Source organism: Melitaea cinxia, chromosome 15, assembly GCF_905220565.1.
Source record: "Melitaea cinxia chromosome 15, ilMelCinx1.1, whole genome shotgun sequence".
Classification (NCBI taxonomy): domain Eukaryota; kingdom Metazoa; phylum Arthropoda; class Insecta; order Lepidoptera; family Nymphalidae; genus Melitaea; species Melitaea cinxia.
This window is the reverse complement of record NC_059408.1, coordinates 2483331-2555419: the sequence shown is the minus strand read 5'-3', so window position 1 is coordinate 2555419 and position 72089 is coordinate 2483331. Positions and strand designations below refer to the sequence as shown.

At 34.4% G+C, this 72089-nt stretch overlaps 2 protein-coding genes and 1 long non-coding RNA gene across 3 annotated transcripts; 1 reads left to right on the top strand and 2 right to left on the bottom strand.

The window, feature by feature from the left end:
- Window positions 1–20383: 20383 nt before the first annotated feature.
- LOC123660267 (frizzled-10-like) lies at window positions 20384–54983 on the top strand. The gene is made up of 2 exons (XM_045595360.1): window positions 20384–20560; window positions 53450–54983. The coding sequence occupies exons 1-2, from the start codon at window positions 20384–20386 to the stop codon at window positions 54818–54820; spliced, it is 1548 nt and encodes a 515-aa protein (XP_045451316.1). The 3' UTR covers window positions 54821–54983.
- LOC123660268 lies at window positions 36781–55221 on the bottom strand. Its single transcript, XR_006744157.1, has 3 exons — window positions 55049–55221; window positions 40187–40191; window positions 36781–36792 (listed from the first exon to the last, which is right to left on the bottom strand). It is a non-coding gene; the product is annotated as an uncharacterized LOC123660268 (long non-coding RNA).
- Window positions 55222–60319: 5098 nt separating this feature from the next.
- On the bottom strand, window positions 60320–62450 carry LOC123660116. The gene is made up of 2 exons (XM_045595220.1): window positions 62278–62450; window positions 60320–61021 (listed from the first exon to the last, which is right to left on the bottom strand). Exons 1-2 carry the CDS (start codon window positions 62350–62352, stop codon window positions 60584–60586), a joined length of 513 nt encoding a protein of 170 aa, XP_045451176.1. The 5' UTR covers window positions 62353–62450; the 3' UTR covers window positions 60320–60583.
- Window positions 62451–72089: the final 9639 nt, after the last annotated feature.

Genomic DNA, 72089 nt, shown 5'->3' with positions numbered 1-72089 from the left:
AGCACTGATAGACAAATGCAGATGAATTCGGGTTTAATGTTGTACGTCTATATAATATGAATAAATTAAAGCACATTAGAAAATCGATTTTATGCTCGATATTGTTTTATTGGATATTTACTAATTTTAGAATTTATCATAAAGGTAATGACGTTACAGTTGGTTTAGTAAATCTACAATGTGTTATTTTTAATTGTGTCCCTAAATCAAACCTAAGTTTACTCAAGTTCCAATTACACCACACACAAACACACAAGTACAATTTTTTTTAACGATCTTGTACTCGTGGAATAATGGAATTTACTAGTTTTTTTTTTTTTTTTTTTTTTTTATTTAATTCTTGTTTTAAGAGCATTGCCGGTAGTAGTACTTACTCGGTACAGTGACTCGATCTGTTATTATACATTTAAAATTTTACAGTAACGTAAGTATTTTTAAAACATCATTGATTAAACTTTGTCTAACACTTTTATAGAGTTACTTGTATGAGAATTTTTTATTTTCCAGTATCCAGTTTTTTTTTTATATTTATTTATTTATTTATTCATAAAAAACTTAAAACTAACATAACAGTGAACCCAATGCGTTAGTTAAGTTGATCATAAATTCTACCTCTATTTACAGATTTTTGTATACAAATAACATTAAATTTAACAAATAATTTAAACAATTCAATAAAATCAATTGAAAAAAAAAATTAAGTCAAACTAATTAAATAATCACACTTAAAAAATTCATACGCTTCAGCCTGTAATATCCCACAACTGGGCATAGGCCTCTTTCTCCATGCAGGAGAAGGATCAGAGCCGCTGGTCAATGCGGGTTGGTGGATATATTTCCTACTAAGAGTAACGATCGCTATCAGGTGTACATGATAATAACCGGGACCGACGGCTTAACGTGCTCTCCGAAGCACGGTGGGGAGAACCACTAAGACTGCACAAACACCCAGACCACGGCAAACACCCGTATGGCCAATAAAAATGTTTGTCATGTGCGGGGATCGAACCCGCAACCGCCAACGCAATAGGTACAATCCATGTCTGTAACCGTTGCGCCAACGCGGAGTCAAAAATTCATAAAATTCGTAAAAACAAACATTCAATAATAATAACACAAATTAGTACCATTTATTTGGATCAAGCAAGGTATGTAACATAGATAATTGATTTGGAAAGGTCTAGAAAAATCCCATCCGGACCTGTTCCTTAGAAGGACCGGACCGGGCATGCGTGATCTGGACTAGATAAGGTATGTAACGCAGAAGATTTGTCTGGACCCGACCAGGACTTGCTAATCTGGACCCAACAAGTCTGATCAGGTCCAGACAAATCATCTGCTCTACATCCCTTATCTAGTAGTCCTGATCAGGCATGCCTGGTCCGGTCATTCTAAGGAAGACGAAAAAATTTCTACTCGGATAGTTAAATAACGTTCTCTGTTAAAAACTTCTTTATACAGATGATTTGTTTCCTTTAAGCATAATTATATTACTATAGGGCTTTATATACTGATGTAAAAACTTATTACTAGGCAGTTTCCAATGATTACCATGACCCATGATCGTACATCTGACACGATGTTTACATCTCAAAATTACATAGAATAATGTATTATAATGGTCATAACAGTAAATGCTACAAAGTTTTTAATAAGTTTTTTCAGACAAATTTATTTCGAAAAGCAAGTGTTTGTAAGTAATTGGTTTAAATACAATTTATTGATATTACTACTCACAAGGTAGTCTAGAGCACTTATTGCACTTGAGACGTGAAGTTGAGACATCTTTAATCTGACATCAAACTAGACAAAAAATGAATTTAATTGGGATCGTATTAATACTATTTTATATTTGCAATTAAGGTGTATTAATTTCCTTTAATCGAAGACATATGATTAGCCACAAATAGGCACTGATACGTCTTATATGTACATGAAAAAATTCCAAAGCAAATGAATACTTCGAACATAAAGCGGCCACTTCAAAGTAATATCCCATCTGTCTATCCGAAGATTCACTTAATTAGTCTTCCCCCCTCCCCACTCCTCCTCGCGTGCGCGGGCGCAGCGGCGTGCGTGGCAAATTGCAGTCTTCGTGAATACCCCTAATGATAGCTTAATTGCTTGTAATTCCTTCCCACTGGTAGCTCATTTCCAGTGTTACAAAACTGACTCCACCGCTCTCTGAGCCGTCGGCAACGCAAACGACGGATTAATCGCGGTTCACGTAACACTGGTTTTTTTATTATACGTACGAGAATGCCGTCGGAGATAAACGCGCTTCCACGACGGCTTGTTTTTATTAAATATTTAATTGTAAAAGTCCCTTCGCAAATTAAGCGGGCTACGCTGAAATATTTATAAGTTTAGTTCATTTACTTTTTAGGGTGTAGTTATAGCGGATCTCGGCGATTGCGGAGCAATTTGTAATTATTTTTGAAATGCAGTAATTGGACTTAATTATTATACGAGTTATTGTTGTATAGTGGAAAAATACAGCAATTGGGTGTGCAAGAGTTCGATGGCGTAAATAGGATTGCGAATCTACAAGCGGACCTTATCGGGCTAATGCCGCAGCTCGTACTTTTTTTTTGCACTCGCATGTCAACCTAGGCTTTTCACTCGATTTATTATGGAGCTTTTGTTCAAGGCAGCCCGGGTTCGAGAAGGTTTATAAATATAACTTTATCTACTAATGTTATAAACGTAAAGAGGTTTGTTTGTTTGAACGTACTCTTCATAGTAACTACTGGATAACTATCGAACTGAATTTTTTTGTTTTTTTTTTGTTTTTTTACGTTGGATAATCCGTGTGCCGAGGAATGCTATATAACATTATAGTACGTTTTTTCCTTGAATTAATCATGTGTGTTATATTTATTTATCTTTTACATGTAAAGTTAAATAAAAAAACAGGTATTTTGTTGGCTTTTTTATTCGTTCATAATTTCATACGTGTTATATTCGAATGTGTTCCTTATTTTGTATAACATAGGACATGTTGAAAATGAAATAAAATTAAAAATTAATGATACAATTTTAAGGAGGGATTTTATAACTCATCGACGACTTTTTTGTTGCAGTCTAGGCGTTTGTGAAAGTAGGTTTCAGAAACTCAGACAGAATTTCATCTTGCTAGGGACCGTTGAATGTAAGGCCTTCAGTGTTAAGATTTTTATGTATTACAATGTTTATCTAGGTTCGACCAGGGTTATATCTATGACTTGTGTGGACGACGTATTTTTTTTACAAATGCCGAATTGCAAATACGAACTTGAAATGAATGAATAAATGCAGAAAATTGAGAAATTAATAAATTAAGGTCGATGTACAAGGAAAAAAATAGTAATAGTAATGAATATTAATTTGTATTTTAAATCTTTGTTCTAGTCTGATTGATCTACCCACACTAATTTTATTCTCCAAAAGTTACGCAGTGAAGCAGCGTGGTGGATTAAGCTCCGACCCTTCATGGAGAAAGAGGGCTGTGCCCAGCAGTGGGATATAACAGGAGAATCGAGATCGATCGTGATACATTGATTAATGTAGCTGCAGTAAAGAACTATCACACAAAAATGCAAGTAATAAATTATAAACTTTAAATTCATTGAAAATTTCTATTGTTTCTATTATTTATTGTACCGGTCACCTAATACGTGAGCCAATTACGTATGCGAAACTTATTCATTTGTCCATAATTGTAAGGATCTTTGATATACGCTATAAAACTAGAGATCATCTTCTTCTCGAGAAATATTGGTTTTCAGCCTGTTTATACGTTGGTACGTTAGAAGTACAAAAATAATCTTTATTTTTCCTCAAAAATTATTCCCCATTCGACGGAACTCTTTTACAATGTTAATGTGTTAATGGGTGCTATATCTACACAAAGATCGTTTCCCACCTCTTGTCCTATTCTTGTTAGCTTAGGCACACCAAAACTCATCAAGATAGGAAAATTTGGATATTCACAAATATACTATATCTAACTAAGCCCTTACACTAAAACTATTTAAATTAACATAAATGTAAATGTCTATGTCTGTCGTGTAGCGTGGGGGGTCCCAGCTGGCCCCGGGTGGCACACGAAAAGGGGGCACTACGATTTTTGACGTACAACTTCTTTACGTTCGCTTGAACTGGGGAGTAAGCTGGTGAATGCGTGACTTTTGGTGAGGCGAACGGAGCAAGAGAGAGAAGTGCGAGCACACATTTTCTTTCTCTCTTTCTCTCATAGCCAGTTACGTTTCGTATATCTAAGACACCGTGCAAGCCTTTTTACCATAGTCGTGTGATCTAAAGCACAATCGTTTTTTCTTTACAAGGCACATTAATAGAAACATTTCAAAAGTACATGAGCATGAAATCTCAATATCAAATATCAATAAACCGACACGAAAATCACATAACATATCAAAGGGAAATATTAATTAAACACCGGAAACACGAACAAGCCGACGAACTAATGAAACGTCGACGCGGGTGTCGCTGCGATTACATCAAAGACATCACTCAAATTTCATAGCGCGACTCTTTCGATCTTCCGCTCGTAAAAAATGCTTCACAAATCACAAATAATTTATCAAAGAAATAATTTTACTTCTTTTTATACAACTGACAACAGTTCTGTTGTAGTTATGCGTATCATAAACACCGGTGGTCGCGATTTCGTTTCCAGCTCTATTGTTATTGCTATATTTGTTTGATATCTATCCTTCTAAACCCCCCCTCCCGCCACACTGTGCCTTAGAGAGCTGCTAACGTTAAGCTGTTCATCCTGGTTGTTATCATAGACACCTGATAGCGATCAATACTCATAGCAGGGAATATATCCTCTAATCCAAGGTCCATCCCATCACCTTCATGGAGATAGAGGTTAAGTCCAGCAGTAGAACGTTACAATTATCAAATATAGTAAGTACTACATATTACTGACGCCATGACGTACCTACAATATGTATGAAATATATTATTATGATAATTGAGGCCGCATAAAATATTGGTCGATTTTTTTGTATCACTAAGGTGACAAGCAAACATAAGGTCTGAGTGATGGTAAGCGGTTACCAAACGCTTTTAAGACCAGGTGCATCACAAGCATTATTTCTACCCCTGACTATCCGCAGGACTTCTGGTTATCTTACTCACGACAGGAACACAGCACCACATGAGAACGGTATTATATGACTGTAATCTGTAAGGTTGCGAAGTACTTATAAGATATTTCCTGCTATCTACTCTAATAAGAACTCTATTTATTAACAAATAAAGTCGTGTCTTGCGTAACTTGAACAATAATAGTCATGAAGATATTAAGTTAACACTAAAACCTGTTACAATAAGGTTCAAACTGAGCATTGTACAAGTTCACATCAAAACAATAAACTATTAACATGACAACACGAAATTAAGAACATTAAAACAACACGTGGGAGACAATAGCGGCACGATCAAAGAGTTGGCGGCGCTTTTGATCTCCCGGTTAATTTTACACCGTAGCACTGCCCACACCCGACGAATGCTTTCGGAGGGTTAACGTTCCTTCTATAAAAGGTTCATCTTTTTTATCGCTTCGCACCCTTTAACGGTTTGTTTCGTTCTTTTTTAGTTGGAGTAATCAATAAAATTGAATATAATATTTTGAGTTCAAGTTTTAATCGCTTCAGCCTATAATATCCCACTACTGGTCATAGGCCTCTTTCCCCATGTAGGAGAAGGATCAGAGCTTAATCCACCACGCTGGTCAAAGGCGGGTTAGCGAATATATTCCCTACTATGAGTAACGATCGTTATCAGGTGTACATAATAACAACCGGGACCGACGGCTTAACGTGCTCTCCGAGGCACGGTGGGGAGTCCCACTAGGATTGCACAAACACCCAGACCACGGCAAACACCTGTATGGCCAATACAAATGTTTGTCATGTGCGGGGATCGAACCCGCAACCGGCAGCGCAACAGGTACAATTCATGGCTGTGACCGCTGCGCCAACGCGGCGTTTGATTATAAATATTTATATTATATTGATATTGTTTTAATCATAAATTTCGACGTTTAACACATACTTTTATAAAACCTACTATCATTTTATTTAATTGAATAATATAATAATTATAAATATATTAAATATTGTAATTTGGTTATTTATTAAATAATTCTCTTTTTCTTAATTGGTAGAGACGTTAAAATAAAACAATTTGTACATCGGCAATAGTTTGGCTACCGTCGGTACGTTCGAAGTGAACCGAGAAACAGAAATGATTTATGACATGAGAGGAAGTAGCCTTCACTGCTCACAATACGTTAATTAATTTATATTGCTAACTAATAATTTATTAGTATTTTATATGATGTATGTAGAACCAGATATTATAATCTTTAATTGGTTTCCTAATGGGTAAAAGTTGTAGTGCTGTGTGGTTACGGCATTAAAGAATATAGCCACCCCCTCTTTTCCCGTGGGTGTCGTTAGAGGCGACTAAGGGATAACACAGTACCACTACTACCTTGGAACTTAAAAAGCCGACCGATGGCGGGATAACCATCCAACTGCTGGCTTTGAAATACACAGTCGAAGACGGGCAGCAGCATCTTCGGTGCGACAAAGCCAGCCCTGCGGTCACTAACCCGCCTGCCCAGCGTGGTGACTATGGGCAAAACACATGAGTTCACGCCATTTTTGGCGTGAACTTGTGGAGGCCTATGTCTAGTAGTGGACTGCGAAAGGCTTGATGATGAAAAGTTGTATCACTTTTTTATGTCTTAAATTCTTAATGAGCAAACAAGCGCCTGCAACACAAGAATAACCCGTCAATCTCTGGTCACCTTACTCACTCTTGCAAATCAACACTACATGACAGTAGTGTTATTTAGTATTCCTAAGTATTCTCAGTTCGAGGTACTTCCCCAGTCGGACTGCTCCAGGTTTTGAGCAGGATATTTCCTACTGTGCCCTTCCTCCATAGATCCCTATTATCTATCGAGTAGTGTGTCTCCTCCTGATTGACCGAAGTCAATCGGGAACTCGGGGTAAGAAATCTGTAGGGCTATAACTCTTCACCTTGTCTTTTCTTCACCGGGGTCGTATACCCATGATCAATACATTTTGGCCCATTGTTATATTTCGACCACGACGTGTTCGAGATTTACAATAGACGTTCCTTTTTATATTTAACTAGCTGACGTGGCGAACTTCGTACCGCTTTATTTATTTTTCTTCCATATAATAATTATATATCTATCATAATAAAATATAGCCTATCTTTCAAGTTGGATCAAACTGCACACGGTGAGCAAAGATTTAAATCGGTTAAGTAGTTTACGAATCCATCGCGGACAAACAACGTGACGCGTAATTTATATATGTTATGATAGAAGCGAAAATTGTATAAAAGTGATAATTATTATAATTTACAATTTTACAGTTTAACTTAACTCTTAAAAGAGCCCATCAAATTCTTCTCAAATGTGTTTAAATTTTATTCAAGTACCATTCGCTTTTTCACACAGTTATAAAGAACTAGCATTTTCCCATATAAAGAATGACAATACGAGTGTGAATTTTAACAGAAGTGTTAAATTGTAAAATTAAAAAAAATATATCTATCTTCATATTACCGCGTTAATGATGTAATTAACTCTAATAACGACGTAAACGCAGGGCGGGCGTTTTATTTACGTGTTAAATTAAATTTAAAAACATATAATTTTATTCGAAAGATTTTGTAACGATTAATAAGGCCGCTTTTGTGCACTTAGCTTTTTTATGATTTGTTTTTTGTTTTCCTATTACGTACTGCAGTTGTATAAACGACAATGAAGTTTTTATTTATCAGCAGAATTTTGTGCTGCAATTTTGTTTTGTTTTATTTCTAATTTGTTGTTTCCATTTTATTTTTGTTTATTAAGTAAATTAATAAACGTTATATTCTATTAGGTAATTTAAATTTAAGTATGATTATGTTATTAAAAAAAAAAACAAATGTTTTTTGATAGGCGTGCTTAAATTCTCGAATGAATTGCATGCATATGGCACGGTAGAATCCACAAGGGTTTATTGTACCAGAAATAAACATTGTAATAAAAATCTGTTGCTAGTGGTAAATGTGGTAATCAATCTTCCTCTTACTACACTAGAACTTCGTTTAGGTAAGAGATCAAGAAATATATTTTTATACTAGTTGTAAAATTATTAATTGGAATTATAATTATATAATAAATTGTAGAATCCACAAGCAATTTTAACAGTAATAAACAATAATAAAAATTAATAACTCTTTATGAATTTTGATTTGGCGTTATAAAATGTTGACGCAATACAAGTCTTTGATCTTGTTCACCAGGATTTTATAATACTCGATGAAGATTAATTTAATATTGTTAAAAAAAACTTTGCAAATCTCTTTGGATATTTTGCTATCTATTAAGATTATGTTGCTTACACAATAAATGGTAGATTGCCAATTAAACAAAAAGTGACGCTGTGTAACGCAAATGTACACTGTTCGACATTCGAAAATGTTGCGTTTGACAGTGTTTCACCCAATACTACCAACCAAAAATATATTTTTTTAAATCTAATATAAGCTGAAGGGTTTGTTTGTTTGAACGCGCTAATCTCATAAACTACTGGTCCGATTTGAAAAATTCTTTCAGTATTAGATGGCCTATTTATCGAGGAAATAGGCTATATATGATCAGGCTAAGACTAATAGGAATGGAGTACCAATGAAAAATGTTTCAAAATCGGGGTTTTCTTTTTCCTTTTGAGAGCTTCCGCTGCGTGCGCTGCGTCAACAGTTAATGTTTCGCAAAAATCATGTATGACGGAATTGTTCCTATTCCACGCGGACGAAGTCGCGGGCAGAAGCTAGTTATTCAGAGTGGTATAACTTTAGTTACAGTAATTGAATTGTTCAGGCAGTCAGTTCAGCTTATTGCAGTCCCCTGCTGGACATAGGCCTCCCCATGTTCGCGCCAGACATCCCGGTATTCCGCAATTCTCAAGTTTTGTTCAGAAGAAGGCAGTATATATTAATCTACTACCATAGTAGAATATATGGAAAATCTTCACAACATTTTAATAAAAAAACGTGAAAATTAAAACTAAATGTTTTCGACTGATCGTGTCGGCGCTCTAGCCAATTAAGCTATGGAACGATGTACCCGCTAGAGCGAAATTTTTGATATGATGATTTTTTTATTATATTATTTTATTTTTTTTATATGATGATTTGAGGAGACGCGGGTTCGAATCCCGCTGGAGCGGTCAATTTTTGATATGATATTCAAAAATGTTTAGAATTCCTAATGTGAGGGTAACACAAAAATAAAATCGTACATAGTAAATGTTTTCATTTGAACGTGCCATTGCAACTGTGCCAGTCATCTAGGATATATATAATATTATTCATTCCAAGGCGCCTGGCAGGAGTTACTCATTTGAATATACTGGATCGTCAGCCCGGGTGCGTGTCACCAGATCCATTGTTACTCGTTACGCCTCTTCCTTGAGTTACTTATTGTTACCGACTACTGCAATAGTAAAGGTATACAAGAATTCCCAGGTTCCAGGTTCCCAGGTTCCTCAGGTTCGCTTACGATTAACATTAGTTGACAAACTGGCTGACATGATGAAGTCTGATATTTTTTCTGATGTTTTAGTGTTTTTTTAAAGAAGAGCCTTTTCTGATAAACGGTGATAGATCCTGGAAGTGATTTTTCAACAACGTCTAAAATTAAGCTGCAAAAGTAACAAAATGACCTTATTTTGGTTTGCGTATAAAATATTCGAATTTTTGAAATAAATATATTCAACAATCGTTTAACGGTCGTATATTCCTTAGGTAACTTGTGCCTGTGTTTTAGGTAATAACCGATAATCGGAACAACCCGCAGAAAGCAGGGTCGCTACAAACTGCGCCAACGGGGGCTAGTAATAGATTTTTAAAGTCAATGTTATTCTTGGAAATTCACAAGTTTTCACCATTTAATACAGGTAAAAAAAAAATATTTATAAAAAAAGGTATTAAATCAAAAATAACGTTTACACTTTTTACAAAAGCGTTATTTTAATTAGGGTACAATGTTACATCGTACATTCGACGCGAACATAAAAGGCCAACGTCGCTCAGCGGGGTCCTGTATTAACACACATTCTCACACCGTGAGGCCGTCCGCACACCGTTTTTATACTCTGTCGACTGTTTTATAACGTTAAAAGTCGAGATGATATTTATTGTTATTTTTTACGTCTTAAGAATTTCAATAACACAACAATATTTTTGAGAGATACCGTTTTTAAAAATTTGCCATTGAAAATTTATATAGACACAGATATGTCGACGCGTTGGCGCAACGGTCACAGCACTGGCTGTTGCGCTGGCAGTTGCGGGTTCAATCCTCGCACCTGACATAGGTACATTTTTATTGGCCGTACAGATTTTTGCCGTTGTCTGGGTTTGTATAGTCCTTGTGGGTCCACCGTCCCTCGGAGAGCACGTTAAGCCGTCGGTCCCGGTTGTTATCATATACACCCGATTGCGATCGCTACCCATTGTAGAGAATATATCAATTTGGTGCAATCGTTCGGAAATAGGCGCAGACATTCATTTCCATTTTATATGTACGTAGATATGTATTTATTTCTTATTTCTATTAATATAATAGAGTCGAAATATTATAAGTCAATATTGGTATACGAATACGGCTGCATTGATGAACAATTTTTAACCATTTTATTTTAACTTTCTTACTAGATTAAGTAAGTTAAATGTGAGCGTATTTTTATGCAACGTTAAAAAATATAAAAAATGAAACCACAGCGTGGATGCAATTTCAAAATTACTTGGCAATTATTATTACATAAAAGAAAAAGCGAAATTTTATATTTATTTTTAACAATTATCTTAGCTATGTTGACGATATTAATTAAAGAAATTTCGAGAACATATTCGAATGATTTTATTTTTGGGGTGTTTACAAAACACCAGTTAAACTTGCGACAAAAATTTCTGCTTATTTCAACGTTATAGTTTTTACGTGTGGCGGACAGCATTCCAGAGAAATTGGGCCGGTGTCGCTCGGTGACCATCATTTTAGATATATTTCAAATAATATTTTGTTTAATAATAAATAATAAATAAATACATAAATAATTTGTACGAAATAAAGTTTTTTTAGATATGACATGACTTCCCAAGTAAAGTGTACTTGGGAATTTTAGACATTTCAACTGTTATAAGGCAAGCAAATACATAAGCAGTATATAGACTAATATAAGTATGATAAGTACTGTGTTGCTAAGGTAGTAAAGAATATAGCCACCCCTCTCTTCCCATAGGTCTCGTAAGAGGCGACTAAAGGATAACACAGTTCCACCACCAACCATCCAACTGCTGGCTTTGAAATACACAGGCCGAAGACGGGCAGCAGCGTCTTCGGTGCGACAAAGCCAGTACTGCGGTCACCAACCCGCCTGCCCAGCGTGGTGACTATGGGTAAAACACACGAGTTCACGCAAGTTTTGGCGTGAACTTGTGAAGGCCTATGTCCAGCGGTGGACTGTGTTGTGTATAATATGATAATCAACAATATAGTGATTAAATAATTATTTATTAATTAATATTACTATTTTTACTCTTTTAGTTATCACAATAACCCGTCGCACTTTTAAAAATATAAAAACGAATCCTTTAAAAGTTGCTCTAAAAATGATATCTCTAGTGCATTAAATATTAAAGAAATACATAACATTTTTTTTTATTCCTTTGCGTCATTAAACTATTCATAACTTACATAACTCACAGACCCCTATTTAACATATTTTCAAGTCAAAATGAAATGGTTTCTATAGGTATTCATTTTTTGATTGTGTGGTCCCTCCACAAGTCCAGAGATCGTCCTCGTTTTTGCCAGTGAATGGTAAATTCAGATAATTGTGTCTACGACCCCGAGCCGCGCCAGACACGCAGTTATTCTCCTGACCATCATCTTTTGACCACATCCCGCTAATTCTAATATCCTGAAATAACTGCCGTGGTATGATAATTAAGGTTATTAGTTCTCGTTAAATGGACCTAGTCATTCGAAGGGACTTAATAGTTTGTTTCATTACATGCCTATCTAAATTATCTATCTCAGATTCCTTGTTTAATATACTATGTGTTTATAATGAATTTATTTTGTGTTGACAATTCTTCGACAAATATTATTAGTACTTATAAGTTAAAAAAAAAACGAAAAACATTTACAACCGGGTTTGTAGTGAAAATTAAGAATTACCGAGTCACAAAAAATATTTTATCTACGTGAATTATGATGTCAGAACACTCATTTTTGCTTTGATTAAGTCTATGATGTACCTAGTATGTGTTGTCTGTGGCCGTTAATTAATAATGAATACATAAGTAGACTACGATAGCAAAGGTTGAAATCTTAGTAGTTTTCGTTGTTATTATTTTGTTATTTTATGTATTTTAAATTGTATAAACGATAGTACCTATTTTCGTACTGAAAAATTTGGTTCGTTATGTTCAATTAAATTGATATATCGTCAATTAAAATCGTGTTAAACAGCATCATATTATGGAATCATTATAATTTACTCGTATAACATAAAACAAGACAATAGCAAATAAATAACAGAAAAAAAACTGAGGTAGAGCACTAAATGATATATATCTTCAAAATCTGTAGCAGCTCGACTGGGGAAGTACCTCGACGTTACAGAAGATCACAGCTAAGTAATACTACTTTCAAGCAGTGCTGTGTTCCTTTTGCGAAAATGTGACCAGAGCTCCCGCGGGGAATAGGGGTTAGGTTCAACAACGCGCTTGTGAATATGACAGTATAGGAAGAAGAACCTTAACTCTTGGCGTAATAAGCCTGAATAGACATTTGGAATAGTCAACGTCGACGTTAACACTAAAAGAAGTTCTAGAATTTGGTTATTATTTATTATAGGCGTTTTTATATATTCGTACAATTAGAAGGCCAAACGATTGTACGATTCATCTGATAGTAATCGGTTACAGCAGATTATGGTCGCCAGCAACACCATTTAAAAAAAAAATTTGGAAAATGCATATACACACTTGCCAACCGTAGGCGAGGGGAGGGATTCCCGTGCAGACTAAAAATTACCCACTATAAAACCAGTGGTGGGCACTACGTCATAGTGGGGCGCCATGGGATCGCTAACGCGTGCAATGTGACACACCGACGTCGCCAGCAACACCAAGAGCAAGAGCGGTAACGACTCTCACCTCAGCTGTATGACCGTCAACATAGCGCATGCTAAGGACCTAACTCGCCTAAAGAACATGTTAGTACAATGTCGTATTAAATAGAATAAATCACAAGTTGACTAATTCTCGAATGATATTGGTAAGTAATTCAATAAAAAAACTAGTGTGATTTAGACCACACGGCTTAAGTAAAACTTACGAAACATAACTATCTCTCTTTCCATCTTTACTAACTTATATCTCCCTCTCAACTTCCGAACGCCTCGCTCGATCACACTTTTCGTAACGCTCTCGTCACGCATTCAGCAGCTTACCCTCCAAGTCAAGTGTACGTAAAGAAGTTTAACTTCAATAAAATAAAAAGGTCGTAAATATTAATTTGGCGCGAGTCGTAGCGGTCGGCACTCGGTCGCTTCCTGCACATTTGCATGTAGCGTCAATCGAACCGCCGCCCGAGCCATATCTGACGTATTAATTACGATGCTCAGCCAACTGTAAGCGGACTGTGGTGCAATTGTTTCGCGGGAGCGATTTTATATCCACAAAATAGTATAGCGTCTTTATAATAATAGGAGGTAGGGAGCAGAATGGGTGGGTGGGGCGTGTATACAGGAAGTAAGCACGTAACGTGGAAAAAAACCAACTTCAATCCTATTGGTAAGTAATAAATTGTAGGTAGACGAAAACATAGTCAAGTGAATACGCGTTATCCAAGATTACTCAAAAAGTAGTCATCAGATGTCGATCAAATTTAAATGAGACAAGACAAGCAAGTTTATCAAATCGGCAATGAAAAAATAGTTAAGTGAATACGCATTATTAGATTGTTATATCGAAAAATCCTAGACAAATCTCAAGTTAATTTTAATAGGATCACATAACACCCACCACCTTTCGATTTAAAACATCATCGAAATCGGTCTACCCAGTCAAGAGTTCTGAGGTAACATACATAAAAAATTGTGTTTGCTCGCAAACGAAAAAAAAACCGACTTCAATTACATCGACGAGTAATACAACGTAGATTGACGAAAAAATAGTCAAGTAACTACGCATTATCAAAGATTACTCAAAAAGTAGTTATCAGATCTCAATAAAATTTATATGTGATCACATGACAAACACCAGCTTTCGATTAAATCAAAAATTATTAAAATCGGTACACCCAGTAAAAAGTAATTACGGATTTTCAAGAGTTTCCGTCTATTTCTCTGGGATCCCATCATCAGATCCTGGTTTCCTTATCATAGTACTAAACTAGGGATATCTCCTTTCCAACAAAAAAAAGAATAATCAAAATCGGTACATCCAGTAGAAAGTTATGCGGTATAATACAACGTAGGTCGACGAAAAAAGCGTCAAGTAAAAATGCATTATTAGATATAACTCGAAAAGTAGTTGTTAGATCTCAAATAAATTTAAATGGGACCAATTGACACACACCACCTTTCGATTAAAAAAAAAATTGTCGAAATCGATACACCCAGTAAAAAGTTATTGCGGATTTTCGAGAATTTATCTCGATTTCTCTGGAATCCCATCATCAGATCCTGGTTTCCTTATCATGGTACCAAACTAGGGATATCTTCTTTCCAACAAAAAAAGAATTATCAAAATCGGTACATCCAGTAGAAAGTTATGCGGTATAATAAATACAACGTAGGTCGACGAAAAAAGCGTCAAGTAAAAACGCATTATTAGATATAACTCGAAAAGTAGTTGTTAGATCTCAAATAAATTTAAATGGGACCAATTGTCACACACCACCTTTCGATTAAAAAAAAAATGTCGAAATCGGTCCACACGGTCAAAAGTTCTGATGTATACATAAAAAAAAAAAAAAAAATACAGTCGAATTGAGAACCTCCTCCTTTTTTGGTAATTGGTTAAAAATACAATCAAATTGACTACCTACTTCCTCCTTTTTTTGTAATTCAGTTAACAAAAAGCAGCTATCGCTCTATGTCAAGTTTTAACGTACTAAGACAATTTTATGTAATAAAACAATAATTGAAATAGTTTGTGAGAAAGTTAATTACGACATGCTGAAGACAATTAAAGTACTCTATTAATTACTGCATAACCGAAGAGTAAAAAAATTAACGCTTCATTTTTTAAATTTTGTTTTAATTTTAATTCTTACGCAATCCCTTTTATTTTTAATTTTTAAAATAATTATTAATTACACAAATAATTTAACTATCGTTATATTTATGAAGTTATAGTTCTTTTGCGCATTACGGAAAAATTATGAAGCTAAATTTTTACGATGCGCACGCACACCGTCACGAAAAAAAGCAACACCCTGAAGTTAGCTAGTCAATGAAGAAGAAATTAGCAACTAAATTAACTAGTCAATGAAGTATATAACACACACACTTTTTTACCTTATTGTTTATAGCAATCTTATGATTTCGAAGACTGAATTATTTTACATAGATTTCAAAAACTTAACTAACTCGAACTAAGCATCAATTCGGCAATATATTATTATAGTGCAATATAATATGTTTATTGATCATCATTACATCATCATTACAGCCTATACAGTCCACTGCTGGACATAGGCCTCCACAAGTTTACGCCAAAAATAGCGTGAACTCATGTGTTTTGCCCATAGTCACCACGCTGGGCAGGCGGGTTGGTGACCGCAGTACTGGCTTTGTCGCACCGAAGACGCTGCTGCCCGTCTTCGGCCTGTGTATTTCAAAGCCAGCAGTTGGATGGTTATCCCGCCATCGGTCGGCTTCTTAAGTTCCAAGGTGGTTGTGGAACCTTGTTATCCCTTAGTCGCCTCTAGTCGCCTTTATTGATATGAATTTTATATATAGGTAATCTTATCTGCTCGTCGCTCATCATAAAAATAGCCATTTATTAGAATCAAAATGATATCTCTTTACTTATCTAAAACCACTAAGAATGTAAAGGACTATAACTGCGAACATAAAAAAAAATCGCAGATAGTATAATTCTATAGTAAAGTATAATTATTAAAAATAAACAGAGATAAGAGCTTAATTTAATTTAATTGGTCAAGTCTACTACAATTGCTACTGATATCGAGCATTGACGTCACAAAAAGATCCCAGCTAAATAATACAGCTCTTAAGTATGTTCCTGTGGTGAGTGAGTTGACCAGAGCTTCTGGTGTTGCAGGCGTCTCTAAGCTACCACGCGAAATCGTTGTTAGGTATATCTGTAGACAATACGTGTAAGTTGTCTGGGTTTCTAGTTAACATAAGCTATAAAATAATGGTTGCTAATATTAACGTAATAAATAATTGTATATCTAATCATAATATCCAGAATCAGGGGTAGCGTCGGCAACGCACTCACGATACTTCTTGTGTTGCAGTCTATAAGCTACGGTAATCGCTTACCATCAGGTGAGCCGTACGCTTGTTTGCCGACCTAGTTGTATATATATATATTAAAAAAAAAACTTTGAAATATTTGAAAAATACGCGAGCGCAAAGAAGGCAGACGAAAGATATTTGACATAGCCGTGAATTATTTATTGAGCAATTGTGTTCTTATCTGAGGTCTTCGGATTATTAATTAATAAATAATAATTTCTTCCGCATTTTATCGTCATCCGATTAATATTTATTACGTTAATATTAGCAATCATTATTGTATACTCGTCAGCCTGTAATATCCCACTGCAGGCATAGGCCTCAATGTATTAGTAGCAATTGTAGTAGAATTGTACACGAATTTTAAATTAAGTTCTTATCTCTGATTATTTTTAATAATTGTACTTTACTATAGAATTATACTATCTCCCTCTGGTCACTTTACTCACCACAGAAATACAACATAGCTGTGATCTTCTGTAAGGTCCGAGGTATTACCTCAGTCGGCCTGCTCCACTTGTTTAGCTAAATTGATATAATTACGCGATTAAACGGTTGGCGAACAATTTAGCTTTTAATAGATTTTAAACGATAGCTATCAGGTGTTTATGATAACAACGAGGCTAAGGAACTGACTCCATATACACGAGATACTGTCGTGAGTCCCACAGGGACAAGTTCTCAGACCAGAAAGAAATATGTGTTTTACAAATCTTTCTTTAGTGACCACTATTAATATAGACGTCACGACGTCTCTACATTGTACGTAACATCAATTTATGTATTAAAGAGAAAAATGTAAAATATTGACGATCAATTGCGTATATGTACATTATCAATATCCTCGAGATAAGAAAAAACATTGAGGCCGATAACTAACACTTGTTTGTTTTGTATATTAGGAAGTGTCAATTCTATCAGTTTAGCCTATTATAGTTCACTGCAGGACATAGGCCACCCCAAGTTCGCGCCAGACATCCCGGTTTTCGCAAACCTCATCCAACCTCCACGGCAACCTTATATATACCACTACAGAATATATTAATTTCAGACCAATTTCGAATCAAATATCAGACTTTTTCATATTGCCAGACAAAAAGGCATAGTAGATAATCAAACGGGAGGTTTTATAGAAGATTTACTGTATAATGAATTTCATTCAGTATTATCTATAATATAAAAATGAGTCGCTGAATGTGTTGCTAAGCTCAAAACTCGAGAACGGTTGGACCGATTTCGCTAATTCTTTTTTTAAAATATTCCTTGAAGTACGAGGATGGTTCTTACGGAGAGAAAAATTCTAAAAAAAAATATTTAAATTTCCTGAAAAAGTCTAAAAACAACACTTTTCTATACTCCCATACAAAAGATTTGTGATAATACTTAATAGTCAATTTGAACTTTAATACCATACGATAAAGTTTGTGTTAGGCGATACGAAGTTCGCCGGGTCAGCTAGTGTTTATATAAAGTTGGATCTTACAGAAGAGTAGCTTGCTATTTTGAATTCGGCAAACAAAATTCCAGAGTTATAAGCGGACATAAATGACTCAAAGCAATACGTTTGTAAGGGGCTAGTATGTATACTACAGCATATTTATATAATCCTGCAGATTTTTGAAAATAGTTGGATCAACACCTGTCTAACATGTTAGACAAAATCATTAGCTACACGTGCAGAATCACTGTTAAGAATCTTTAAAATCTAAAATTTCTTCTTTTTATTACCTTTATACGTAAGGTAGTTTAAGCAACTGTTAAGCTACCACCGCTATATTGAATTTCATTACAATTTGCCCTAGAAAAAATAACACACATATAGAGAGATGGAACTAAATTTAGCACTTGAAATATTATTTTCAATTTGATACACCACTAAATATTTTAGTAATCATTGCAAAAATGTTTAAATAATTTAAACTGAGTCTACATTCAATATCTATTATAGCAATGAAAGAAAATATAAGGAAATGATCATTAGGTTTAGCAAGGATACGCAAATTGGATTATAAGTTCCTTAGTTTTCATAACACTTCATATATACATACCATTTATATTTGCATTTCGACAGAGTCGTCAGTTAACTTGAACTTTAAGTGATTGTAGCACACCTAGTGTTTGCACTCTATGTTAAATATTTATGTAGTCATTAATAAATACTAAATGTCCTAACTGACCTCCTATTCGCCGAGTTTAAAGTTATATTTGTTTGGTTTAATGGATTTCAATGTTGTTCAAGATTACAGATGATTTCGCCAATGTTTCATAATAGTGCCGTTGATGCTAAGTAAATGAAAAGCGAGTTTAGCTATTTCGTAAATTCTACACCTAGTGTAAGTGAAATGGGTGATAAGAGGCGTTTGTGTTTTTTTATTTTTAATACCCGAACCATTAAAGTTTTATTTTTGGCTTTGATCGGAAATAAATACTATTTAAAACCAATTTTCTGAAAATTCTAAATAAGAAATAGAAGATTCTAAAAAGGTTGAAGCTATAAACGACGGGTTGTTGACAATCCTGTGAGTTTGACGATCTGACAAAATTACCAAATAATTTGCAATTTCGTTTTTTGTTGTGTCAACCCATATAAAAATGCTACAAAATTGTCGTCGGCAAGCGGGATCTACAGTCATTCGGTTCGGTGTTTTACCCCATAATTATCTCAAATTTAGAATAGCGAATTAAAAAAAATCCCTAAAAGTAGTTAAGCATTTCCCATAACTCGGACCACAATCCTCACCCAACAGTCCACGCATGCGTCCTTAATTAGGCATTCCGCTCTCGTCCGGACTGCGTACGCGCTGCCCGGCGGCGCCTTTGATTCTCTATCACGCGTCCCGCTCGCACAATGCAGCTATTCATACAAACAACCACTCTAAATACAACCCTCCTTGTCTTTCAACATGAAACGATATCCCTACGATTTGCGGCTCCACTTACGATGGTCAAGACTGAGATACAAAGATTGTTGAACGATTATGAGTTTTAGGTGATTAATAGTAGAGTTGATATTTTATTGCATTGATTATATATTAAAGGTGTTATTGGAGTGATGTAATGAAGGGGCCTAATTGTGTATTCTACTTGGGATGCCTGGGAGATAAAAGAATATGCGATATAAGCCATTAGGTATCTCTTTCGCACATCTTCCGGGATTGTGACCAAGGGGTTGCGGTCGATATTTTTTACACTTTTTTTATTAATATTTTATATAAAATATTTAAAAATGTAGAGCAATCAGATTTAAGTTGTTTAACAAAATTATTGTAGATGCAACTTAACAAACTTGTAGTTCTCCCTCCAATTCAGTCATAATAAAATTCCCAAACTTCTCGATTACCCTACACTTTTATAGCGGCAATTTGAGCGCATCCATCCCTATGGGTATATTAAATTGATCCGAGCATCATTGTCTCGCATCCTCACTATAGAACGACGCAACAAAATTACTCCACTGATTGCGTTGAGCTGCACGAATTAGGCACCTTTCTTTTTTTTTCTACTTCGTAATGCCGCGTTCATACGTTCGGAGTTTTATCGAAACATATGCACGTTTAGAACGCACCGGTCGACCGGTTCCATGCCTTCGCCTTTGAGCCGAGCCGCTTCGAAATTCGAATCAGTCCGCTCCGAACTCTGATCGAGGACAGATGTGTCACCACTTAAAACAAAAACAACTTGCTAACTTTATACGATAGTGTTGTGTTTTTATGACTGAATAGTTTTAATATGACAGAGAATATATACAGTATATTATATTTATTATTTGTGAAGCAATAATGGCTCGGCTTCTATGTGTTTTTCTCCTGGTTTGGATGGTGGCTGCTCACCAGGAGGAGACTGAAGATGGGAAGTGCGAGAGGATCAAGCTGACTCAGTGTCAGGATTTGGGTTACAACTGGACGGCCATGCCCAATCTCATGGGACACAGAGATCAGAAGGAAGCTGAGGAAGCGGTGAGTTTATTTCATTATTTGTAAAAAAAAATAACACAAAAATATTTACTATTAATTAAATTCATTATTAATAATAATTAAATATACGATTGTCAAGAATAAATACAGAGTGTGTAGTTTTTCAGTGTAGGTAATTGAATTTTGGATAGTATTCGCTAAACGACTCTATGTAGAGACAGCTGTGAAACCTTAAGAGTACTTTTATTTTACTTTATTTTCTAATAGTCTTATTACTTTCAGTATAAAACATGTTTCTATAATACTAACTATAAATATAATAATGTCATCGTTAAGACTCATTATACTTATCCGAAAACCTAATGTTAACGTTTTAGCAACTTTTCGATATTGGTTATTATTTTCCTATACAGAAACTAACTTGACATTGTCCAGAATTGTTGATAGTTATTAATATTATAACAAATATATGTCCTTATATAGAAACTATAAAAAAGAAGAAAATAATTCACCAAACATCTATTATGTAAAAAATACTAAAGAACAAGTAATAGAGTCATTAGCTAATACAATCATTATTTAAGCTTAGACATAAGTTACGTTAGGCTTATGTTAGGAATTAAGCAAATAAATTGATTTTGAAAAACGTTTTTATCTACATAACGTAATTCATATTCGGGGTATGTTTGTAATCTTTTTACGATAGGGGCGGCCAATTTATTGCAAAGGGTGGAGCGACACATGAATAGATTTTTACGACCTGTTAATACAAACGGTTACAAGTATCGAGGGAGTGTCTTTGCTACCCAGTGCTTTGCAGCTTTGATTTATGAAAATGTAGTTGATACTTTATATGGACGAGGCCTGCAAAAAAAATTTTTTTTTGGCATCGTATTCTCGTATTTAAGATAAATCTGTTTTCACGTGAGAATTGGATATCAATAATTGATTAGTAACTTTAATAGCGGATATTTTAATTAGTCAATGCATCGCATGCTCTTATCTTTAGTTTAATATTATTAATATTTATAAATTAATCTCAATTAAAATTCGCACTCGTTAATTTTATTTCGTATGTCATAATTTTTTGCAGTCTCGCTTTTTTTTTGGAATAAATTAAATTATAATTGAAGTTTAAAAGCGCCGCTTTGTTTGACCGTACTACCGACATCTGAGACTGGTAATAAGCGTTTTCGCATTTATAAACATTTTTCACGTTATACTGCGCATGTGGCGCGCCGTGAACATCAAAGGATTGTTTTTGTTCGTGATGTCTTAGCATAAAGTTTACACCGCGAGTTTCGTTCAGAGAATCATAAACAAAACAGCGAAGTGAATATATATTTTATTATTCTGAATAAACCGTGTGTAGTGTAGGTGTTTTTACAGCTGGGAACTGACCTCTTGGACTATTATGAAGTAGACTGAAGGTTTTTTCGCCACCTTACTCTACTTAATGTGTATACAGTGTGGCTATGGTACTAAAGAATATAGCCACCCCCTCTCTTCCCGTGGGTGTCGTAAGAGGCGACTAAGGGATAACACAGTTCCGCTACCACCTTGGAACTTAAAAAGCCGACCGGTGGCTGGATAACCATCCAACTACTGGCTTTGAAATACACAGGCCAAAGACGGGCAGCAGCGTCTTCGGTGCGACAAAGCCAGTACTGCGGTCACCAACTCGCCTGCTCAGCGTGGTGACTATGGGCATAACACATGAGTTCACGTTATTTTTGGCGTAAACTTGTGGAGGCCTATGTGCAGCAGTGGACTGTATAGGCTGTAATGATATTCTACTTAATATTGTCTATGCACATGTTTCTCGAGAAAAAAACATTTAAGTTTCAATTAATATTTTCTTTTACTTTTCATAAATTTAAAATACGAATTAAAATGTAAAAAAGAGTGTGCTTTGGACCACACGACTGAAGTGAAACTTCTTTAGGTCCATTTAACTTACATCTCCTTCTCAAATTCCGTTCGCCTTGCCCGATTACACTTCTCGTAACGCTCTCGTCACACATTCTCCAGCTTATTCTCCAATTCAAGCGTGCGTAAAGAACTTTTACATCTCTCATGTTCGGTAAGTACGTTCTTATTACCTCCAAATCGGGCTTGTAGGTGACTAATTAGCGCTCTAGGGTGATAATGTAGCTAGAAAAGCTCTAGGGCGGTAAGTAATTTAAAAAAAAAACACTTCTTTCTTTCAAAAAGTTCGCGTACATCTAACCATCATACTGGCAATAGACATCATGCATTCAACCCAATGACCAAAGAGGTCGCTTTGCTATTTAGCCTTGTCTTCGTGTGAGTATAATAGTCATCAATTTTAAATATCAAACGGCGAAGCTCATTTTCGATCTTGAAAAAAAAAAATTAAAAAGTTCTTTACTTGATTCTTTTTAATGATAACATGTTTTATTCTCGTAATGCCGGTTTTTTTCTACTTACCTCACAATCGAGATGTAAAGCAGAATAGTTAGCTCGTGTGTAAGCATCAATTGCATCCTCGAAATATAGGCGCACGAGCGCACTCGGGCTGCAATTGATGCCTTACAACCCTTGGCTACTAATCTACTATTACTTCGAAAACACTGAAAACTCTGGTCTGTATTGAAACTCGCTACCGAAGAATCAATTATAAATATGTTCCATTCAATGAATTAGCGTCATCTCGGCTCGCATAAATAATAAACTAAGATATTTATTACGTTTGTTTGCGATATATGTTTAAAAATATGACATAAATAGCATTTATGGCGGCGTTTTAAGTACAAACGGAACACTTTAATAGAATCAAACTGAGTTATATGACAACTTAATGACTCAGCTTTTGCATAATTATTTGCTGTAACTTTAAGATTATAATTGAATGAAAACTTAACATTAAATCACATCAATACATACCTTAACAAATAAATTAAATATATATTATTCTAATGCGTTAATTTAAATATGTGCTTATTTTTTAGTTATAACACTTTTAAACTATGTATCTTTCGCTCCAATTACCTGCAACTTTAAGACATCATATTATAAATGTATTATATATTTTTTGTATTCGAAATGACAAAAACAGCAATTTTATTAATAATGACCACACAGGTCATTTTACACTGCTCGCTGGTCTAATCATCATTACGAGGCCGGCCGTCTCTTTTAAGTGACCGCGCCGACTGGTTCGCGAACAGCCGAACAGGAATAAGGGCTTAAATGTCGATCCAATAACGTTTAATAGAACGTTTAAAAACATTAATTATTTTTTATGAATTTACCTTTTAAGAATAAAATATCCGAATTAGCTGGAATTTTTGTAATTAAAAGATGAATTTACGATCATATGAGACGATTTAAATGTTTTTTTTTTTTGTTGATGGAGATTGATATTAAATTGATTATGATTAAGTAGTTTTTGTTAAATAATTTATGGATTTTATTTTTATTTTTATCATATCAGGTTATACCTATTTCTATTATATTTTGTAATACTAATTAAAGTTACTCTTTTTATTATGTTTGTGTTTTTAAACGAAAGGCAAAAATTCAAATTAAATATAATTGACTATATGAACATTAAGATAAGAGACGTCGGGATGGAACTGTGTTATGTTAATTTTATTTTAATTATTTTTACAAAATTAAAACTAGATTGGTCGTGTCATCGCTCTTGATATTAACTAAATTATTTTAAATTTTACTTAGATATAATTATACTACTTAATTTAAATTATTTAATTTAAGACGTTTCATATTACGCGAGTTAACATTTAAAGTAACTTTACTGCACAGATGGAATATAGCATTTTAGCAAGAGTTAGACGCTCTCGTGACTTCACTCGTGTTATGGTATTTGTCATAGATAGAGCTTTCAAGTTCTGCTACAAATAACGTCATGTTTTATAGAATATTACGTACTTAAATCAACTGTGACTTATCCTGAGAAACATCCATTCAAACAAATTGTCAAATTTAATAATATTTGTTACGGTAAGAGCGTGAATGGAGTTTTTTCAGACATATGCTTTTAAGTATCTTAAATTCTTAATAAAAAATATTTCATCTTGGTTAAAGGATATACTCGTAGTGATGTTTAATAATCTACATACAATATGATATAAGAACATATTGGTACATTCAAAATTCAAAGAATTAAAAACAAGCACGCATATACGATATATTTGATGACATTTTCAACGGTATCAATTAACTACTAAGCAAACTTAAGCAAATGATTATTTGTAATTCTTTGTAGATACAAACGTAGGGTAGTTAGTTACGTTTCAAGTACTCGATGTACGCAAGTTAATCATGTGTGTGTAAACTACTGCTGTTTCATAAACTATTGATAGCGGTATATTTAACGCGGCCGAGCATTTATTTTTATTTATATTCCTTATCGGACTTAAGTGTCGATGTATATCGCTAATGCCAGATAACACTACCATCAGAGGCGCCGAAAGATACACATATAAAAGATAAACCCGCGGCCGGTTCAATTTCGCTAAGCTCGACCATTACACGTGACGCTACATGGTATTTCACTTTACTAGCTGTTGCTTACGAAATCATTAATCTATTGATTCTATTATGTTTTCTGTTGGTGATAAGATTACTTATATTGTTATTAATTCATATAATTTAAGCGCGGTTGTTAAGGAGAACCGTCTGTAATGAACTGGGTTCTGGGTAAAAAGTCATACAGGCAAAGGTGATCCACACAGAACAACCGTCGTGGCGTCACGGTAGAATGCGAAAGCTATCCCATGGCGCCCCATTAAGACGATGAGGGCACCGCTGGCTTTTAATAGAAGTTCTGGGTTAACAGAATTGAGGGCTCTAGTTGCTAAAAATATTGAAAATAATTATATGACTTGAGTAGACTTATTTAATATTAAATACGCAGCCTCCTAACCTCCTATTTTTTTGAGAATAAAAAAAATCAAAATGATCACGTATTCAAACCTTGCCATAATTTAAGGGCTAAAGATTCATCTTGTGCAGCCAATAAAGATAAATCGTAACATCGTAAACAAGCACATACTTCCGAATAAATTCCAAAATATGTTATGCTATTTGTAAATTAATTTTAACCATTTTTATTTAATTCTAAAATTGGTTTAATCTATAGATATCAAGTGGCGTTTTAGGGCATCCTCCATGGCTTTTTAAATCAAGGGCGTCAAGGGCGTCAAGCATACTCTTGTTTCTTAGGTCTCGTTAAAAAAAAGTTGTTACTACTTTTGTAGAAGACAGATTTACGAATTAGGCTTTTACAAAAGATAATTCGGTTTATAAATAAGAGGAAACATTGTAACATTATCTACCATTATTTGTGCGTTGGAAACACGTTTAAAAATATTATTATCTGTCAAAAACTTCATAGTTTTATACAATTATTTAAATTAATTAAATAACCAATTAGAGAACTCTGTTATCTTTATCCCGTAAAAAGGTTTCAAAGTATTTCCTTACTGATGCTTGTAAAAAAACTCGATATGTTTTTAAAACGCGTTCATTTTATATTCGTCAATAACCCATTTCCAAGGAATATGTAATTGTAACAACCGGTATTTTAATTTAATTTTTTCTACTATGAAATAACGACATGCAAATATATGTAATGCGATTATCGCTCGTGCTATGACTAATCGTGTATATATATATTTATTTTTTGTTTACGTTTACGAGTATATACTAAAGAAAAACTACTGCTTCAGTGATTGGAGTACACGTGATCCAACAGCATAGGATATCACTGCCAAGCTCTCAAGGGCTAAAAAAATCTAGGCACTCTAGCTAGAGTCGAGTATATCTATACCGTATATATATAATCTTTACTTTTTTTTCTAGAATGTAGTTTTTTGTCGTTCGTTGTGTTTGTAAACTTATAGCGAAGGCCAAGTTTAAGTATTTTTTAACACAGGACCTGTTCCCTGACTTATGAATTATTTTCATTTTATGTAGGTATGAGATATTTGTATTCGGCTATGAATTTAAAATTTGTAGTTGCCTATTTTACCTCCTGATGTTAATCTATTCGTAACTTATGTACAGGATAATCTTATCAACAAACGATGGAACAGGCCCTAACACTATGGTTTATATTCAAAGCGGTATATGTATTATATTGGCCTTTTTAGTTCTTTATATTTCGGTCCATGAGGCTTGCTCTGCTGTTAATCATTTGGAGAACATCTCTATTTAGGTACTATTGCAACAATTATGACATATAACCTTGCATATAAATCAAGATTGTTTCGTGATTATTCTTCGTAATACCAGTAATTCTTATCATTCGAAACCGTTCTTAGTAAATCGAAATAAAATGTCAATAAAACAGTCAGCGGTTAATTTCCCTTTAAGTATCGTAATACACGACTCATATCAGCAGTATACTTGATACCGTTGCGGATGTAACACGTTTCTTTGATATTGTATGTCATATAAATTTATGATTATATGTGTAAATATGATCGGGAGAGTGTGTGTTCATTGAAGTATCACTCAGGAAACATATAAAATTAGACTTTGTCATACGTCTTCACAACTTATATTCGTAATTATATATAGGTAGTAACTATATTTTATTTGGGGAATATAAACTGTTTTATTTTTTGGATTAGCATAGTAAAATATAAATAAATTGAGTCTCTGTAAAATGAAGTATGGAGTTTAATTGATTTCGTAACTTTTTTTTACGTAATTTGACATATAGGTAAAAAGCAGCCATAACATGTCACAATTAAATATAAATTAAAAAAAAAAGAAATGTATATCAAATATATTAATAATATATTTTGAGAATTACATCAACTTCAAGTTTTAGTTTAATTTCATTCTAAAGGAACACAGATAATATAAATTTAGTAAAATTATCAACTGATACTAAAATAAAAAATAAAAAAATAATAATTTTTTATAGATATTGATTTTTTTTATAGATAGCGAATCAAAAGCCGCTTTACTAAATATGTGTGCCTTTGTGTAATATAAATAACAAAATTAAGACCGACGTATATTTTTAAACGATGATAATGCAATTTATTGTCATGATAAAAACGCACTCTAAATAAAATGTTTAAGTTTTATTGCTTGTGATATAGTTGCTGTGACTAATTTTTTTACCGACTTTTTAAAAAGAGGAGTCTCTTTTACGCGTGTAACGTCTTCACTTTTTAGTGGTTGGACCGATATTTTGACGATTTAATGTTTTACGAAGGCTGGTGATTGTGGTATGGTCTCATTTAAATTTGAAAGAAATCTGATGAGTACTTTTGGACTTGTCCCTTAAAATAGTGTAATTAATTGACTATTTTTTCGACTACTTTGTATTACGAGTACTTGTTAATGTAAATCGAAGTCGGTTTCTTTCGTCAAACACAATTGTTCTTTTTAAATTTCACCTGTATTTATACTAATTTTATTCAATTTTCAATATTATTTTCAATTTTTAGTTCAGTTAATGTTTAGTGAAATGTAATATTTTCAAGAACAGTTAAATCTTTTTGCGAGCGGGATTTCAATTTGTTACCGTTGTTGAGATTTAGAACAACACGTTTTGTTGCCGCAACAACAAATTTTTAAATAACGATTACAAATAGGGTTGCTACACGTAAAAATTCTATTTTTTACACATTATTGATATTATTATTAGGTAATAGAATAATATACAAGTAAAAAACACCAATATTTATTAATTATAATGAAATTTATTTATAGATTTATTACTAAGCAAATGTAGCCAGTAATATAGTTATCGTTAGTAATGTATATGAATTTACGATTGAAAGTTAGTACAAATCGTATAAAGTACACTTATTTAATATTTCTTTAGTTCGAGATGGGAATAGATGGTAACAGATTTGTATCTTGAACGGATTTTAGATATTTATACTTTTGTTTATTCTTGATAGATAAGGTAGATCCACCATGGGACATTTATAGTCTGTGATATAGTACTACATAGTAATTACTAAAAAACGATTGAATTGAAAGATGATTAACAAATTAACCTACTTCATCATTATATAGTATAAAACAAAGTCGCTTCCATTGTCTATATGAAGATTTATAAGTATTATACATCCATAATATAATAGAGAAGCACTGATAGTTTTTGCAACCGTGAAGTCGAGGTGTGTCGCTAGTTTAAAATAATATAATTATGTAATTTTTTAAAAATAGCAACCCTAACTTATGCGTTAAAAATGTACTTAAAAAAAGTTATTTTATTTCCATTTCCGTAAGGTCTTATATCGTCTTTAGTTTTGTATAGAAAAAAAAATCGTGTAGTCGTCGTCGTAGTCGGCACAAAATTGAGTTTTATCTGAGATCGTAGAGTTAGTTGTGGGCTGGTCCATTCACGAAAGCTGATGAGGGTCAATGATCTGTAGATATCTATGTACTTATGGTTTTTTATAAATAATTAGTCAATTGAACTATGAATTTCTATCTGATTGTTTTCAATATCTTAATTAAAATTATCATTAACTGGCTAATATTCATCTATCACTTCCAAATTGAAGCGAATTTTGATCAATGATATAAAAAAAGAAAGACTACATAAGTAATAAACGCTATCAAAACTGTAAATGATATTTTAGAACGATATCTGTAGAACTTATGTCAGCTTATAATAGTTATTTGAACTCAGGTATACATTAAATTACTATCTTAAATAAAATAATGAAAATAATTACTAAATTTATTTAATAGTTTACATGTAAAAACACCCGAAAAGACTTGATTCCCAAACTTTGAACGCATTTTAATACTACTGATTGTAGCCCACAATAAAAAAAATATAATATATTTTTATTATTCTCATTGTTAAGTACCTTTTAACAAAACTTGTAATTATTTGTACATTTGAACTGTGTATGATAAGCAAAGTATAGAAACTAAACGCATAGTTTATTTTTAAACATTAGAACACTACTCGCTGCTAACTGTACATTAAATTAAATACAAATAATACAAAAAAGCAGTGAAATAAAAGTTTGAGAAACACTGTTTCTTGTTTACGTTTTGTCTCAAGCCCAAATGAATAGATTTGAACTAGACTTGTGACCTAATTACGAAGTTGCCTGGATTTGTCCTTTACTTCAACGAATATTAAAAAAAAATTCATAATTACAATACTAATACTAAAAATCCAGAGAAAATAGTTCATCTAACGATCTTTTTTTACCTAACGAGTTACCGCATACAGACAAACGATCTTTATAGCTTTATTACATCACTAGAAATACATTATTAAATGTTATAATTAAAGTTTTTGTCGTTTAAGATATGATCTTAAGTCTGTTTAATTACCCTTTGATTTTTATTTCGTTTTAATAGTTTCTTTACCGGGGAACATAAATGTAAAAAAAAAAATAAGTATAAAATTAATATTCAATGCCACACTTATCAATGTTTTATCACGCTATTTATATCGCAAAAATATTTTTTCTATTAATGGAATTAAGCCTTTATTACCCGACAAAAGTCTCATGGAATTTCAATGTATTGATTTTTGTCAAAATACTAATTGAATCCGTATCCGCTAAACTTTCGCTTCGATTTTTGACGTGACAACGTCACTGCGGTTTGGCGGATATGTTCCTAACTATGAGTAACGATCGCTATCAGGTATTTATGATAAAAGCCGGGACCGACGCGACGGCTTAACGTGCCCTCCGAGGCACGGTGGGGAGACCCACAAGGATAGACATCCAAATCGGAAAGAACTATTTGTACAAATCAAATATCAATCCCGAGCGGGAATCGAACCCGCAAACCGTCGGTGTTTTAGGCGACTACTAGCACCACTACACCAGAACGGTTGTTTCAATTACGCTCAAAGATAAATAAATATTATATTCATTTGCTATTCATATACTCGTAATCATATCGGTAATTTTAACTGAGAACCGCATAGCCTCTAATGAACTTACTAAAGTTATTAAATACAAAATAAATAAGGTCAAATATTCAGGTCATACAATAAGCAAGCACTAGGCCACAGCTGTTTCCTTCTAAACATTACAGTTTACTGTTATGACGAACAGATGTAACTTTATGTATATCTAGAATTTATATAAAGACTAGCTTTTACCTGCAGCTTCACTCGCAATGAATTTTTTTTTTAATAATTAATAGAGTTAAGTAATAAAGTTAATTCAAATACCTCCAAGAATATGTGAATAAAGTTTCATAATGATCGGTTAAGTATGTAGTTTTCGCGTGAAAGCGTAACAAAGAAATACATACACACACAACCACACACACACACAGACACACATCAGCCTATCGCAGTCCACTACTGGACAAAGACCTTCACAACTTCGCGCCAAAAATGGCGTGAACTAATTTGTTTTGCCCATAGTCACCACGCTGGGTAGGTGGGTTGGTGACCGCAGAGCTGGCCGCCTTCGGCCTGTGTATTTCAAAGTCAGCAGTTGGATGGCTATCCCGCCATCGTGCATCGCTCGGCTTTTTAAATTCCAAGGTGGTAGTGGAACTGTGTTATCCCTTAGTCGTCTATTACGACACCCACGGGAAGAGAGGGGGTGGCTATATTCTTTGATGCCGTAACCACACAAACAGTAATAGGTCTGTAAAACTAAATTTATGCGTTATTTATTTGTGTCAACAGAAAATAGGGCTGACTTTTTCAGATCAATTACAGAATCATTCGAGTATGCTCGGTAGATCTATACTGAAATTTATTTATAGATTTATTACTAATCGGTCGGCTTTTTAAGTTCCAAGGTGGTAGTGGAACTGTATTATCCCTTAGTCGCCTCTTACGACACCCACGGGAAGAGAGGAGGTGGCTATATTCTTTGTTTTCGTAACCATACAGCTATAATATGTTCACATTTATAATATTATTAGGGGTATAAATAGTTGTGACAGAGTATTTTGAAATCGCTCGTACGATTTACGCTTGAGATAATCTTCAAATACGCCGCACTTTTATGTCGATGCTAAACAGTAAATAAAATAAAAAGAAGATCACTTTGAGATAAGTACGTAATTGTTATTGTTATATTTTTATTAATGTTATGAAATTCAAATGGTTATATTATTATATTATGTCATTTATATTATGTAATAGTAATATAGGTATTTTGAAAGACCTCAATTTTAAATAAAATCTGAAATCTAGTTTCGAAACAACATTTTAAATTTTTTCTAACGAAAAATCTGCAAAATCATTACATTATGTAGTTTACAGTTAGAATTATTAATACATTACAGTTATTCAACTATTTTCTCAATATTGTTATTTCTTGCACTGTGTCCCCCGCTATATGACACTCTCTCTCATGACCATTGGTTGACTGGAAGAGATCTCTTCTAGGGATAAGTCCACCTTTGCCATCAACTATATATGTAATTTTCTGTATATTCTGTTCTTAAGTGCAATAAAGTATATATATTATTTTTCATTTATGTCGTAATAGATATTTTAATTTTATTTTAGTCTGCAAAAGATATGTCAATATGTCAACTCATGTGGGCTTATGTGCATGAAGTGCTGTCGGGAGGAGGTAAATGTAAAAGGAAAGAAATGGAATCTATCTTCTCTTTGAAAGCAGTATTATTTAGTTGTGATCTTCTGTAACTTCTAGGTACTTACCCAGTCGGGCTGCTCCAGATTCACTTTTTTTATAACATACTAGCCGACCCGTGTCTTTCGTTGAGCGTTAATTATTTTTGTGATGCAAATATATAGTAAAATTTTCATCTCGCTCGCACATCTCCGACTTGATTTACATAGACTATTACTTTTCACTGAATTTTTTGTTCAATAACAATAAAATATAGCCTATATTACTCCTGAATAGCGTAGCTTTCTGTTAGTGAAAGAATTTTCAGGATAGGATCAGTATTTGCGAAGATTACCCCCTACATACAAACAAAGTTAAAAACTTTACCTCTTTATAATTTTAGTACAGATAGACTTCTTCTGCTGTCAGAATATAAATACCAAATCTTTATTAATCTGTCATACTTCTCGACAATGAATTAAATAAATATTCTATTATATGAGTTATCAAATGTAACTAAAACAATTCAAGGTACAAACAATAAAAAAAAAAAATGTTTTTGGTAGGTACTATGATTTTGCTCTGTACACGTACGGACAGGCATGCCTCTAATTAATGTGCTTCAATGACGATACGACATAGTTACGTTTATCGATACAATTAATTGAAACGATGATATCGATGGTCGATATCGATAAAGCACGTATCTAATAATACGCTTATACTATTTTATTTAATCAAAATGTAATGATTATTTATTGTATTCGATATTATTGATTTGATAAACATCTTCGAGACTTAAAATTACAAATAAATTATCTATTAATAAAATTAATTAAATATTTTCTGAATAAAACTTCACACATATATATATATATTAGTTTTATGTAATTAATCTATTTTAGATAAAAAAATGTTTTTTCTAATAATGTTTTTAAAAAAAGTATCTATCGATTACATTGATATCTGATTTCACATATATTTTTAATCTATAAATATAATCAACAGCAAACATCACATCGGTAAAATTAATTTAATTATTGTAGCATTTTATTAAAACGAATCTAGAAATTTTATACAAAATAATAGATTTAATTAAAATAATTTTTTTAATTCATATAACAAAACCGAAAATTGTATAAATTTAATTGCAACATCAATTATAATTGTGGTTAAAAACAAAAATATTAAGAATGTTTTTATGTTCCACACGTTTCTGAATGCATCCATTATTCCATTATCTAAGGAGTTAGAATCGCTCCTGCGTATTTTTTACACTTCATACCTTTTGTATACCATTATAAGAATATTTAATGAAACAACTTTTTTCGGATTTTATCGCGGTTTATTATTAACTTTTGATTCCCGACGTTTCGGATACTTTACAGCAACCATGGTCACGGGAGGACGGGGGTCACAGTGACGGTCAGAAATGAGTAAAATTCGCGTAACCATTATAAGAATAAAAAATTTCTTAAGAAAAAATAATTTATGAATGCAATTAGCATTTAAATATTCTTCACTTACTACATAATAATAAATTAAGTCGAAAACAGTCGTTCATATTTATTATAATAACTATTACCATAACACTACAAATCTTTTAGAATTTTGACAAGTAATTAAATACGTAGACAAAAAAAAAATGCCATAAAACGTATATATCGTTTTACTTTGCACAAATTATAATACAATTTTCTACTCTTTTACGCAAAACTCGTATTAATATTTGTAAAAAATGAAGTTGTTTATATGCCGCAATAAAATAATAAACGAAAGATAATTCGGTAATAAGCTTTTGGTCGGTCCCTTTGTATTAGAAGGTAGAGGTGTTATTTTCAGTACCCTATTATTAGGACAGGTACGAGATAACGTACAAAAGGCCATTGTGGCGTTTTTAAAAAAAAGGTTGTAGATAAAAAAATGTGTTATGATATTTTACAAATCTTTGTTAATCTCCTGGTAAGTAAATTATTTTTAAGAGTTAGGTTTGTGCTAGTCTGTTACATAGATGAAGCTTGCTTGATTATTAAATATAAGCAAATTATATTAATATTAATACTTTAAAAAATACAAAAACGTTGAACAATGAAATTTTTTAACCAAACATTCAAATTTTTATAGTAAATTTTAAACGAGATTATTTTATGATTTATGTTACTATTGTGATATACCTACATTGAGTATAACAAAAGCATTTCGAAAACATCAATAACGTCTCCCTTCCTGCTCTCGCGCACGTAAAAGTATAACTTCAAATAAATTCCCGACGAATTCGGTCCTAGCCCGCGGCGCCTGTGCAGACGAAACGGCAAAAAGGACCCAGAGAAGCTACAAATTGCCCGTCTAATTACGGCAGGTAGGCGGACGGACAAAGACGGTGTTTTTTTATTGAAAAAAGCGCTAAGTTATTTAAAAACTGGTTTTAACAACCATAAAATACACCGACATGCTCGCTGGTACACGAATTAAAGTCGTTCAAATTAATATTAAGCTATTCTGGTGTGTATAGGTGTTAGGTGATGCCATATCGGGGAATCGTATTCGGTTTTTTGCAATGTAATTACACATCAGGTGTGTCTTTTTGCATAACGTAATTATCCCCTTTCTATCTCGAGTCGTTTCTGTATCGAGTCGTTGTCTAACGGAAAATAAATTCATTACAGTACTAGACGTGACTAAAATTGTAATAGACGAAGTTTCAAATGTTTCTTATTAGAGATATACTTAACATAGGCTACATAGGCTAGTATTTGATATTTATAACGATCGTAACAATAAAATACTTTGTGCAAATTAAATTTTTAGTATTTTATGTTTCCGAGTCGGCTTACGGTAATGCTATAAACGTTATCACGTCGATCTAAAGTCGATTGTCATTTAGAAATAAAAAATCAAAAGAATAAACCATTTGTAACGAGTCCGTTAAAATACATGTTTATATACTTTGTAGGATAATTGCAATGATACTCGTATGTTATAAAGTCTCGGTAGGGGGGGGGGGGGATGGAGCGGCGCGATCAAAGGCGATACCGCCCGATGCGCGCGCGCAGTTTTTATTTTATCTGCGGTCCAACGACCCGATGTTGTATGGCGATTACGTTTTTGCATTGTTGAGAGTCAGTGTATTTTATTATTTCTTATATCTAACCTTTATCGACGTATGGATTAAATATATATGTAAACGTGTGCAGTTAAATTTTTTTTTAGATGACTGTAATTTTTAAAGAATTCTAGTAAAGATAAAAGTTATAAATTTCATGGTTCTGTTTACTCTAGAGAAGAAGAAGAATGTAGCGTTCTTAACATTATTGTTTGTAAATATTTAAGAATTCACACGAGTGTTATGAAAGACCCAATTATATTTTTAATATTATTTATTTTAAATACCTACGCTAATTTAAACGGAATGAAAATTCACAGACATTTTTTTGTTTTAAAATAATTTATTACTAAGTTTTATAACTAAGTTTTTTTCAGAATACATACGTTTAAGTTTTTACATAAAAACTATTTTGTGAAAACGTTTTCAAGTTTGAACAAGTTAAGCGAGTTTCTTTCTTCACCTTCAATCAGCGTTCGAGGTAATAAAATCCAAATTAAAGCTCAAAATCTTGACTAATTGCTACTATCGTAATGCCCTCACTAATCGACCGAAAATGACTCCGCTGTTAAGGTGAAGCTACACACACACTCACTTAATTTTATATTTCAATTCATACGAAAATCGTCTGAAATATCTCAACTAATGTTTTTAATAATTATTAATTACGCAAATAACGTTACATCTTTACAAAAGTTCTCTCTTGTTTTATAAACCTCTTCTCATATTAATCTGAAAAAGTAACTGTCATGACTTGTCAAAGTGTAAACATTCTGATTTCCACCCCGAGTCTGGGTGTAATATAAATATATATATATATGTTTTATTTATAAGTATGTTTATCGAAAAAAAATCAGTAGAGAGACTTTAGTCTCTACCATACGAAAGTATATAATAATATTTATTATGATACTTGTAAGTTAAAATATTAGTAAGTGCTAGTGAATGGATATATCTATAGTCTGTGGCCCATTCTCACAGAATGCGTTGTTTCATTATAAGGTAAAATAATTATTTGTAGTTAGTTAAATGAAACTGCATGCTATGTACAATAAACCGTTGTATTTATATTATGTACTTATTTCAAATTTATATACACCATTAATGTCAAAGAGCATACAAACTATGCACGTATGATGTAAGTTTTTCTGGTAATTATATAATGATTATAATTCATTGTAGTAAACATGCCTCCTATGTGTTCATTAAGGAGTTTGATCACACGCTTATCTGCATCCGTAATTACTTATAATTATTGACACTTAAGCTCTAATTAAACTGTTATCTGCATATTATGTAAATTAATTCGGAATACTTATGAATAAAATTGAAAAAGTATACAAGTTTAGCATATTGTTTTTTTACTATGTGACATAATCTTACCTACCATCAATCAGTAAGGGGCCATCCTTATAAAAAGTTACTCGATTTCCTGTCATTTTGGCCCCTCCCTCCCTTTATGTCATGCTAAGTGACAGCTGGTCTAAGCATAGCACTTAAAGATTTATAGATGTTACAATAAATATATAACAGTTATAACTTAGTAAATCTATACAAATAAAAATGAATGTTGCTAAGCGCATAACTCGAGAATGGCTCGACCAATTCGGCTAATTTATTTATTGTATGTTCTTTAAGGCCCACGGAAGGTTTTAATACAAAAAAAAAAATTAAAAAATATATATAAACAAAAATTGCGTGGACAAATTTAATTTTTACTATTAACAAACTATTAACAAAACGAAGTCTGTCCGGGCACCTAGTTTATAAAAAATGAACAAGTTTTATTTAGTTAGAGTTAGAGTAACTGTATCTGAATAATATCACCAAATCTATATTCATTGTTTCATATGTACTTAATAAATGGATATCTTCAGTCACAAACATTTACTAAATATAACGAAACTGCCACACTACCGAAAAATTATTAAAACATTACAACCAGTGTAACCCAACCTTAAGCATCTGTCTTTCGCGTTCAGTTCTCGGAATGCCGACCAATTATACATTATCCCGGGTTCGATTCCCGGATCGGACACGCTCGCCGCGGCCCCGCCGTGGATAATGCGTTAAGTTGTGGTCCACTAAAGAACACTTCACAAAGGCTCACTCATACGGCTTCAATTCAAAGCGTTTTCAACACAATTCTGTGAACGGAATAACATTTACCTCACACTGAGATGAATAATTAGGGAAAAATACATATTAAATCTACTATTACTCGTATAATAATTACCATAACATCATACGTTCGTATATTTCTTTGTCAATAATAAAAGTAAAGAGTGAAAGTTAGGAAAAATATAACTTTGGAGGTTTAATTTCAAACTAAGAATCAAAACCTGATGCAAGTGAAACCGTAGGTGTTGCCACATTAATAACAATAATATCGGGATAGACAAATAACTTTAAAAATATCATTATATTTTTCTTCACATTAACGTATTTTAATTTCAAATAACTGAGAAGGTTTCTACAATGTTTGGTAAAGCACCAGTTTAAAAGCAATCGCCGCTATGATAAAAAGCTCCAATTAGGTCGAAACGAAAAAAATAATAATATAATTAGCTGAAAGAAATTCTGATAAAAAAATATCTATTAATTTAATGATTCCAAATTGACAGTACATTTTTTAAGTAATATTAAATAAGGATGTCGTAAAATTAACAGTAGATATATTATAAAAAGATATGTGCGTGGCTGTCATCAGGAGTCACTGAGCTGTAGTCGGCCTTTTTGCGGCATCGTCTTTAAATAAATTATCTTTTTATATTCGCTTTTATTCAACTGTAACTTGATGGGACTTGATGTTTAATCTTTACTTTTAAAAGAGGTATAAAGGTAATTTATTTTACATTTCGTTTCGGGCAGCTGAATTGCAACTACATCTAAATATTTATTTAATAAGACAGCAAAGGTTTGCGTCTGTATGGCAAAAAGCATTGAATTGAACGCAGGAACTTTTTAGAAAGAGATAAAATAGCATTGGTGCTAGAGTAAAATTTGTTTAAGCAAGTTGCGATATTACTTTTTTTTATTATCTTTTTTTGTTTAATAATTCAATTTCAAAATAAAATAATTATGACTGTTTTGTCAAATAGATTTTCATTACCCATAGAGCGAATTATTAGATGTTAAAAAAAACGAGTGTGTTTTAGACCACATGCCCGGGCGCTACTCACAAAGGGGTGGCATTAATTGGTCCGCAAATCATATTAGACATATTGTATGATTTTCGAATAGGGGGGGGGGGTTAGTGTGCCCCGTACGCCACTGTACACGAGGACCCTATTCTTTAATTTTTATTTTAAAATACAAATTTTTTAAATATCTAACTTTTAATAAGACATCCGTTTGCCATTGGTTACGGAACTACAATAACAGATTTTCTTCACAGTGTTTGAAAAATTGCAATGTTGTTACGCAGATGCATATAGAAGCAACACAGTCATTATAGCAGTGCGACGTCGCGATGAGCTGATATCTCCGAGAGAGAATCTAAGTGAAGCTGTATTATTCTTTCTGATGAATATCGTTGCTTTCATTTTGAGATCATTTGCCGCGATGACTGTGTTATAGCTTCGAGAGTTGAACGAACCGTACGTAATTACTGACCGTAAATTTCTAATTCTATATTTTTAGTTTTTACGAATAGAATAAAATGCAAAGTGATTTATAAGAATTCGTAGACATCTTGATATAATTGCAAATAGTTTTATTACACATGTATATTAATGACATTAAATTAATTTAATTAAATAGAATAAGATTTTTTTTTTGTTTACCTTATTAATCCATTTATTTATGATAAATACACAACATATTCCAATAAAAACAGTAGAGTAGTGGACTGAAGTTTCAAGCCTTCTTCTCCATTATTAGAAAAGGCTTACGCTCATTAATGCGATCTCAGAGCTTTATTATTCAATAGTAATAACTATTTCATTGTAATTAGCTTTAATAAACAATATTTATACAACCAAAACCTGTTACATTAAATATTAAAATATAGCTATTTTATAGATTTATATATGACAGTCCTAAGCGTTCTAACGTGTAGAACTGTTCATGGTACTTGAAATAATTTCGTCTGTTCGTCAAACAAGTTTAAAGCCGCTAAATGTCTCCAAGCTTACGTCGAGTGTTGACATGGCATTTCAAATAGTACTCCAGACAATTTACGTAACATCGCTAATAACTTGTAAACTTGATATGTCGGCAAATGAAGCGTTAGTTCCCAAACAAATGTGAGGTGTCATTTCGTTTCTAGTCATCTGGTTTTAGGTGTCATTTTTACATTGTTTTCACCCGACAGTTTGCAAGATGGTTACGTATTATGGGCATAAGTTTATACGTATATGAAATGTTAGGTGTTACCTACAAGCTGATCTGACTAGAATAGTGAATCTCTGAGTACATTTAAATTTGTTCAAATTAATATGACAAAATTTTAACGCTATATTGTAGAATTAAAAACCTTTTCCGATCGAGTATGATAACAAAATGAAGAAATGAAAAAGACAATAACAAAAATATATTAAAAACTTATCGTTTATATCGAGGGGGGGTTTTATTTTCTATTTTTGCAATTATGTACTTAATTATAATATTTTATAAACATCGTAGCAAGAAACAAATTATGTTATCTTAATATATACCTAGTTATATAAATTACTCGTCACGTTGTCGGTCCGCGATGGACTCCTAAACTAAGTACTTAACCGATTTTAATCAAATTTGCACACCGTGTGCAGTTAGAGTCAACTTGAAATATAGGGCGTATATTATTTGGATGTATGTAATTATAATATTTAAGAAAAAAAAAATTAAGGCGTTTGTTTAAGTTTGTTCAAAGTTCTTGTTCAAAGTTTGCCAGATCAGCTAGTAGTATAGAAAGATAAATTGTAAGTAGCTATAGTTACATCTTACAGCCCTATTAGGTAATGTAAGGAATTTCTGACATGCGTGTCTGTTTGTTGTTCCCAATCTGTTATCATTTGATAAGTGGCGCCGAGTCTGAACCACACATCCTAGGATGACAACCACTTCTATAGTTTTCTGTGATACTTAAAGATCATTAATGAAAAAGTTAAAAAAAAATGTTTTTTTTTTTTAAATTATAGATTTCTAAAATGATTTTAATCATTATCTGACTCTTATAAAGTTATTGACAACAGATGGGATGTTTTTTATTATAATCTTTCCACAATGGTAGATCAGTTATCGATCAATAGTTTTTTAACCGACTTCAAAAAAAGGAGGAGGTTACTCAATTCGACCGTATATATATATATATATATATATATATATATATTATGTATGTTCGGAGATAATTTAATGGCAATTTTTGACTGGTTTGGTCTATTTTAATTAATTGGATTACGATAGAGATAGCTAAATCACGCACCAGAAGAAAAGTGGACTTCAAAAAAATTACCTCTGCATTCCTAGTAGTGGTACATGTTATATTCGTATTAAAAACCAGCTCTAAATAAAGATTCATTTTATTTAAGTAGGCTTTATTCAGCAGTCAGCTAATGATTATGAATTTGTTTGGTAAAAATCAGATACTATTAAACTCATTCATAATATATCAAACTTGAATAAACTTACGTTGTGTCTTGTAAACAAACATAAGCAAACTCTACCCGAGTCAAACACAGGTCAGTGTAATATCGACGCAAACGCATTCACAATATGCGCGACATTTACGAGGTGCTAAGTAAAAATACTTGAAATTTATTGCATCGCACATCAACACGGTTCTTGTGGAAAAAGCTTTATGAACACATTAAAGTAATATTAACTCGCTCTGTTTACGTATCCGAGGTCAGCACACAGACACGACGTGCTGCTGATATATTAAAAACAATCGTATCGTATTAACCACTACATCTGAGTATTGAATAATTTTAAAGTTGTACAATTTTGTGATGCCGATGTTTGAATATATTTTAAAAGTAGTTAAGTTATTTTTTTGTGTATTTTACGCGGTATTTTCATCAGAAGATTTATTAAACTCATAATTTTAAATTAATAATAAATTAGAAATATAACGTCTCGCGTCGGCGATTCCAAAAAGTGTTAAACAGAATTAATTACTGAACTTATTTCACAACATCACTTAACTCATATTTTTATCCAAGAATTCGTTTCATGTCAAATCGATTTTATATTGATATTTTGATTTTAATAAGGTCACATAAGCTACGGTATAGATTTTCAAAACTGGATATCAATAATGACGAGCCGCGTCCGTCCGAACCGTGGTCCGACCGTAGCTAATTCATAATCTTCTGATCGCGTCGCGACTAAAACAATAACAAAAACCTTTATTTCTTAACCGACTTCCAAAAAAGGAGGAGGTTCTCAATTCGACTGTATTTTTTTTTCTTTTTTTTTATGTATGTTACATCAAAACTTTTGACCGTGTGGACCGATTTCGACATTTTTTTTTTAATCGAAAGGTGGTGTGTGCCAATTGGTCCCATTTAAATTTATTTGAGATCTAACAACTACTTTTCGAGTTATATCTAATAATGCGTTTTTACTTGACGCTTTTTTCGTCGACCTACGTTGTATTATACCGCATAACTTTCTACTGGATGTACCGATTTTAATAATTCTTTTTTTGTTGGAAAGGAGATATCCCTAGTTTAGTACCATGATAAGGAAACTAGGATCTGATGATGGAATCCCAGAGAAATCGAGGTAAACTGTTGAAAATCCGCAATAACTTTTTACTGGGTGTACCGATTTTGATAATTCTTTTTTTGTTGGAAAGAAGATATTTCTAGTTTAGTACCATGATAAGGAAACCAGGATCTGATGATGGGGTCCCAGAGAAATCGAGGGAAACTCTTGAAAATCCGCAATAACTTTTTACTGGGTGTACCGATTTTAATAATTTTTAATTTAATCGAAAGCTGGTGTTTGTCATGTGGTCACATATAAATTTTATTGAGATCTGATAACTACTTTTTGAGTAATCTTTGATAACGCGTAGTTACTTGACTATTTTTTCGTCGATCCACGTTGTATTACTCGCCGATGTAATTGAAGTCGGTTTTTTTTTCGTTTGCGAGCAAACACAATTATTTTTAAACAGTATTCAATTTTGCTTAACGTAATGAAGATTGAAGAATGTTTGAGGAATTGATTGATTGATTGAATTGATTGAATGAAGAACGTGTATTTACAGTTGAGTTCTTTATAACAATGGAGTAAGTTAAAATAAATGGTTACTGTTGTTGATATAATGGGTAATAATTCACAATAACCCAGTATGAATAAAATAGATATTAAATTTCAAGACACTGCACGTAAATCCAACAGTAAATTAAGTATAATTATACAGTTTTTCACGCGTCCGTCAGTCACGTGTGAAGTGTGTTATCAGGAATGGTGGCACAGAATAATGGAATTATGTTTTAATTCCTTTAATTGCAAGTGCGCTGTGCATAAACATTGAAGTTGCAGTGTTTGGATGGAATATAAATTTTACATGTAAAATATGTACGTTTATGATGCCATCGTTTGTTTATCCGGGCTTTATTATTTGAACATATCTTATACCTTAAAAGATTAAGTGTTAGTTATTGATTTGGCGTCAATTCGAGTCTCTAATGATGTAGGTTGTAGAGTTCGTAATGTTCTAGCAACGAAAAAGGTTTAACTGCTACATAACATTAAAAACTATAATAATTTTTGTCGAAAGAAATATTTTTTCCATTATAGATAAAAGGTATTATATAATCATAGCAAGGCAATTTTTACGATTGTATAACAGGAACGCAGACCTCGCCCTGTCATTGTGAGCTAACGACGACTTTTAAAAGGCGCTTTATTTTTAAACTGAAATGGTACGAACTTTGTTAAATTTTTATTGTTTTTGCTGTTCTATAAAGCCGTGGGTATATTCCATATAGGCGCAAACGTTCTAAAGTAGGTATATCGCAATCAGATTTTTGTAACGGTAAGAGAATAATTAACAAAAATATATTACTTTCTACTACTAATAGTTTAACAAAATCAAGTTCCACTTTCATTTAATTAAACACTCGAATGTGTCGAGTAAGTCAGTCTTTATTAACTTCTAAAGTCCCGAAACGTCTTTTACTAGATTTTAAAAGGTTAATTTATAAAAGGTTTACTCTGAGATCGCTCTAATTAACAGAGGAACTCGACGCATAATATGAAAACCGGCTTGTTGAATCGGTCTGAATTATACACGATCTTACTAGCTTCTGGGAATTAAAGTGTTAAACTGTTAATCCAGGAATGTGTAATTTCGTTAAAATATTACTTTAGATTGATGTGATAAACAAAATAAGACAATTTAGCTACTTGACGCGGCTTACAATTTTGTCTTGTAGGTAGGTACTTATGTGTTTGTTTTCTTTTCTTTTAGAAGAAGCTAAATCTTCTTTAATTAAAGTGTAGGAAATATTTTCAAAGAACATGATCGTGTTGATATACGTATGATTAATTAATTGTATTTAGTAGAATTTTTAAAGGATATGTTTGAAACAAATAAAAGTGACGTATACAGTTCAGAACTTAAGTTTTTATTTTTTTCATTATTAATAAATGTCATTGTAATCTGACAAAGCAATGAAAGATAACTGACATTATTTATCAATTATACTTACGTAAGATCATATTAAAATTGTTGCCAGTATTGTCTCAGGACTGCTATAATATAGTAATTAGCACACGGAACATTTCGGCATATTAGACCAATAGGGATTGTCCCAGCGAGACGATCGTTTCAATCGGTTTATTTCGAAACGCAAGCTTGAATAGAGCCAGCTGCTTCTGCCATAATCGGATTTCAAAAGAACTTGGAAATGTTCTTCACGTAATAAACGTATTCAACATTTTCCTGAATTTTTCAGTATCAGATTTAATTATAATTTTGTTTAAAAATTATAATATCTTTAGTAAAAACTAGAAAACTAGGCACCAAAAAACTTGAATTACTTTGATGTATTCATATGTATATTAAAATTATCAGCATGAGTTTTTCTTAACAAAAATTGCGTAAGTAGTATAACTACAATAAAAGTATATTTCTTTAATTAAATTAAAACAAAATGATTTCAACCACAGGGTCAATGAATGTTGCATCTCTTAATCAAGTGTGCAACAACCCTAATTGCGAACATCAAAGAACCACTCCGATAAACATTTCGACCGACAGCCATCTTTGTAAGAATCGTAAGTTTGTATGAATTGCCTTGAAAACAGATTACATCTGTCTACTTAAATAGAAGTGGCTGAAATGTTATTTGCTTTATCTATATCTATGTATTTTATATTTCATAAAATAATTATTTCCTTTGTAAAATAACTGTTTGTTGGAATGTCCCAAAACTAGAATTTTTAGATTTTATTCTTTACGTTAGGATAACTATAATATATGGAGGTAGGGTATATTTCCATTTCTAATGGAATTAATATTTGTATTTTACATCGCAAACAAACAAATTTTAATATTTATTCGATTTAAATATATTTTTGCTGGATAGTAACCCTCTAAATGCCTACTTTCGTGTGAATATTTAAAGTTATTTACAAGATATACGTAGATACCGTATAATGTAAATAATAAAAATAAAATTTAATACAAATGTTAAAAATAAATTTTGTAACTATCAAAGTGTACTATATGTTTATCTTTATATTTTGCTTGTACTCGTTTATTCGTCAGATAAAGTACGCCGTGAAGCGGCGCAACTTCAAAGGCTGATAGACGATCAAAGGCGGCCGCCGAGGGCTTCGTAAATAATTGACATGTGGAGTAAATATTATATCGAGGGCTCCTGAAAGAGCACGGCGTTTGTGAACAACTCAACGTAACAACTCAACTCAACTTAGCTCAACGTAAACATTTGATAAGATCCTCTGATGTGAGCCGTACATCATCATTACGAATATTCGACTTTTACTATACAGTGCTATACATACACTTATTTCTATTTATAGTTTTAGCAAATAACGTTGTTCAGAAAATTTATATGCAAAACTAAAATACCTAGTGCTTAGATTACTATATCTATAGATTAACCAATTTGAAACCCGCATGTGGCGTCCATAACTTCTCTTCATAACTTCATAGATACAATATTCTTAAACATAATTCTAACACGTCACTGAAATTTATCCTGAAACAAAAAAAAAAAAAAACGTGTTCGTTAATTACTCGCTACGTCTCATTACAACAACGCTGGGGATTATTTTCAGTATGTTTTCAAACATCAAAGCATCCTGCGCGGTCGCATTCGGCTATTTTCTGATTCTGTCGGTAATTAATTTTTTGTCGTCCCCCGGCTTCGGCCGTGCGCTGCGTTTGAGTGGTTTTTAAATTAACAGATATAAACTTTACATTGAAAGGGTATTGTTTGTTTTGTTGTCGCGCTGTGAACGATACGTTGTTAGACGTAATGATTTTTTTACGTTCGTTTTTTATAGTAGGTGATGTGTCCGTATGTCTAACTTTAACGTCTTTTTATGTTTTTTTTTTGTTAAATTTACTGAAAAGGTTATGTAACTATCTACTCTTAATTGTACTTTAATAATTAATAGCTTAGAAAACAACTTTAAATATTTATTATTGAGTCGCGTAATGGATGGATGGATGGATTTAAGTTTTTTAACCGATTTCAAAAAAAGGAGGAGGTTGCTCATTCGACCGTATATACATATATATTTTATGTATGTTCGGGGATAACTCCGTCGTTTTTGAACCGATTTTGATAATTCTTTTTTGTTGGAAAGGAAATCTGCATAATTTTTTACTGGGTGTACCGATTTTAATGATTTTTAATTCAATCGAAAGCCGATGTTTATCATGTGGTCACATTTAAATTTCATCGAGATCTGATTACAACTTTTGGAGTAATCTTTGTTAATGTGTATTTACTTGACTATTTTTTTGTCTACCTACGTTGTATTACTTGTCGATATAATAGAAGTCGGGTTTTCTTCGTTTGCCTGCAAACACAATTATTTTATCATGTATTTCAAAAGCATTTATGTTTCAGTCGGTGCAAAATAGAAAGTGGGTATGTTGAGTGATTCTTCGTTTACAAACAAATTTATCAAACAAATGTATTAAAATAACATCAAATACCCCATAAAACGACCCTCTAGGTCATAATCTCACAATTCAAGCTCAAGCCGAGCAAAAACATTGCCCGAGCGAGTTTTCAAGGGTTAGCAGTTGCAGTTACGTCATTATTTTATTTCCAAACAGCTTCAAAGCGGCTCCCGACGTCGCTCACAAAAACTGCGCGAATGACTGACTGCTGCGATAGGGTTATCAGCGCTAGTACAAAACGGTAGTTAATTTTTACGCTTTTTTTTGAAGTCGATTTTTAAAATTACTGAAATATTCGATTAAAATTAGTAATTTATGTTAGTTTTTCCCCCAGGAACGTTTTTTTCAAGATGGCTAGTTGTTTTGTGACATTTTTTATAAATAAATAAATGTTGAAAAATCCAAAAATGTTAGAGCTCAATCCACTTAATAATAAAGAATATTAATATTTAATGTACAATACAATACTTTTTATTCCTATGTTTGATACTAGTTTACTTTTACATGAGTTAAAGCTTATTTTCCATCTTTATTTTGTTACCTTGATTTTTGAGAAAAAACTACTAGGTTCGCCACGTTATTAAACAAACAATTTGATCGCATTTAGTAATCTTCAAATTATGTATACTCTTCGACGTTGCTATAATTTTAGTTTTTGCAATCAACAAAGGGGCAAATTAGTTGTTGACAAATGACAAATTATTAGCCGTGTGAACCCTAGCGGAGACAAAGGCAAGGTCGCCGATTGTTTTCCAAACCGGCCTCTAAGTAAAAAGGCCGAACCTAACAATTCAAGTTTTTACCAAATTGAACGGCTGTTCCTCGATCGCCACAATGATTTGAATTAGATGTAATCGTTTCACGTGATCACGATCGCCATAACAAGAGAAGTTTTTGACGAAATTCGACTGAAGCTCTTTAATTTGAGACGAATAAATTTTTGCTGTTTGATTTTTGTCGACTTGCTCATTTGATTTGTAAGTTATAAGTTGAAAAAAGAATTGTCTTGTTTATACGGAGCTTAATTATAGCTCGTTGTTGGTCTGAAGTTGTAGGGATGGTGTGTGAAACTTTAAAATTAATTTAAACATTATTATATGTAACCAATATATATTGAATTGTATAATAATTGTTCACATACATAGTTTAAATTGCTTATATCTTGCGAATATACTTGTGTAAATAAAATTATATCAACCGCAGTTAGTTTAATAGGTAATCGATACATTGTTTCATCGCTGCAAATGTTTCAAAGCAGCTAAAATATGTAATAAGGAATTTTTACTTTTTAAAATCAATTTCAATAGTTATTACAATTACAATTGATTACCAAGAATAAATTCCTAAAGTTTTTAAGTCTTTTGAAATAGAATCCTTAAAATTACAAAGGTACCAGTCACCAAACTAATGTTCAGTCAACCGATATCTTTAAGAGGAAAGGGTACCGAAGAGACTTTTCAAAAATAGGTATTTGAATAAAATGTTTCTGTCGCGCTGCATGCCGCTACCGCGCCCCGCGCCATCTTCGCCCCGTTTTTTCTATGTGTGACGTCGTATTGTTAGTGTGCGTGCGCCGGCTATTCAGCTATTAATTGTTGACGATATTTTAGTATTCGCATCTTTCGTTTGTGATTGACTACGAGTACATATAGCGCATAGTGCTATTTTTCTGAATTTGGCTTGTTTTATTGAATTTGTTCTGCGTCGTATTGCTGTTTGATTGATTATTGAATTTCGTAAACTACTTATTATTTATGTTTTATTATTTTGAATTGGATACTCTTTGTGACTTGATACATGTCTATATTTTTGTGGGTAATTATCGAAATACTTAGGTACTTTATTTATGAATTAGGTATGTAATTACATGGTTGAGGTGTGTGTAAGAATGGGTAATGAAACACATACATAATTATAGTGTATACATGTAGTACATAGTATAAGTGTAAGTATAGTATATATATGTAATGTAGTACATACACAGTATAAAAATGTTTGCCTTAGTACCTATATAATTTGTAATGTCTCATGTTTGTCGCAGTTATTAATACATAGGTATAGGTTATATATATTAATTAACATATAATTGCGGCGATATAACAATGGTTAAAAATAATATTATAATTTAAAAAAAAAAAACAAGAAAAGCCGCCTGCGTGAAGAACAACTATTAGAAAGTCAATTGAAAAAGCTGGAACAAGATAAAAATTCAATAATTACAAAAAGATAGCTAAATAAATCACACCAATTTCAAACATTATGTACTGTACACTTACAAAAATCATGAAGGCGACTTTTTCAATTATTATTTTATTTATATTTTTTTAGTTAGGCAAATTACGTAATCGATTGATTTTTTTTAAAGAGTGGTTGATTAACATGACGTAACATAACAATACACTTTATTGAACACCAACAGAAAATAATAATACGTATCAGATTGATTTTTAACCGACTTCCAAAAAAGGAGGAGGTTCTTAATTCGACTGTATTTTTCTTTTTTTTGTATATATGTTACTTCAGAACTTTTGACTGGGTGGAACGAATTCGACTTGTACGCAAAGGAAAAAAAGCCGACTTCAATTACATCGACATGTAATACAAGAAAGGTAGACGAAAATATAGTCAAGTAAATACGCGTTATTAAAGATTACTCAAAAATTTGTTATCAGATCTCGATGAAATTTAAATATGACTACACGATAAACATCAGCTTTCGATTAAATTAAAAATCATCAAAATCGGTACACCTAGTAAAAAGTTATGCGGCATAATACAACGTAGGTCGACGAAAATAGTCAAGTAAAAACGTATTATTTATATTACTCGAAAAGTTGTTGTTAGATCTCAAATAAACTCAAGTGAGACCAAATGACACACACCACCTTTCGATTAAAAAAAAATTTGTAGAAATCGGTCCACTCAGTCAAAAGTTCTGAAGTAACATACATAAAAAATACAGTTAAATTGAGAGCTTCCTCCTTTTTTGGAAGTGGGTTAAAAATAGAAACCGATTTTACACGTCTATAGAATTCCTAAGTCGACAAGCTTGAACAGTGAAAGATTTAGTATAAACGAAAGAGGAGTGAGAGGGAAATTCAAGAAGTAAGCTTTCCTCAGAACGAAAACTGCGTTCATTGGAATCACTAAGAAACTTAAATCGTCGTTTTAGATAAGCAGGTACAACAGGATTAAAAAGAATAGAGTAAAGTAAGTTGAGAATATACGTATTCCCGAAGTAGGGAATTGGGTGCCACTCAGGGCGTAACTACTGCCGTATCAGCCGTATCAATGATACGGGGCCCCCTATTTACAGGGCCCCTAAGGTGTGTAAGCAAAAATTAGTAAAATGTTATCCACAATGTCACTTAATCTTGTGCTTCCTGGAAAAAAGAATAAAAAAACTGTCATACATACCTATAGAGTTTTAACTTCAGAAATGACTGAAGTCTGAAAAGCAGTCCCCTTTTATCCGAGTCAAGCGTGCGCCCAATTATTGATAACATTCTGTATCGTTTATTTCGAGATTTAGTTAATCATTATGAACAATGAATTAATCTTTTTTATATAAGAATGGGGCACACAAGCAGACGAAGCCATCTGATTTATAACGGTTACCGTCACCCATGGCCTTTAGAGAAAAGATGTAGACACTAGACGCTTTAAAACCCCCAAATTTTAGCAAGGTCATTCCACACTTTGAATGTACGCGGAAACATTGCGCACGAAGCTCGCACATTGGTTGCAAACCACTGGTGGATACAATTAGCACCACTAGACTTCTTGACATCGAAATAATGCAGAATACGACAAACGACACTGCTCATAGTGCACATTACGCATCGCGTGTTCGCACCGTGGAATGCTCGGTGGTGCTTTTCCCTCATCGTCAAGAGTTGAATTCGACGCAAAAAGAGTGCAAAGAATTTCGCTTACTTTTTCGCATAATATGCCAGAGAGCCTTCAGGTTCGCGCAATGATGGAAGTGTAGACTAAAAAAAGTTACCTTCGACAGCTTTTGTAAGAAACAAAAGGCATGGATTCCATTTGGAAAGCCCAATAGTCTCTCGCCAATTCTGTTGTGTTTGAACTTTGCCCTAGCGATTTACTACCTGTAAGACCTGGAGGCAGCGTTGAATCTCTTCTTCAGGTTATGCGCCTGTGAATCCCCCATATAGATGCAGAAGATTCATAGGAATTCACTAATAGTATTGGCCTCACAGGCTGAAGCGAACGATCCCCCGCATCTATTGCTGCAGGTCAAGGCTAATAACTCTCCAGCTTGGAACTACAAGCTCTTTAAATTAGCTTAAAATCCGAAATTCAAAACATTCATTCCATTAAAGAACTCATGGAATTATTACTGATAAAATTCAATAGCCTTGCATCCAATTTTCCGGAGGTATTAACTTGATGTTTTTCAAAACTAAAACTGATAAAAAATTACCTAAGGATTTCGATGGAACAGGAACAGCTACAGCAGACTACACTCACTATTGTCTATTCTAGGAGGAAGTTATAACTTATAATCAATAAATATTTATTTTAATTCAATGCAAGCATTTTTTGTGAGAAATCTTTACCCATCATTTGCCTGCCCCCCCACTAATTTTGATACAGGGTACCAAGGTTCCCGGGGTTCCAAGGAATGCTACGCTAGTGGGGCCACTTGAGTTTTTTACGCAATTCAGAAATATGATTCTATTTGCGAAGTCCAAATACGAATCGCATAGGTACATAGATTCGACCAAATTTAATAATCTACTCCTCAGTAATGTCAAGAAAACAACTAAGCAATTTATTACCGATGAAAAAAAACAGAGGAGGTTCTAAAGTCGCTACGTACCTATATTTATTTATGTTTGACCATGCATAGCTTTTTACAAAGTATTCCGAAATTGATAAAAAAATATATTGGAAAGAGTAAACCCCGAAGTTGTTTTTCGCCTAGGAGGCGAGGAAGAAGCGCGGCTCGCAGCTTGCTTGGCATAGGCATGGGAAAGAGCAGAGTCCTAATTTTTTAAACTTTCTCATTGTATTTTTTATTAGTATTACGGTAATAATAATCATAATATACTTTCTTGAAATCCTTGTATTGAGCCCTTTAATTTGATACCAAAAACAAACAACACTGTTATTTACCATAATTATCATTGTTATTTGTTAGCGAAACCCTTCGTTAGCCCAGGTTTGCACAGTGTTACAATAAAAAACGCATATACAAATACGGTTTTATTATAGTTATGAAAAGAGAAATTATTTAATTTTGTTACGACTTTTAGAATATATCGACTAAAAATTACATCACTAGCGTATCGATATAATTATCGACTATGAAGCATCACTTCGCTGGCGTATATACGTATTGCTTTGACCCTTCCCTCCCCCAGACCTATCCCCCAAAAAGCAAGAAAGGGACAACTGCAGCTCAGACCGTTTTAGGTATATAATTTTTGACCAAAACAGTGTTTCGTAGTCGACTGTTTTCTCCTCAAAACATGGCAATTTTTTAAAAAAATTTTTTTTAGAAAATAAAAGAAGACTTCGGCTATGCCCCTATGTTTTCATTTTTTTGAAAATATGCATATATTTTTTTTAATGAGTGTCTGAAAATGTACAAAAAATTATGCAATATTTCGAGTTTTTGAAGTCTCCTAATTCCTATGATAATAAGAATATGAAAAAAATCAAAACATAGGGGCATGGTCATGGCAGCAAAGAGTTCTATGTCACAAAAATATTTGATCTAGTGTCATTATCCAGGGAGAAAACAGTCGACTACGTTTGTATGGAGAAAGACCCGGTACCCTTTCCTCTTAAGAGTTTCATTCTTTGTCGCAAATACGGATAACAAAAACATTTCACAGAACGATCCGCCTTTAGGCAATTATGTCCTGAATGGATTCGTCTTTGATGTTTAAATGTTTGATTCTTGAGAAAAAGTAAAACGATATACCTATCTACTTCTACTTTTCAAGAAAAAATGTTTAGAAAAATAATAATTTGTAGAGTTATATAATCATCTGATATAATTTTTCTGATATAATTTTTTCGGGAGAATAAATTCTTGATCTTGATAAAGTGCAAATCAAAATACAGTACGACAGTTTTTTTTTGTACGAAGGGCGATTGACTGAATTACGGTCAGATATTTGAATATAAGAGTGGGTTTTATTACATATATTATTTGTGGCATTCAAAACACAAAAATACTAGACAGATAGATTTTTTTCGATCACAATACGCATCAAGATTTTAAATTCCATTTCCAAAAGAAACAAACATTCTTTTTTATATAAAGTTTGTAATGTACACGTATTTTAAGAATAACACTTAAATACGGATTACGATTGCAGACAATGATTTCCGAATCTTTTCGTACAATCCTATTACAGAACGGTAGACTGGTCACAAACAGTGACGAACTTTTTTTTCTTTCTCGAAAACGTTTCGTTTTAAGCCAACAATTGTGAGTAAACACGGCTGTTTGCCTTCGAAAGAGGTTTAATATGTCGGCACCACTTAAAATATTTTTCTTAAAGAGACGTTCGTTTTACATATACAAAAACTTTTTAATTGTGTTTATATTTAGTTGTTTTTTTATTTTTATAATAGTCTTATTGTTATGTATGCATTTTTAAGGTTGAGTGCTGGTAAATTATAATGAATTCTGAGTCTATAGAAAATACATTTCCGTAGAGATAGAATTTGACAGTTTCTCAATTCGTCGTATTCCCATAAACGCTATTGAAATATTTGTGAAAATATAACGTCGCCTTAACATTGTCTAAGCATTTGCTCACGCGCACTCCGTTTTAGATGTCTTTGGATCACATACGAGGGTTTCTATTGATACAAATACCAAAGCAATAGTTTTAAAAGAGAAATGTGTCGTAAGCTTTGGCTTTAGAGTTTAAAATAGCGTTTCTTTATTACAAAAGCACTTATAAGTTACAGCCGAGTTTGTTTACTTTAGGTAATCCATTGAGTCGACCGATTCTTGGTACTTAGCAGTATTATTTATTTACCTACTCGGATAAACATCTATTACTTGAGTTTTAAAAGGGAATGAAGTATTTGAATGTGAAAAGTTAATTTAGAAAATTGTTTCTCGTCATTTTATTTTTCATTATAAGTATTTGGTTTCTATTTTTAGAGACTAATTTTGTATTTTTTTTTTGTTTCAGATGACTGCATTCACGGGTATCCTCGCTAGCGAATGTTCTCTCCATGCTCGCTTCCTTCTCTGCTCGGCCTTCGCCCCGCTGTGCTCTGAGCAAGTCTCCGGCTCCGTGAGTGCCTGCCGAGCTCTTTGCGAAAAGGTGGTCGAAGACTGTAAGGAGCAGATCAAGTTATTGCCGCCTAGCATCAAGCTTGACTGTTCAGCATTCCCGCTTCGTCCAGATAGGCGACTGTGTATGCGGCCACCTAACGCCAGCGAGTTGGAATCGGAACCGCCGCCACTACCACGTTGGCCATTCCACGAGCACGAAATTAGAGATCACGGATGCCCACCAGCTTATACGAGAGCCCCGAATGGCGAATGTTGGCCTGCTTGTGGACAAAATGCTCGCTATTCGCAATACGATAAAAAAAATGCCGAAATCTGGATGATTACTCTAGCCTGGTTTTCATTACTATCGACTTCATTTGCGTTATTGACATTCTGCGCAGAACCGTCAAGATATCGGTATCCCGAAAGACCAGCAGTATGGATGGCGACATGTCACGCTGTTGTTGCACTAGCCCATGTTACACGAGGTTGGCTCGGAGCGAAGACAGTTTCTTGCAGTGGAATCACACTGGCCGTGGATGGATTAGCGTCTCCAACTTGTGTGGCCTTCTTCTCTTTAACCTACTATTTTACGCTAGCCGCAGACGCTTGGTTCGCGAATGCGTGCGTCGCGTGGTACTTGACAGCTGCAAGTGAATGGTCGACTGAGGCCTTGGAGCGAGCAGCGGCGTATTTGCACGCTGTTGCCTGGGGGTGGGCGGGCGCGTGGACTGCAGCGGCTCTTGCACTACGAAGAGTGACAGCCGATGAACTGATGGGCACGTGTGGCGTGTCAGATACGGCTGCCGCAGCTCTTATTGGAGTTCCTCGAGGTGCATTACTAATCACTTCATTAGCGCTGGCGATCGGCGCCTGTCCAGGGATAATGAGAGTACGCAGGGCCCTCGACTCAAGGGGCGCTAAACGTGTGGGGAGGTTGGCAGCCCGCGCTGCCGCCGGTGGTCTGCTTTACCTGATACTAGCGGCGTTCGCGACCTGTACGCGTGTTATGGATTCGCGAAAGAGAGAAGCTCAGACTAACCTAGCATTGCTAGCCGCTCTGGAAGTTGGTAACACTGAAAATACCGCTGGCTCGAGTGGCATCTCTGTTTGTTTGTGGCTGTCGTGTGGTATCGCAGCGGGGGCTTGGGCGTGGTCGAGGAAATCTGCAGTCGTGTGGAAGAAGGCTCTATGTCCCCCTAGGAAGGCGCCATGTTGTACGCCCCCGCTGCTCAGACCGCAACATCCTTACTATAAGAGACCGCTTCATGTATCTAGAGTGTAATGTTTGAAGCGTAAAAACTGTGTATTTAGTGTAACGTGTGTCTCAAAGACTCGATTAGTGTAAGTGTAAGTGCCTAATTATGCCTTCTGTGAAGGCACTCTCGATATTTGTACAAATATGTAAATAGTGTAAATTTTATAGTTTAATATACTGTTGATTTTTTTTATATAAATATTTTATTTCAAAACCTCCGACCAGTATATTATATAGCTACAAAAAATTAAGTACTTCTTCTTCTTTTACTTTGGCTCCCTGAAGGATTTGCCAATATCTGAGTGGAGCTTAGCTTATGTTATGAGAATCGTTGAGTTAGGGCAGAAAACTTTGCTTTGTGTAAGGCTTTGTGGGAGTGCAAGTCGTAAGAGCAAGAATAAAGACTAAGAAGTGAATCAGAAAAAACGTCGGAGTTAAAAATTAAGTAACGTAGGCGAAAATACTCGTACGTAATGTTTCGATTCACAAACGTGAAACAGTTGGTGACAACGTGTTCAAAACAACATAAACAACTGACAAATAATATTACGAGTACAATTCAATTTTCATCTGAATCTTACAGTCTGTAAATATCTTTCTGCTGAACGAAACCCTAGTGTCATTAAAGGATAAGGGTTAATTAAAGCAGTTTTTACCACGCTGCTTCATTGTGGGGTGACAATTTTTTTTTTCAATTTTTGGAGATATGATTTATAAGCGTTCAGTGCAACCATTACAAAAAAAAAAAAAAATATTAATAAAAATTCTATAATATGATCAATAACTTTTCATTCATTGATCCTTATGAAGTATATTCAGTATTGAATTAAAACTAAAATTCTTCATACATAAATCGTATATATACAGTAATTATAATCAGCAATAAATAAAAACGAAAGAAATTTATGTAAGAATTATAATAAAAATGGAGCTAATATAGGTTCGCCTAAAGCAATGTACTTAACTTACGTTAGTAAGGGTGTAAGGCTGGTTATAGACAAAGCGTTCGAGGACGCAGTTTTGAGAAGGTTTAACTTAAAAAAAAAAATTGATAAAGCTTATTATTCGGTTCTGGATTACATAGACGATAAAGACGTGTGGACTTAGTAACACTGTATTTCATGAAAGATATTACTAATTTTGTACTAAAACACAGTTTATATAATATTTTTAAAAGAGTAACTGACTGCGGAGTTTATTGCCAGTTCTTCTCTGCAGAACCTATATTCAGAATCAGCTGTAGCTTCACTTTTAAAATTTTAATTTGTAAAATGACGATTCGAAAGTGCTTATGGAAACCTATTTGAATAAAGTTATATTTTTGATTTTGAGATATGTATTTATATTTCCCTCTATTATAAAAAACTGATTTTTGCAATTATAGGCTCACAAGATCCTAAACGAACTTATTTGGTAGGTATTGAAAATAGGATAATAGGAGTGAAAGAAAAGTCAGTGTTTGGAGCTGAGTTCTCACCAGCAAGGAATTCTTTTATATATACACTGAAATATAACAGTCTGGACTTATGTTTTAACGTGTTCTCTGGAGAAGAAGTAAAAACCCTAACCAGACAAGAAAAAATACTTGTATAGGTACCCATTGTGAGTAGAAATCAAATACACAAATATTACGCTGATTGAACTGCCACCACTACACCATAAGTATACTAACACGGTAAATAGATAAACTGACAGCGTTGCAAGTCGGCCTGATAAGCACTCCGCATCGTCATTATACAAATTATATATAATTTATTAATTATCAGGAATTTAGGTTCTGATGTAGAATCGTGTTAATCTGAAGAATTGACGGTAATCTCAACAATTACTTAAAAAACTTAGGTATAATACCTACTCATTAAAAATGTATATATGAGAGGCAGCGCCACTTAACCCAAACGGATGTATACTAAACAGATTTTACAATCAAATTTCAGGACTAATCCTGACATTCTCTTCGGCCGAAAAAAAAATCGGTTCGCTTCAGCCTGTAATATCCCACTGCTGGGGCATAGGCCTTTTCCCATGTAGAAGAATTAGAGCTTAATCCATCACTACCGGGTTGGAGGATATATTCTCCACTATGAATAACAATCGCTATCAGGTTTACATGATAACAACCGGGACAGACAGCTAGCTTAACGTGGTCTCCGAGCCACGGTGGGGAAACCCACAAGGACTAACAACCAGACCGAAAATAAAAATTTGTATAAACACAAACATTCACTCCGAGCGGGAATCGAACCCGCGACCGTCAGCGTTTAGGTGCCACCGACACGGCACACGCACAATTACAACCAGAGCGGTTGAAAAAAAAATATAATTAAAAAAACAACAACAACAATATGATAAACTCATTTAATTAGTAAACTCCTAAATATTACACTGATAATATATCTCTCTATACAAAAATTAAACATTATAATTACACCATTTACATTATAAAAATCCCAATTTCTATAAACCCTGAGGAAATTTACTATCATATAAATACCAAAAAATAAAAAACAATAATATAGAAAGAAAAGAAAAAAAAAATATATTATAAACTTAAAAACGGAGAAATAAAGAAAACTGAAATGGAATGTGACAGTTCTTTATAGACGAAGAAAAAAGTTAAAAAAAAATCCCAATTAATGATTTTTTATATCATATATTCTAGATGACACGGTGAACTTTGTATCGCTATGCTTTTGTTGCGTGAACATACCGTTTATTATTTAATTTTCTCATATAAAAACCTGAATCCTTATTACGTATTACCGAATGTATGCCTTGTATGATGCATGATAATATAATATATTAAGTTCATACAATTCAAGCTATAAAGAGATAATTTAGGTTAAGAGCGTCAATGAAGCCATGTGAAAAGAACCACATGTTCAAGGTCACACCAACAATTAACCTCGTGTGCTACAGATTATAAGGACTGCCAGTTGAATGGGTTTCCTAACATTGTTTTTAATTTATAGAACGGGTGCACTCAGTCTAGAATAGAGTTTTGTAGCACTAAAATCTATGGCACTTTAATTTTCCTTATTAATGTCCGACATTTTAATTAAAATAACTAAATCATCATAATGTGTTTCTTTTATAAAAATCACTAATAGGGACATTAAATATGGTAAAGTTGAAATAAAACTGAAAATTGTTAACTGAAGAACGTTACGAAATTACCCCACATTAGTTTAACAAGTTCATTTTATGTTAAGACAGGTATTTACATAAAATTACACAATTATAATATAAGAAAATTAATTTAAAATGTGTTGTCATTATGTATTCTCCTCGTCAATAAAATATTTATGTATTTAATAGAAATTTATATTCAGTTTTCCATCATGTTATCATACTAAAGATGTATTAGTAGTTCCTGAATGAATACACATATACGTGACATTGGAATTTATTAGATTATTTTCTAAAGTAATTTATGCATATTATATTGAAAAGGAGAATACATATGAATAAATACGTAAAAAATGTTTCTAATGATATATTCATATTCATTTATTAACTTAAAAATGTGGCTAGAATTAGGGCTACCTAGGAAACATAGTCACACAAGGTTTTAGAAACAACAGAGATGATATAAGACCATTAACGCAGCGAGATAGTGTACGTGTATTGTATTATAAATGAAAAGATATATGACATTAATTACATTTGCAACCTTATTAAAATAAGTCTGCTAGCATTAAAAAGGTAACGCCATATTAATAAAGACGTTAATTCACCAAGCTACAAAATAAAAAAAATATTTCTTGGAGTCTAATTTACAGAGATTTTAGAAGGTAAAAAGGTTGTGGACTCGGCTTACAGATGCTTTTCAGTTCGCACCTTTACATGTATGATGCCAACACAAAATTTACATTACAAAAAAAAAAAAAACTAATTAAACCAAGGCACCAGGCTATTAGCCTCTCGAAGCGGTGAAATGTTTTAAAAATCGTTAAGTAATAAATTTTAGAATTTACGAAAATCGGAGCATATCTGTTTTTATAATCTCATCATCTCGCGAGATCTAATATACATTTGGTACGATATTTAAGAGATTAGGCATGTACAATTTTTTTTTTGTTTGTAATACAAGTTGAATTCGTTTTAAAAATGTTTTTCATTGCCGATGATAAAATTTTACTTTATTTTATTTTAAAAGGCTGTAATATTTTTAATGCATCGATTTACTATACATAAATAATTTATAATTTTAAAAACATTATTTATACTTAGGCCACAATATATAACACATTTCTGCTCGATCTTACATACATTAGAACCTTTATGTATGTATACAAAACTATCTGTTTTAAACGAGACAAAATAAAAATAATTTCAGTACTTTATCACACAAACGGTATGAAAACGAGATGGAACGCAGTATTACCTCGAAGTGTTAATCTTAGTAATCTCGTAGGTTATCTATTATCTAGATCCTACGTGTGACTACAAACAGGATACATACTCAGATTTTTCGTGGTGATAAGATTTTATGTCACAAAGCGTTTGTATCAACCGTGATTTCTGAAATTTGATAGCTATCTGACCTTTCTTGATATTTTTTAAAATATTGTTTTGATCGTCTATGTATGGAGTGGATTTTTGAATTGTTTTTGATAAAGTGAAGTGTGTTAAACATCAAAAGTTGTAAATATTTAAGTGTTTTTCTATTTATAAGTTTATTCAGTAAAATAAATGTAGCAGTATGACAAAGTATTACGACAAATTCCTGGATCTTTGTTATCTAACGACACTTCATACTGGCATACAAGTAACTCAACAATTCATCACTCATACTATACGTACTCCTTTTATTTGCAACGAAATTGAGCAAACATATTAAATATTATTTTAGTAGCTTTTAAACAATTTCAATTTTCACTTGTATCTATTAAATAACATATGAACGAATAAATAACTCAAATAAATAATTTATCGTTTAATTTATTAATTTAAATTAAATTATAATTGACATGACACATAAAGAGACAATCTGATCACCTGGATTTTTTTTTAAATATTTTTTTAGAAATAATATCAGTATATGAATGTACGTGACGATTGTCATCTAAAACGTTTCTATATTCAAAAACCGTTTCGTTTTTCAAACAGATTCAGATATAAGAATTAATAAATGAAACATTTCTCTGAAAATCTGTAAAATTTCAATTAGAAAAAATCATTTTATTTTACACAGATATTTTATTTAACTAATTGTTTGAATCAGATTTCTCAACTATAAATTAATTTAATGAAAAAAAATAATAATACTGTAACAATATACGTTTATAAGATTATAAATACAATATCTATAATTTATAACAAAACTGGACGTAGCTTCGAATTATAGAATCGATATTTAGTCAAACTATGTAATTTAAAAAATAAATATTAAATCCAAACATGACTAAAAACTCTTTTTTTTTTTAATCATAATACAGTAACTTATTAAAATTTTAATGTAATCACAGTTTTGTAATCTGTAATACTTCCTTTTTTTTAGATCTGGTTACTTATAATTTCATAAACTTTCTCGGTAGAAATAACTTACATTTCATTAAACTACATAAACTACAAGATAATATATACCCATATAGCAACAATTACAGTTGAGAAAGCCAACCAAAACAAAATTTAACAATAAAACCTTCCCTATATTTAAAAAAAACGATTCGTTTTACTTACGAACATTAGAAAAACCAATCGTTTTGGAATATAGGAACCGGGTTTAAATCAACTTAGGTCCGTTTGTATTCAGAGCCAAGTCCCGCGGTACACGTCGAAGGCTTGCTATCCCTCCTGAGTCGACATCAAAGTATCGAAAACTTCTGACCCACTTTTTTCATTCACTGATCCAAAGTAATTAGAAAAGTTGAAGATACTCGATTCCTCTCTGACGTTATCCGTCGAACCAAATTGAGCCTTATTCTTAGTGTGCATTGGTGTCACGTTTGCGCTGAACGATTTATGTGGGAGGCGTTCTGTGCTTGGTACGATTTGGTCGTTTTTGACTAGTAAATGTCGATTTTCTTCCGGATCGTATATCGTTGCTTCTCTATCGGATAAATCTTTGACTTCAGTGTAGGGATTTGTTAGGTATTCTTCGTACAGTTCGCTTTGTTCCGTCTCCTTGTTTTTTGTCTCCGCTAATTCGTTTGTGGTGTTAGCTGCCGTTGGACATAATATCGGCTGGGATTGTATCGATATGCCGATCGGCGTGGATATCATCTGAAATATAAATTATTATTAATAAAGATAATTTAAAAAGTGGAAGAGTTCAAACAAGTGTGGTGATTAAATATTGTGCGATTTATGTAAATATGTGTGGACTAAGCTCTGATCCTTCTCCTACACGGGGAAAGAGGCCTATGCCCAGTAGTGGGATATTACAGGCAGAACCGTTATATAAAATTAGCAAAATCTGATGGCACAGTTAAAGGGCCAAAAGAATGGACTAATAAAATATTGAGCTGTTCTATCCCTACTTCTATACATTTAATGAAATGGTAGGAAAGTTAAAACTGTACATTGAATATTTTTTTAAAAGAATACTTGGGGTGTGATCTACAATCGATACCGAAGCCAAAAATATAGTTTGTAGAATTTTTGTCTGTTTGTCTGTGTGTATGTCCGGGATAAACTCAAAAAGTACCGCATGGATTTACTTCAAATTTGGCACGAATATTATTAAGAAGTCGGGTCAACATATAGGCTAGATATTATCATGCTATCACCTACCGGGAACGAGCAGTGAACCTTTATTTCCTCAACGCATTCTGTAACAACATGTCTAAAATGTCTGTCTTATGTGTCTGTCAATCTAACGACGCATCTTTGAATATTGTTGTTATTATGTTAATAACCATGCTATATAAGCTAGCTTAACACTATAAAAATCACGAAATATAAGTAACTAAGCCGATAAACACAATTAAATGAATATAAGTAGACAAGACAATTTTAAAGCAGCGCCATCTATGAGATTTTTCTGTAGATATGAAATGTAAAGAAGAAACGGATAAATGAATGTTATTTTAAAAGGTATAATCGTAGGTATTTTTGGTGCTGTATAGCGTTCACGCAGACGATGTCGCGGGCAGCAGCTAGTAATATAATAAATGTGAATCTAAGTTTGTTTTATACGGTTTCACGCTAAAACTACTTAACCGATAACCATAAAACTTTATACACATATTCTTGGAGTTATTAGAAGTAACATAGGAGACTTTTTATTCAAATGACATCAATGTGAGCGAAGCCGCAGGTAAAAGTTAGTTTTTTATAAAGTGTTGCATTTATTAGATCAGAATATTTGTCAGCTTTGATTATCTAAATATTCAAATTATTCATTTAATGTTTTAAAATTTTTCTTGGCATCTCTCCTACATAGAGAAAGAGGTCTATACCCAGTAGTGAACGTTACAGACTAAATCAAAAATAACTCAAATTTATATAACAAAAACTGTGCATAGTATTAATCGTACCTCGTTTAAAGGATGTAAGAGTACAGATGACGTCAGCCCAGTCTGATCGTACAGAGGGTTTCTTATGGGCACCATGCCGCTGACCGGCTGCGTGCTAAAAGTGGGAGACACCGCTCCCGCCTTCACCTCCACAGGGGGAGATATCTGGGGGGGAGACTGACTCAAGCCGACCGGTGATTGAGCGGCCGACCTCACCAGGATATTTGGAGACTGAACCGATTGCCTCTGTATTTGGATCGGCACTGATGGAACTGATGGAACTGTCGGAACTGATGGAATGGATGGAACTATTGGAACTTGCGCACCTGTAGCCACATTTGGAACCGTGGGAGGTGGGGACTGGGTGCCGGTGGTTGGGTAGGGAGTGGGGGATGTGGTGGGTCCGACGGGCATGATGGTGGGTATTAGGGGCATGGACGGCTGCATGTGGCTCGGAATGCTCTGAGGCTTCGGGTTTTCTTTAGCTGGAACAGTAAACAAATTTTTGTATTCAAATTGCATATTAGGTATGTTCATGTTATTTTGAAGGTAACTCTAGAATTTTATGGTTTAATTAAGCAATGTAAATTGTGAGTCCAATGATTTTTTGATTAATTGTGATTAATAATGACTTATTGCTTTCATTATAAAAAAAAATAAAAAAAAAATACAAAATTTTTTATATTTCAAAATTATTTTTAAAACGAGTCTCACGTTAATCTCGCTTTTAACATAATTATACAGTTCATATGCTACCATTCGCCTTAATTATTTCTATAGTAATTCCGACTATTCTTAAATTGTTATTTTCGATTTACACATTACATGATTTACACGTTTCTTTGTTGATGACATTTGAGTTAATTTTTAAAATAAGGTTTCCGGGGTTTTTCATTTTGTTTACAATATGATGATCACATTCACTCGATGACATATCTTTGTCAACCTGTTCAAAAACATTTTTTTTTTGTCAAACTTTGTTAACCTTAGTCACGTCTTAGATAAATAAATAACCTAATAAATTTCAACAACAAACAGCTGAAACAACTGTTGAAGTTAATAATCATTTCATCTTCTCAAATATTTCACTTGCTGCACTGCTTCCACTTTGCTTGTATAAAGATATATCTTTCGAAAACTTTCTATAAATACTTGATATTATTACCTTCAGGGAAAAGCTCGTCCTTTAAGTTGGGCAGAAATTCTCCGATTATGTCCCACGTGATATACCAAAGATCGTTGTACCCGTTGCCGTCACCGCTACTGAATATCTGAAATGAAATACTTTGAAGATTATTATCAAAGCCCTATCACACGCCAACGACATTGAGCGTTCTGCCTACTTTCTTCACAGCGCGCAGCACGTGAGTGAGAAAGTGAGAGTGTGAGTGTGCCTCACCCGCACGGAGTGCATGACGAGCAGCATGTTCTTGAGCGACTCGAGCGCGGCCTCCCGCAGCGGCTCGGCGGGCGCGGCCAGCAGCGCGCGCTGCACGCGCAGCACGTGAGTGAGAGAGTGAGAGTGAGTGTGTGAGTGTGCCTCACCCGCACGGAGTGCATGACGAGCAGCATGTTCTTGAGCGACTCGAGCGCGGCCTCCCGCAGCGGCTCGGCGGGCGCGGCCAGCAGCGCGCGCTGCACGCGCAGCACGTGAGTGAGAGAGTGAGAGTGAGTGTGTGAGTGCGCCTCACCCGCACGGAGTGCATGACGAGCAGCATGTTCTTGAGCGACTCGAGCGCGGCCTCCCGCAGCGGCTCGGCGGGCGCGGCCAGCAGCGCGCGCTGCACGCGCAGCACGTGAGTGAGAGAGTGAGAGTGAGTGTGTGAGTGCGCCTCACCCGCACGGAGTGCATGACGAGCAGCATGTTCTTGAGCGACTCGAGCGCGGCCTCCCGCAGCGGCTCGGCGGGCGCGGCCAGCAGCGCGCGCTGCACGCGCAGCACGTGAGTGAGAGAGTGAGAGTGAGTGTGTGAGTGCGCCTCACCCGCACGGAGTGCATGACGAGCAGCATGTTCTTGAGCGACTCGAGCGCGGCCTCCCGCAGCGGCTCGGCGGGCGCGGCCAGCAGCGCGCGCTGCACGCGCAGCACGTGAGTGAGAGAGTGAGAGTGAGTGTGTGAGTGCGCCTCACCCGCACGGAGTGCATGACGAGCAGCATGTTCTTGAGCGACTCGAGCGCGGCCTCCCGCAGCGGCTCGGCGGGCGCGGCCAGCAGCGCGCGCTGCACGCGCAGCACGTGAGTGAGAGAGTGAGAGTGAGTGTGTGAGTGCGCCTCACCCGCACGGAGTGCATGACGAGCAGCATGTTCTTGAGCGACTCGAGCGCGGCCTCCCGCAGCGGCTCGGCGGGCGCGGCCAGCAGCGCGCGCTGCACGCGCAGCACGTGAGTGAGAGAGTGAGAGTGAGTGTGTGAGTGCGCCTCACCCGCACGGAGTGCATGACGAGCAGCATGTTCTTGAGCGACTCGAGCGCGGCCTCCCGCAGCGGCTCGGCGGGCGCGGCCAGCAGCGCGCGCTGCACGCGCAGCACGTGAGTGAGAGAGTGAGAGTGAGTGTGTGAGTGCGCCTCACCCGCACGGAGTGCATGACGAGCAGCATGTTCTTGAGCGACTCGAGCGCGGCCTCCCGCAGCGGCTCGGCGGGCGCGGCCAGCAGCGCGCGCTGCACGCGCAGCACGTGAGTGAGAGAGTGAGAGTGTGAGTGTGTGAGTGCGCCTCACCCGCACGGAGTGCATGACGAGCAGCATGTTCTTGAGCGACTCGAGCGCGGCCTCCCGCAGCGGCTCGGCGGGCGCGGCCAGCAGCGCGCGCTGCACGCGCAGCACGTGAGTGAGAGAGTGAGAGTGAGTGTGTGAGTGCGCCTCACCCGCACGGAGTGCATGACGAGCAGCATGTTCTTGAGCGACTCGAGCGCGGCCTCCCGCAGCGGCTCGGCGGGCGCGGCCAGCAGCGCGCGCTGCACGCGCAGCACGTGAGTGAGAGAGTGAGAGTGAGTGTGTGAGTGCGCCTCACCCGCACGGAGTGCATGACGAGCAGCATGTTCTTGAGCGACTCGAGCGCGGCCTCCCGCAGCGGCTCGGCGGGCGCGGCCAGCAGCGCGCGCTGCACGCGCAGCACGTGAGTGAGAGAGTGAGAGTGAGTGTGTGAGTGCGCCTCACCCGCACGGAGTGCATGACGAGCAGCATGTTCTTGAGCGACTCGAGCGCGGCCTCCCGCAGCGGCTCGGCGGGCGCGGCCAGCAGCGCGCGCTGCACGCGCAGCACGTGAGTGAGAGAGTGAGAGTGAGTGTGTGAGTGCGCCTCACCCGCACGGAGTGCATGACGAGCAGCATGTTCTTGAGCGACTCGAGCGCGGCCTCCCGCAGCGGCTCGGCGGGCGCGGCCAGCAGCGCGCGCTGCACGCGCAGCACGCGCGCCCACAGCGCGCCGAACGCCGGCCGCGCGCCCAGCGCCGGCAGGTGCTGCAGGAACACCTGGCGCCCAAGAGCACGTTGGAGAAAACAGTTGCTTGCTAAAATCGAGCTGTTCTCATTTAAACAGCTCTCTGCAATTTCTAAGGTAAAACTCTAAAAACATAATTTATTTTTTTACATTATATTACAGTACGATAAATTCTGCTCAAAATCTAGAGCGGCCCGTCGAGGGAAGTACAACTTTACGGAACCTTTCAGAAGATCACAGCTGGTTTGGGGTGGGGTCGACAATCGCGCATCCGAAGCTTCTAGTGTTCCAGATGTCTATAGACTTCGATAACCGTTTACCATCATGTGCGCCGTACGCTTGTTCACTCACGTATCACAACAACAAACAGTAGCCCGGAAGCAGACCTTGCACATGACGGTGTCGGCCCGCGCGGCCGCGTCGGCGCGGCGCGGCGGGTTGGCCAGCAGCGGCAGCAGCACGTGCTCGAAGCACGCCTCCCAGCCCGCGCCGCCCAGCGCTGCCAGCGCCGGAGCCAGTAGCGCCCTTTGCAGATACGCGATCGCGCTGTTCGCCACCTACCGGAGCAAAACGGAAACATACTGACTACATCGCTTCAGCCTGTAATATCCCATAGCTGGGCATAGATCAGTTTCCTCTGACCTGTTGATTGGACAAGGATCATAGCTTAATCCACCACGCTGTTCCAATGCGGATTGGAAAATATATTCCTTACTACGAGCAACGATCGCTATCAGGTGTACATGATAACAACCGACATTGAAGGCTTCGCGTGCTCTCCGAGGCACGATGGGGAGACCCACAAGGACTAACAACCAGACCGAAAATAAATATTTGTATAAACACAAATATCCACCAGCACGGCACACACAACATTACACCAGAGCGGTCGTCATACTGACTACATTCGAATTTATTCCACTTAACAGAGGATTAGCAACGCGTTCGCGATACTTCTGGTATTGCAGTCATCTATATGCTACGGTAACCGCTTACCACCAGGTAGCTTGTACGCTTCTTTGCCAACCTAGCCGTCTAAAAAAAATGCGATACTTGCTCAAAATGGTTAAGCGCCATCTAGCGGTCAGACGTTTAAGCATACGTTTTATGTGCTCCAGATTATAAATAATTTACTTGGTCGTAAATTAAAATCTGTATACCAAATGCACGGGTACCGTAGAAATTGAATGGATAGCTTTATTTTTAAGCGTTTTTAACTTTTACAAATATTCGTAAGAGTTAACCATAACATAAAAACATGTCTTTTTGAAACTATTCCCAACAGTATTTATTTTCTCTTTCTGTCTGCAATAAAATCAATCTGTAGCTTACAATCTCAACCACACTGCTCATTCTCCTTCGTGTCTTTTCTATACCACGTGACACTGGCGAAATCGACCGTGCCCTCTGGCACAACTGAAAGCCATTAATCCCAAGAATAATAATAATAATTTATTTTCTCAAGTCTATAAGAAGACCAGGGCCGGACCGGGTGAAAAAATATTACACAAATAATACACGTACAACGTATTTTTTCCTTTCCCAATGGGTTTTATATATTTTTTTGGTTTCAAAAATTATTGACCCCCGGATACTATAGGTTCTTGTGGGTTTCAACTTTAATAATAAATTTTTATAGTTATCACAGAACTTACCTGTTTACGCCTATCAGTACAAAATTCAGCTATCCCTTGCAGAAGTGGTTTCCAGGCCACCTCCCAGAGATCATAATCTTCTGCCCCTGTAATACGTGAAAATCACACATATATTTATTTATTTATTTATTTATTGGATAATCCAACAGTTGATACATAGCTTATTTTAGTTAAAGTATAATATAACAATTACTAGAACCAAAATAGGATTACACAGTTTGTTTAAATATATTATTTAACAAATTAGAAGACATCTCGTATTATGATCGTTTATAAAAAAATAAAAAAAAATTATGAATCTAATTGAGTATTTGTGTGTGTTTGTGTGTGTGTGTGTGTGTGTGTGTGTGTGTGTGTGTGTGTGTGTGTGTGTGTGTGTATGTGTGCGTGCGTGCGTGTGTTTTAATTAATTACATCTTTACTTTTGAGTGCTTTTCTTAAAATTGTTTTAGTCATGTTGAACAAATCTATTTCCGAATAAAACTCATTATATGTGATGACTATACGGCTGAGGATAGAATTACGTGCATAGGTTTGTATGTACTTTAGGTGTATAAAATACTTCTGTGTGACGGGTACGACGATTGGGCACTTTAAAATATAAAGCACTGACTAAGTCGTTACAATCAATATGTCCAGCCAGAATATCGTATAACATAAACATATCACATTGCCGACGCCTGATTTCTAAAGCTTCCATTTTATAATGTTTACAGGTTTCTGTATAATTTTTATATTCTCTAAAATCTACAAAACACAGAAATTTTAGAAAATGTTTTTGTATCGCTTCTAGTTTATCTTTATACTTTGCATAATTTGGTGACCATATGCTACAGCAGTACTCCAAAACACTTCGAACGTATGAAAAATATAACATTTTTATGGAATCAATATCAGTAAATGTTTTGCATACACGTTTAATATAGCCTAATTGTTTATAAGCTCTGTCAGTTATAATTTCTATATGTTCTGACATCAGTAATTTATGATCTAACTGAATTCCAAGATCTCTCACAGAATTTATCTTTTCAATAGGATTATTATCAATGTAGTAGAGAAATTCAATATTTTTTGCTTTCCTTGAAAATGTTATATTTACTGTTTTTTTAATGTTAACGAATATTTTATTTTCTTTTCTAGAAATTGGAAAGATTATTTAGGTCATGCTGCAATTCCACACAGTCCGAAATTTTATTTATAGCCTTATAGATTTTCTTATCGTCTGCAAATAGTAAGAAACGAGAATATTTGAAACATCTATATATGTCGTATAAATAGGCGTTGTATAGTAATGGGCCCAGAAGAGAACCCTGCGGGACACCTGAGGTTGCGTGTACAAAATCACTACGAGCGCTGCCCATGACAACAGCTTGCTGTCTTTTTGATATATACGAACAAAACCATCTATGTAAATCACCCTTGATTCCGAGGGCTTGAAGCTTTTGTAGTAGAATTACATGATCTACCCGGTCAAACGCCTTCTGAAAATCAGTGTATATCACATCTACTTGTTGTTTTTTATCCATAGCCATATGAACAAAATTGGTAAAAACAGCTAGATTTGTTTGTGTTGATCGCTTAAGCATGAAGCCATGCTGCTCTAATGGGATGGATTTATGGATAGTAGGCGCAATCGCATTGTAAATCAGTCGTTCAAAAATCTTGCTTATAGTATTCAATATTGAAATAGGCCTATAATTTTCTATTTTATGTCTTGCTCCTGCTTTATGGATTGGTATTATTAGTGCTTCTTTCCATTGGGTTGGAAAGGCACGAAATTCATTGACAGATTTGTCAAAAATGATTGATAGTGGGGCTGCTAGGTTATTTGCACATTTTACAAAGAATATAGCTGGTATTCTGTCAGTTCCTGCTCCTTTATTTATGTCTAGAGATTTAAGTATTTTGAGAACTAGTCCCTCATTTACATTAAGATTACAAATAGTATCGTCTGCAAAAGATATTGGGACATGAGTACTGTCTTTATTATGATTCTGTTTTTCAAAAACGCTTTCAAAAAATTCACTAAATCCCGCACATATTTCTGTGGGATTGTTAAACTGACGGTCACCTAAGGAAAGGGAACTTGGATAACCACTTTTGTTATTTCTTAGGTATTTTTGATACCGCCAAAAAAGCTTTGGATCTTTTTTTATGTCATTCTGCATTTTTGTTTTAAATTTGTTGTAGTAATAATCTTGTAATTTCTTTTGTCTTCTTCGTAATAAGGAAAATTCGTCGTAGTCTCTAGGATTTTTAAATGATTTCCAACGAGCATGTGCTTTTTGTTTTTCTTGTATAATATGGATTAACGATTTGTTATACCAAATAGGATAGTGACAAGAAACCCTTTCTGTAACAACCGGTACATGTTCATTTATTATTTTATTGATAGTTTCATAAAATTTGTTAACTATTACATCTATTGAGTCACCTCTCAATATATTTTGCCAATTTAATTTACTGAGAATTTCATTTATAACACTGTAGTCAGCTTTCTTAAACTTCATTTTAATCAAAGGTGGTTTCGAAAGTTCTTTTAGAAGCAATTCAGAAGCGTCAATTTCTAAACAGGGATGATATTTGTCTTCAGTGACTAAAATTTGATCAGATTTTAGAACATTTAAATAGATGTTGCTAAAAATTAAGTCTAGAGTGTTATTACTCACATTTGGTATTTGGTTAAATTGTGTCAAGTTAAAGGAGCTACATGTTTCGATGAACTCCATTGAAACGGTCCGCAATAATGTTGATCCGCGATTAAGATATAAGGGCCTTTCACTCTTCCAATCAATATTAGGGAGGTTGAAGTCACCAGTAATAATGAAGTACTCTTCAGATTTAGATGTTAAAATTGAGGACAAAAAAATTGTTACGGTCTCTAACCTTTTTACTTGGTAATCATCTGGTGGTATATAAAATACGCCTATATTAAGATTTTGGTTAATTCCAATTACGCTTTTAGGGATTGTTATCCAAACGGATTCAACTCCAGCACAACTCCAATCCGATCTCTCCTGTGCCCTTAGTATGGATTTTGTACATATCATAACTCCGCCTCCATCACGTTTGTTTGATGTTTTGTCACTCCTATCCGTGCGAAAAACGTCGTATCTACTATCACACAGCTCTTGAATATAGAATCCGCTTTTAAGCCAAGTTTCGGTTACAAGCAACACCTCATAATCATTTTGAAGAATATTTAGTCGGAATTGTTCTGTTTTTGTTCGTAATCCACGAACATTTTGATATAACAACTGAAACGGTTTATTCATAAGTAAATAGTTTAATAGTTCCTTAAGTAAGTTAATAATTTATAACAATAATAAAAGTAAGCATCAATAGTAATCATTAGTTTTAAACCACAATACAATAATCTAGAGATTTGTTCAGCAGTCCATATAATTACGGACGATTTTATAAATTGTATTATTACGTTGTAAGTGAGTGTAGTGTAGGTCAGTATGGTGTAGGTGAGTATGGTGTATGGTGTATATATGGTGTAAGTGAGTGTAATTACTTGTAGTTATAGTTTAGATTCCCAACTAGATTCGGCAACAAAAAAATGTACTTTAAGTTCAAAAGCTTGGAAATTAATGATAGATATTAAGATATAGTAAAACAATCTCAAAAACATCTTGTATCTAATTATTATTTGATTTTTTTTAAATCTTTTTCTGAATTTATAGTTAATACAGGACATTCCTCGTTTTTTCTTAAAAAAATATTGCAGTTACGAACCCAAACAAATCGATATGCTTTTTCTGCTGCAAGTTTTTTTGTTTTCCGAAACAATTCTTTATTCATAGGTGTTAAGTGTTCATTAACAAAAAACCTCCGTGGATCGCCGTTAAGTCCAATATTTGCAGTGTCGATGCCTCTGCATTTTCTTAAGCCAGATAGTATGGAGTCTTTTAAGTCACGACTTCTTAGTTTGACAACAAGCGACTTAGGTCTTCCCTTTTTTTGCTGCAATGGTTGTACACGGGTGGCGAATTCAATCTCTTCGGGTCTTAAATTAACTCCGGCATATTTAGCAATCTTTAAGACAATGTCACCAAGTGCTTCGCCTTTGGCTTCCGGTAGACCCATTATCTCAAGATTTGCCATTCGAGACCACTGCTGTTGTTTATTAGTCTGAGCCTTTAAATGCGAAATTTCGGTCTCCGATTTTGATACTAAAGATTCCAGTTCAATGTACTTTTCTTCCAAAGCATTGTATTCCATTCGTAGCTTACTATGTGATTCTTCTAAATTTTTAAATTCAGAAAATATTTCCTTTTTTATTTCAGCCATTAAAGATTCTTTCAGTTCATTCACTATAGATTCCATTGCAGATTCTAAACGTTTGTCGATGATAGATTCACATTGTAGTAAGAAGTCCGGTGAGACAAGCTTTTCAGGTGTAGCCAGAATTTGCTGATCCGTTTTGTCCACTGGAGATGAGTATGAAGGCGACCGAGACAAGGATTTAGACTGATAAGTAGCATCGGCACCCATCCGTAGCAGCTTTTTATGTTTGCTTGAGTATAGACTTGTATTATCGGGGAAGCTTTCAGTATTTTTTTTCTGTGGTTCTTGACATGATTTACATTTCCATTGTGCTCTAGTAGTTGTTAAATCTTTGAATGGCTTTATACAATCAATATGATAATACTGTGAACACTCAGTACATTTAATTCTTTTTTGAGTCACTGCGATGTTATTATTACAGATTTTGCACAGAAAGGCCATTATAATAGT

Excerpts from the sequence above, each read along its gene's own strand:
- LOC123660116 (XM_045595220.1), bottom strand. The coding sequence starts at position 62,352 with ATGGTGCCCATAAGAAACCCTCTGTACGATCAGACTGGGCTGACGTCA. Across the intron at positions 61,022-62,277 it reads TCTTACATCCTTTAAACGAG|ATGATATCCACGCCGATCGG; the intron begins GTACGATTAATA and ends TTTATATTTCAG.
- LOC123660267 (XM_045595360.1), top strand. The coding sequence starts at position 20,384 with ATGGCTCGGCTTCTATGTGTTTTTCTCCTGGTTTGGATGGTGGCTGCT. Across the intron at positions 20,561-53,449 it reads AGAAGGAAGCTGAGGAAGCG|ATGACTGCATTCACGGGTAT; the intron begins GTGAGTTTATTT and ends TTTTTGTTTCAG.